The sequence below is a fragment of the Lepidochelys kempii genome, chromosome 15 (genome assembly GCF_965140285.1).
Source record: "Lepidochelys kempii isolate rLepKem1 chromosome 15, rLepKem1.hap1, whole genome shotgun sequence".
Taxonomy (NCBI): domain Eukaryota; kingdom Metazoa; phylum Chordata; order Testudines; family Cheloniidae; genus Lepidochelys; species Lepidochelys kempii.
The window spans coordinates 28,864,955-28,936,897 of record NC_136394.1 but is presented as its reverse complement, the minus strand read 5'-3'; the positions used below and the strand labels follow the sequence as shown (position 1 = coordinate 28,936,897).

The window sequence follows — 71,943 nt, the reverse complement described above, 5'->3', positions numbered from 1 at the left end:
GGTAAATACCTTACAGGGTAATTAGATTCAAAACATAGAGAATCTATGCCAATCTTTAAAAAAGGGAAGAAGGAGGATCCTGGGAACTACAGGCCAGTCAGCCTCACCTCAGTCCCCGGAAAAATCATGGAGCAGGTCCTCAAGGAATCAATCCTGAAGCACTTACATGAGAGGAAAGTGATCAGGAACAGTCAGCATGGATTCACCAAGGGAAGGTCATGCCTGACTAATCTAATCGCCTTCTATGATGAGATTACTGGTTCTGTGGATGAAGGGAAAGCAGTGGATGTATTGTTTCTTGACTTTAGCAAAGCTTTTGACACGGTCTCCCACAGTATTCTTGTCAGCAAGTTAAAGAAGTATGGGCTGGATGAATGCACTATAAGGTGGGTAGAAAGTTGGCTAGATTGTCGGGCTCAACGGGTAGTGATCAATGGCTCCATGTCTAGTTGGCAGCCGGTGTCAAGTGGAGTACCCCAAGGGTCGGTCCTGGGGCCGGTTTTGTTCAATATCTTCATAAATGATCTGGAGGATGGCGTGGATTGCACTTTCAGCAAATTTGCGGATGATACTAAACTGGGAGGAGTGGTAGATACGCTGGGGGGCAGGGATAGGATACAGAGGGACCTAGACAAATTGGAGGATTGGGCCAAAAGAAATCTGATGAGGTTCAATAAGGATAAGTGCAGGGTCCTGCACTTAGGACGGAAGAACCCAATGCACAGCTACAGACTAGGGACCGAATGGCTAGGCAGCAGTTCTGCGGAAAAGGACCTAGGGGTGACAGTGGACGAGAAGCTGGATATGAGTCAGCAGTGTGCCCTTGTTGCCAAGAAGGCCAATGGCATTTTGGGATGTATAAGTAGGGGCATAGCGAGCAGATCGAGGGACGTGATCGTTCCCCTCTATTCGACATTGGTGAGGCCTCATCTGGAGTACTGTGTCCAGTTTTGGGCCCCACACTTCAAGAAGGATGTGGATAAATTGGAGAGAGTCCAGCGAAGGGCAACAAAAATGATTAGGGGTCTGGAACACATGGCTTATGAGGAGAGGCTGAGGGAACTGGGATTGTTTAGTCTGCAGAAGAGAAGAATGAGGGGGGATTTGATAGCTGCTTTCAACTACCTGAGAGGTGGTTCCAGAGAGGATGGTTCTAGACTATTCTCAGTGGTAGAAGAGGACAGGACAAAGAGTAATGGTCTCAAGTTGCTGTGGGGGCGATTTAGGTTGGATATTAGGAAAAACTTTTTCACTAGGAGGGTGGTGAAACACTGGAATGCATTACCTAGGGAGGTGGTAGAATCTCCTTCCTTAGAAGTTTTTAAGGTCAGGCTTGACAAAGCCCTGGCTGGGATGATTTAATTGGGGATTGGTCCTGCTGTGAGCAGCGGGTTGGACTAGATGACCTCCTGAGGTCCCTTCCAACCCTGATATTCTATGATTCTATGAATCCCTCTGGGCAAAACCTTAAGTTAGAAAAAGACACAAAAACAGGAACATCCATTCCATTCAGCACAGCTTATTTTCTCAGCCATTTAAACAAACAGACTCTAACGCATATCTAGCTAGATTACTTACTAAGTTCTAAGACTCCATTCCTGTTCTGTCCCCAGCAAAAGCATCACACAGACAGACCCAGACCCTTTGTTTCTCCCCCCTCCAGCTTTGAAAGTATCTTGTCTCCTCATTGGTCATTGTGGTCAGGTGCCAGCGAGGTTATCCTAGCTTCTTAACCCTTTACAGGTGAAAGGGTTTTTCCTCTGGCCAGGAGGGATTTTAAAGGTGTTTACCCTTCCCTTTATATTTATGACATCTCCCACGCCCCCCTTGACCTGGAGGAGATGAGAAATTCATTCTGTCTCCAGGCCTATTTTAAGCATTTGCTGAGGCTGCTAACTAGGGGACCACCTATTCACTGGGAAACAGACCCAGAACTATCAAGCCCCTGCATGTATGCCACCAAAGAGCTGTCAGATGGCAAGGATTTACTGTCACTGCTGAGGATTTCACCCACCGACCTAGAGATTGAAAGGTTCTATACCCCTTATCAATCTCATAAGCCACCTCTTTGGGCCTACTTGGCTCACTGACATTTGACTCCTGACCTGATAATACAAGGAGAAACCAGAGCATTAGAAGGGCCCTAGAATCTTCCTCTCAATCAGTAAATCCGACATGTCTCCTCAGATCCCATCCCGTTTTGCTGGCTCTCCACTTTGCAGTGTGGTTTGCAAGCCTCCAAATGCAGCTGATTCAGCACAGACTGCATTGCTAATGAACTTCATTAAAGACTGCAAAAGTAGAAGTTGTCCAAATGCTGAATAAAGCTTTTCTCCCCCCTCCATGTCCTTAAAACTGGCATGTCTGAATCCCAGTGAAGGTGAGTCATTTATGCTATCCCTCCTCCCCAGTTCTCCAAGCAAGGTAAAGGACGTGAATCTCAAAATCACGCTCGTCACTTATATGCTGCCACAGCACAGCATTTAAATATTTCTTTTTAATTAGATTCCTGCTTTTCCAGCAACACGGTGAAGTTTTTTCCAGGTCTCCAGCACCGTTAATTAACTGAGATTCAGAGTTCGCAGCACCCACGGAAGCCAAAATAAGTGCCAGGCACCTGGGAGTCTGTTTTGGGCACAGTTTGTCAAATGTCAGAGCTTTATTTGCACAAGAGAGGGAATGAATTCAGTATTTATTAGGCAATAAGATCCAGAGTTGGACTAGATAAAATGGGGTGGGTGGAACGAGAGTTGTCCTGAAATTTACACCCCATAATTCAACCAGAGCCTTTTATGAAATTTGAAAAACTTTTGTTCTGTTTACGGCAGTGAAATGTCTCTGAAGCAATGACAGAAGGCATCTGCCAAAGCCTATTTCCTAGCAGAAGTTAGACTTTAATTGGTGGCTTAGCACAGGGCACTGTTTCATAGCAATGGCAATAAAACATGCCATTTGCCTATTAGAATTGGCCATTTGTGCAGGTTTCACCATATTTGGGTGTGTCTTCATTGCAGAGTTGACCAGGCTGGGTGGCACCCAGGTGAGCCTCGCCTGGGTGTGAGCAGTCCTCCTCAATTCGCTGGGTCCTCCCTGGGGCTGAGCTTACCTAGGTGTGTTGTTAGGACTTCTGGCGACATATACCATGGTTCCCTGTGCTGCGGTGAGCTGAGCCGCTCTAGGATTCTGTCCCAGTGAATTGTGGAAGAACTTGTCTGTCCTGCTGGGCACGCAGGGGGATTTGTGGGAAGGCCTTGGAGGAGGATCAGAACTCCAGTAATTTAGTTGGTGTCCTCATGGCAAAGTGGATGAACAACCAGCCCAAGTGAAAGCAGCACTAGGGTTTTAGCCTATAGCCTCAGATGAACCAGCTCAGATGGAAAGCACCACCACAGTTAGATGAGAAGACTGTGTGTGTGGACAGGAAGGGAGTGAGGGGCTACACCTGGCTAAGAACCTGAGTTAACTGCCATGAAGACCTATCCTTTGAGTGCATCTATTCTTTGGCTGAAAAATATCTCCAGAAAGGGAATTCACAGCTGAACTCTGTTTTTGTCAAATTCCCTGCCCAGGTAGGTGACACTTCAGAAAAGTATCCAAACAGCACTTTGCAACCTTCCCATGATTTTGCATATTCTAACAGCAGTGTTTATGACATGCTGGCTCTCAGATTGTGATGGTCACAGTCGGGAAAAATGCATTTGTCTGGTTCCAGTTGAGTGGGACATATTTAGGGTGTCTGCAGTGAAAAAGCCTAGCAAAATGAGATTTCCATGTGCTTCTGCAGCAGCCTGGAGATATCTGTCTGTGTGTGTGAGAGAGAGAGACAGAGTGAATCTGAGCCATCATATAGCCAATGTTATCAGTGAAGAAAGTAAGGAACCTTTGATTTGTAGCTACTTCTGTGCCAGTATATAGAAAACAAACCCAGGCTTCTCACACAAAGCACACAAAGTGCGCTGAATTCATAGACTGTGAGAAACAGAGTCCTTGCAAAGGATGGTAAGGTCAGAACATCCCAGGGTTGGTAGTGAGAGGGTTGGTATTGTGATTTAGCAGGCAGTGAGGTGTTTGGGGGTCAATAGAGATCTCTGGAGGGGAAGCAGCCCTAGCGTGTTGGGAACAAATGTAAAACAGCCTTTGTAAAGGCTCAAATTAGCCTTATTTTTAATTGGTAATAGAGAAACAATGCGCTGGTGCAAGGGTGGGCAGAGAGTGACCTTTATAATAGGATCACCTGGAAGCGATTGAAAGAGGAACTAGATAAGAGGGACCTTGTGTGGAAGGGGAATATTTTGTAACAGACACCAGGCCCTTTATAAGAAGGGTGGCAAAGCAAACTAGGAGCCAAGGAGAGCTGGGCAGTTAGCTGTAGGTGGGAGGTGACAGCTGTGGGGAATGATTGCTTAGGGCCTGTGAGGTCATGTGCTGACAGCTGAAATTAGAAAAGCACCAGGGCTGTGCAGTGCATTCAGCTCGCTCACTCTCTGCTACTCCTGCTGGTCTCAGCTTTTGTTGCAAAGCTCTTAGAAGAGAACTTAGTGCAGCTACCCCCTCCACATGTGCTGAGCTGTGTGTGTGCTCTGAAAGCCAGGGTGTCTAGCTGTATTGTTTGGTTCTCATTTATTTTGCTGCACATGTTGCAGGTGGGGAGGGAATGTAAAGTCCACAGTGAATAAAGAACAGGGAAATGGGAATCACTCTGCCACTGACACGATGTGTGACCTTGGGAAAGTCCCCCCCCCATTCCCACAACGGTGACTGGGAGATAGTAACTAAGCCTCAGAAAATTTTGACTTTGTGTTGAAAAACTAAGCACCCCAAAATTGAAAAATTTTGATCCAAACTTTAGCGATTTCTGTTTGGAAATGCCACCGTGGTGCCTCCTGAGAGCAGTAATTTGAGGCTTCGCAGCTCCATGCTACTGTGTGGGCCAGGTTCCCCAGCTGAAGTACATCTCCCATGATGCACCATGGCATGCCTGTAAAGCCCTCTGATATCCTCTAATGGGTGGGATTAGAGAAGAGTAGAGTGCTACCATTGCCTTAACACTGGCTCTCAGGCCCGCCACTCACCCTGCTCCCTAGCTGGGATTTGAAGCTTGGTCTCCTCCTGCCAGGTCACAGCAGCGGAAGAGAGGCGATGCTCTTTCCCCACGGATGCTTTTAGCGCCATGAATAGCACCGCTCTTGAGCAGGTTTCCCTTCCCCACCCAGTGCTCGTGTGCAGAGATTCACAATTGCTGTGCCACACTGGCTCCGTGACGCAATTTCTCTTTCGGACACCACTTCATTGGCCAAATTGTCTTCAACTACCTAGGCTCTACAGCCCAGTCCTACACATTGGAGGAGGCATTGCACCATGAAGACCCAAGCACATCACATTAATACGGCGATAGCCACCCACAGGATAGATGGCATCTAGGACCGATGCTTGGTTTTGGCAATGACGGCAGAACCCCAGACATCCTTGCATGGAGCCCTTGTCAGTTTCCTTGTTTGGTTTCTATTTATAGGCCATGGATTGCACCAAGTTCTAAGGGTTTTTCCTGTAGTTCTGTCAAAGCAGTAAAAGATGTGAAGCAAACTGTCTCTCTGTCATCCCACATGTGGGATTTTGAGGTTTTTTTTGCAATCGTTTTCTGTTTCCATTTGGATCTCAAGGCACTAATGGAATATGTCCCTTTCTTGCCATAGGGCTATGAAGCTAAGAAAATGCATGGCTTTTTCAGTGGAGTGCACTGGGGACAGATAAAGGTTTGACAGACTGGTGGGCATGACAGACGGTCCTGGGGTAGGAGTCCTGCAGAGTCTACCGGGGGCCAGTGGCAGGTGACCTGCCGTGGGATAAGAACTGGAACACAAAGGAACTTGGGCAAGGACAGACTCTTGTTGCTCAGGCAGAACCTGGGTTTGGGCTGCAGTGTTCCTGGGAATTCTGGGAGGTCCAACCCTTACAGGCAGGGGCCCCGGAAATGCCACTTGCGGGAGGTGTCCGAGCATTGCCCAGAACATAACCTGGATCCACCTTCTCCCAGAGAGAGGAAGTATAAAGAGCTAGCAAAGAGGTTTGTCTTCTTTAACTGGGGGATGCAGAGCAGACCTGAGGGTTGCAATAGGAGGTGCTATGGAGAAAGGCTAGATATGCTGGGGAAACTCTCCTCACCCTGTGCCTTGGATTGCAAGCTCTTTGGGGCAGGGACCGTCTTTTTGTTCTGTGTCTATATAGCGCCTCACACACTGGGGTCCTGGGTCTGGTGGGTGCTACAGTAATACAAATCAGTCATAATGATGATGATGAACGAGGAGGTAAAAGGCAGCCGTGTGAACTGACTGTCTCCAACGTGTTGCCTATTTGGCCCAAGCCGTTAGTTAATATTCAGGGTCTTGTGAGCTTGTTTTCATTATCTGTGACTAAAGTGGGGCGACTCGTGAGCCGCTCACAAGCAATTTGCAAAGCAAGATGGAGGTGTAGTGAATCACTCACTCTGGTTTAATCGTTCTGTTCTGACCTCAAACCAACGTCACCGAAACGAGAGGCGAGAGAACGCCTATTAATCAGCAGCATGCCATGACACTATTAGTAAGGTATGCAACTGCTCGCTTGCGTGCCACAGGTGGTCCAAAATGCCGTCTTCCGTGAGGTGTCATGTTGTGTGGAGGTTGCCGTTTTGTTTTAGAAAATGGCTTCTTCCATAGGGGCTGGATGGAATCAGCCCACAGACTGCCATTTGGACAATGCCTAGCCAGTGGGGTGTGCAATGCACACCTAGATGGCATGCCACTGCTATGAACTCATCTTGTCGGTCTCCTGGCAGCATGGACAGGGTTGTTCTGCCCCACTGCTTATGTCCAGGTCACTTTGAAATGTCCCAAGTGTTGGGGTTTTAGCTATTTCCCTTGGGGGGAGATAATTTCGTGATCTAATAGCTCACACAGGGATCAGAGTAACAGCCGTGTTAGTCTGTATTCGCAAAAAGAAAAGGAGTACTTGTGGCACCTTAGAGACTAACCAATTTATTTGAGCATGAGCTTTCATGAGCTACAGCTCACTTCATCAGATGCACAGTTTGGATGAGCTATCACCAGCAGGAGAGTGAGTTTGTGTGTGTATGGGGGTGGGGGGATGTGAGAAAACCTGGATTTGTGCTGGAAATGGCCCACCTTAATTATACACATTGTAGGGAGAATGGTCACTTTGGATGAGCTATTACCAGCAGGATAGTGAGTTTGTGTGTGTGGTTTTTGGGAGGGGGGTGAGGGGGTGAGAGAACCTGGATTTGTGCAGGAAATGGCCCAACTTTATTATCATGTACATTGTGTAAAGAGTTGTCACTTTGGATGGGCTATCACCAGCAGGAGAGTGAATTTGTGTGGGGGGGTGGAGGGTGAGAAAACCTGGATTTGTGCTGGAAATGGCCCAACCTGCTGATCACTTTAGATAAGCTATTACCAGCTGGACAATGGGGTGGGAGGAGGTATTTTTTCATATTCTCTGTGTATATATAAAGTCTGCTGCAGTTTCCACGGCATGCATCCGATGAAGTGAGCTGTAGCTCACGAAAGCTCATGCTCAAATAAATTGGTTAGTCTCTAAGGTGCCACAAGTACTCCTTTTCTTTTCACACAGGGATGTTGTTTTTCCTGCTCTTCACCCTGCCTTTCCCCTTGTTTAAGTTAATTCCAAGAGGAAAAACAAGGCAGGTTTCTGAACAGTGGTCTATTGTCCTTCCCCCCGTCCTGATGGAGAGGAGCTCCATGCAGTCTGTACACACCAGGCATATAGAACGTACACAGCCACATGGCTTGCTGCACGTTTGCCATAGGCCGTCTTTGCCAAAGGGGTTATTTGAATGAGATGCTCAGCCGAGCTGGCTGCCGCCAAGTTTGGCGGTGTGACTAAATGGCTGCGAGCTGTATAATTCGCCACCTCTCCTGCATCAGCACGGAGCCCACTGCAGGGTATAGTAAATGCTTAGTTATCAGATTGTAGCAATGTTTTCAATACTAATCTAGCATTAACATTAATTGCCGTTAAGTGGCCATTAGTTCAGCATTCCACATGTTCCAAGAGCCATTCCAGCGAGCCAGGGAGTTCACCAGCATGGAGAATGGGAAACGCAAACAACCTGTTTCTTTCTCATGCCAATAGAGAGCTGGGGGGGAAAATTCTCTTGCAGACAATGTCTGTTGCCTGCTGTTTCCTGGCCGGGACTTGGCCAAAGAACCAGGGATGGGATACAGCTGTACTGGTGGCTTTGAGCTCATGATGGTTTGAGATGGGCGGGGGGTGTTGGGACTGGGACCTCGGATGATGATGGCGATTTCAGCAAAGGACCCAGCCAAGATCAGGGCCCCACTGTGCGAGGTGCTGTCCACAAATGTAGTGAGAGCTGGGGCCTGCCCCCAGACAGCTTACGCTCTAGGTAGATGGACAAGAGGTAGGAGAAAGTGATCTGTAACGCACACGCAGAGCGCCCTGGATAATGGTTTGCAAAGGCCACATTAGTGCCACCGTTTTATCTGCTTGTTGAGTAACTAAAAACGTTGCCGGTAAGGCACTTAGAGCGGCTGTTTCTTGAGCGTCGGGTTGTAGGTGTAGTTTCAGGTATATAAAAAGCATTGATTTATGCTAAAATCCTTACATGTGTACGTGGCCTTGTGTCTGAAGCCGATCAATGTGCCACTCAGACTAACAGTCACCAGCACTCTGATCCCTTGAGGTGTCCTTGGGGGGAGGGTGGGGATCACTGAATGAAGCCTTTGTTAAAATTCTGCTCCAAAATCGAAAGGAACGTTGCGGCAATTTTCTTGTCTTTTTGGATGCGGCTAAACCAGCCCTGCCAGGGATGATGCATCTTGGAACTCCTCAGTATCCTTTTGCCTTTGGAATGGATCAGATGGCACCAGATATCAGCTGTTTTCAAAAAATGATCCAGGATCCATCCATCCCTCCGGCTTGCAAAGTGACCACCCACCCTGCACCTGGCTTGACTCACACAGCCTGGATGGGGTGCTCTGCTAGCAACCCTCCCGGTACGGGCTTTTCGAAACAAAGCGTAAACATCTCCAGGAAATACCTCTGCACAACAGTTTGCCAGGTGGATTTGACTCCACGGTCACAAGAATCTTTTTGTTTGTTTGTTTGTCTTTGCTCCACTCATCTCTCTGCGAGCAGCTAGATCTTGGGCTGGATCATGGGTGAGGGTGGAAACTTTTTGGTGGGATCCCCTTGTTATAATATTGGCAGCATATCACTGAGCTGAACACATCCCCAGTGCTGGCTTCTTGGTGAGGTTTCTGGTATTTCTTGCCACATTGGCTGTGCAAAGACAAGGAGACTTTTATCTTCATAGTATTACTGCCCTTTCCAGCCAGAACCTGGGAGTGCAGAGGTCCACGGAAAATAGAGAATACTACTAAAAAGTGAATTGAAAATGTCCAGATCTGCAGAAAGCTTTGGGCCCTGGGCTTGATTCTAATTTTGGGTGGAGGCTCAGGTTGGTTGTGGGTGTATTCTGTTTTGCCCCTTCTTTTCTCTGCGTGTAGGCGAGGAAAGGGCGTTAGTGAATTGTGTTGAAAGTTCCCCCAGCAACGGGAAAGCTCCTGCATTTCTTCTACAATAAGAGCATGACATCTGCTTAGCGATGACTCAGGCTGTTTTTCATCCCAGAAAAAGTACCCACACGCCCAACCACATGAGAATGTGCTCCTGCCAGGAGATGGAGGAGGAAAGAGAGGAAAGTAATGGGACAGGGCAAACAGCCTGCCTTAGATGGGACAAGGCTAATCAGGAATTAGGGTCTGGTGCGTTTGTTCCTTTAATTCCCACATAATGGACCAAGGACATGAGGAGACTCAAAGGAACATTGTCAGCATCATTAAAGGTGATTCCAGTTACCGGAGGCGGTGTGATAATTGCATGAGATAAATTACAGCTGGATAAACCTACAGGTTCACATTACATGCATCTAGAGAAAATAGAGAGCGCTCATTCATGGGTAAACCAGAAAAGTAGCCCACTGTGAAAGTGGGGAGGCTTTTCCAATCATGTCTTAAGAAAAAGGCATCCCCTTGCTGAAGGGATAAGCAGCCCTGAAGACTGGAACCATCTGCGGCTTATTCCTGGGACAGCCGTAACGTTGCTGCCTCTTTTGCCTCCCCCGTTGGTGGCCCTGCTGGTCAGGCCGCCAGCGTGGGAGGCGTAAGTCAAGGTACCTGCTGCAATGTGACTCAGTGCTGTCCTGCAGGGATCCCGCCCAGGGTCAGGCAGTGCGGCCCTCCAAGCTCCTTCATTCCTTGGCCTGGGCGGAGGAGTCTAACCCCAGGGCCAATGGCGGTGGGGGGGGGTTCACTTGTCCATGAGGTGCAGCTCACTCTGGCCCCCATCCAGCCCACCATGCATGAATAGTCATGCTGGCATCCGTGGGGGGCTGCTCACATGTTGCGAGTTCAATGTGCGCTTAGGTGCTGGGCTGGATCAGGGCCAGAGGGCTCAGTGCCTCGCTGGATTGAGCCCTGGGAGCTGCAGCGAGATGGCCTCTCACTTCACAGAGCCATCAGAAGGCTGCCATACGGTGGAGACTGGCCTCCGCTGGGTTCGAATCAGGACCATCTGCTCTCCTGCTTTGTGTGCAACTGAAATAGGGACACTCGTCCTTTAGCGGGTCGATCCTGCAAGGTGCTGGGTTTCGGCCTTGGTACAGCGTCTCTTGTAAGCATTTCAGACACAACAAATCCTGCATCTTGTCAGGGGGTTAGAGTAGCTGGGCCTTATGGTCCCTTCTAGCCCTATGGTTCTGTGATTCTATGAGACTAGCTCCGTTGATGTCAATAACAGCACATCAGACCCAAAGGCAGTTTTACTGAGATCACCCAGCAATCTCAAACACCTCACTTTCACTGGCAATTTGGTCCATGAACTACTGTGTAGAAACTCGGAGGCTCCCGACTATATGTTTTCCCCCAGTGAGTGGAATGGATGTCAAGAAGTTCCTTTGAAAGCCCACGTTAGACAAGTCTTTCCACATCACCTCTAACGCAACGTGACTGGAGCACCAGACCTTTAAATGTCAGACAGAGACAGTGAGACACAGCTTAGAAACAATGCAGGTTTCTTTGGAGAAATCAGACTCACAACGATCCTTCCCCGTTGGGAAATACTTGCTCTCGGCTGTGCCAATCTCTGTATGTCAAATTAAGGAAATGCCCCCAGCGTCAAAGGGAGGCTGATAGGTAATCCTGCTGCTGAATTTCGAGGTCTTCTGTCCCAGGTTACAAGGCAGCTTTGAGTAATACACTGAGAACTTGGTACTAAGATAAAACAAACAAAACCCAAGCCAACAGCCTAGCTTCTCTGATGAATGCATCCAGTTTCGCCGGTGCTCAATCACCCACAGTAGAGAAGGAATCTTGTGTAGAATCTGGGATTGATCAGCTGACTCTGCAGAAATAACTAGAGCTTGTCTGGGATTCTTCAATGAATGTTTTTTGGGTTTTTTTCTTTTTGGAAAACGCTGATTTGTTGAAACTGAAATTTTTCTCTGGAAAGAGTTTCAATGGATTCCTGAGTTTGAAGAAATGTTGGGAAAAAATTTGAAATTGTTGAAGTGAAATGTTCTGACAGTGTCTAGTTCAGAGTGACCTATCGGTTTATAAATGTAAGCTAACTTTGTGGGGGAGGGAATTGAAATGGTTGGAATGATCAGAATAAAACGTTTCGATGAACCCAAACCTATTTATTTATTTATTTTTGGTTCATGAACATTTTCAAGATTTTGATTTTTCATCCCATTTTGGGATCGGACATTTTTTTACAATCTCAAAAGTTTTTGAAGGATGGGAAAAGTCTCCCTCCCAGCTCTAGAAATAACAGTCATCAGCAAGGATTTCTCTGCAGGAACAAATCTGTATCAGCAGAAATTGAACAACAGCCACAGTCAGCAAAACAAGCACATGGCAAAACTTCCCAACAGCCTGGTTGCTTTATCCAGACCTCAGAACTTGGGTGTGGAATCTTTGCCTTCCTGTAGGCACTTTTCCCCTTCTGTTTCTCTCCAGCATCTTCTTTTACTGATGGAGAGCTAAAGTACGTTTTGTATTAAGATACTATTCAGGCACATCTGGACCCTTTGATTTTACAGTGTTGCTTTTGCATGATATTTGCCTGCAAATCTTAATGCACATCACAAAACAGAGGCCGGAGTGTAGCAGAGCGTTGGTCCTGCAGAAATATCCATTACTGAGTACTGGGGCCAGATTGGGGGTGGGACAAGGATAGTGGTACTCTTACAAGCTTCGCCCACAAAATAAGCTCCACCCATTGACACTGTGGATGGTGCAGCGATTCAAAATATGAACATGTGCTCTCCAAGCTGCATGGGGCTCCTTGCCTGGGGCTGAGTAATGGGGCGCAGACTCATCCAGCGGCGCCTCCTCCTGGCTGTCTGGGAATTAGCTCTTTTCACCAGCCCCGGAGTGCCCTCTGCCGGTGTCTCGCCATCCCTGGCCCCCGTGTCCCTCCTGGACCCTGGTGCCCTTTTACCTGCGGTGCTGCCCCTCCAGGCAATACCCCACAGATCTGGGTCTCCCCTCCCCGGGGAACCCCGCCACGCTCTATCCCCACCTTGCCTCAGCCTGTGGGCTACTGCCAGTCATCATCTAGCCCCTTTTCACTGGGGCTGACTGCAGTTTATACAAGCCAGTCGTCATAGGAAAGGGGGGTTTGGACCTGCTGCCTCCGCCTACCCTTGGCCTGCCCTGTTGCAACCCCAGTACCCTGTCTTAGGCCGTCTGCCAGGCCTGCAGCCTGGGGCTTTTCCAGTCTGGAGCCTCCCAGCTCCTCTGGCCTTCCCCAGCCCTGCTTCACCGCAGGTACCCTAGTACGCTCCCCAGCAGCCAGGCCCGTCTCCCTCCACAGCTTGGGTGCTCCTGGCCCACTGCCCTCTTATAAGGGCCAGCTGGGCCCTGATTAAGCCAGCCGTGGCCTGATTGGGGCATGGCCCCCAGCTGAGTCTGCTTCTCCCAATCAGCCCCGCTTTTCCTTCCCTGCCACAGCCCTCTCCCCGGGCTGGTTTAAGCCTTTTAAGGCAGGAGCGGGTGACCACCCCACTACAGGCTGCCCCTTGTTGGGGCTTGAATATGCCTATGGCAAGGGCAGCTCTAGGCTGGGTTCAGGGGTGCAATTGCACCAATAGAAGTCAGGCCCGGACCAGTGTGGGCTGGGAGCACTTGCACAGGGCCCCGGCTCAAGTCTGGCCTGGCTGCTCCTCTGTCGTGACAGCCCTGCCAAATGGGAGTGAGTAGCATTGCAACCCGGCACGTGGGGTCACAGCGCCACTCAGGTTTGTGCCCATCATTGATGGGGCAGGGAGTGACCCGCCTGCCCCGCTAGGCCCAGAACTGCTGGCCTCCCCACGCCAGACCCAAGGCAAACCACCAGGCTGAGAGCCCGGAGGCAGGACCAGGTTGGAGGTACCACCACTGGGAGCTCAGCGAGTGGCTCCCAGCTGCACACAGGGCAGTGACCCCACAGCCTGGGCCCTCTCTGATGCCCCCCACAGGGAGGACAGTGACCCCATAGGCCTGGCCCTCTCTGACCTCCCTCATTCTCTCCTGAGTCCCCCCACCCCCATGGAGAGGGCAGCAACCCATAGTGCATGCATTGCACCAGGAGGCTGCATCCGCCCATGGACTCTGCTAGGCTTCTTGATTGAGGAAAAACCATCAGTGCTGATATCTCCCAAATGTCCCCACCTTGTGGCCCCAAAATGAGCCATTGCTCACAGCAAACCATGCAGGTCATCTTTCCTGTCTCCCCTGCTGGACATTTAAATGATAATCACTTGCCAGCTGTATTTACCCCTCACTGGGAGGAATGGGGCAGTCATAGAATCATAGAATCTCAGGGTTGGAAGGGACCTCAGGAGGTCATCTAGTCCAACCCCCTGCTCAAAGCAGGACCAATCCCCAATTAAATCATCCCAGTCCAGGCCCCTCAGAGTTATTGTTCCAAGCTAAGATTCTGGAGGCAAAGGTAGTCGCTTCAGAGGGGTGCAGGTACGGTGTATGGGCAAGGACTGCCTGTTTCTAAGCTCTGATGGGGTTCACGACTTCATCGCAGAGCAAATTTAAACCAAACTGCTAGACAGAAATGTTTCCAAATGATTGAATTCACTGAACCAAAGTTTCATTTTTCACTGATTAACTGAAGCTTAGGAAATAGTTCATGAGAATGGATAATAGAACGATTAATTTGCTAACCAAAAGTCAGTTGAACCTTCCATTCACTTATCCAGATCAAGATTATAGGGTTAAGATCAACCGTGTCTGTGCTGCATCCCATTAGGTATCAATAACTGTCAATGCTGAATAAATGCCTAACTCGGGAATTTGCAATCAAACAAGGAATATTGGGACTCAGGTCTAAGTGCTGACACCATAACTAATTACGATTTTTGAAATGCCTAGGGTCTGTATGCACAATGCTCAGCACCTACCATTCCAGCTGAAGACCTCTGGAAGTCCAGCCAAAACTGGCCATTCAAAAATGGAGGCTCCCAAATTTAGTGGATTACCCATCATTATTAATACATGTTTATGCTTCATCCTTCCCATTTTCTTAACCCATGCAAACTTTCATTCATCACCATCATCTTTTAACATCTTACTGCATGTTTACAACGCACACAACAACCAAAGCTTGTCCAACTGCACACAAACCTGTTTGGCTGAGCAAACATGTAGGGAAGATGTGTACATCAAGGACAATTGCCTTCCACCTGTGCTCTGCAGTGAATACATCTTTCTGTAGCTCACACAGTTTGGTCTTCTGAGCTGTTGTATTATTCAACTCCCTAGAAAGCACTTTGGATTACATTGTTTATGAGAGATGCAATACAGAATAAAGCTGCCTTCTATTAAAAGGTGGCTTTCACTTTAAGTCACATCCTGGAAATAGAGAAGCAGTTTTGGTTGGGGTTTTTTTTCTGTCTCTCTATTTTGTAACAGTTTTTAATCTCAGAGATGTCTGAACATCTTGTTCGAATGAAAAGCATATCAGCTGTTAGTACTGCTCAGACATGGTGGTAGCAGCCAGGACAGGAAACAGTGAAGACAAGTATAAAGTTGTGGGCCATTAATCTCAATCCTTTGAAATGTGAAATCACCTCAATCCTTAGACTGAATATGACAACGGAGCAATTGCTTCAGCTCTGGAAAAAGCCACTGCCAGAGTTTGGAAACAGAACGCATCGGAGAGGATCAAAACCAGGAGCTAGCAGATTAGGCCAGGGTTAGGGTGTATTATAAGGCTGCCCACTTTTAACCTGCAGGAAAGCAAGAGCATCCGTGGCTGGCAATTGGATACAGGTCAGATTGAGTTCGCAAAAATGCAGGCAGCTCAAAGCCTGGGCCCTTGGGCTATTTATTATGAGCCATATGTGAGCTGAAGAGTTCAGGCTGTGTTCTGACCAGAGGCTGTTCAAAAGTAACGTTGAATTGACCGGAGACCGGTAGAAAGCGTCCCAAGCCCTTGTGGACACATTCTCTCTTCCGGCTGCAGCTGTCATGCACAGCTACAGACTTCCAGGCGGGCCCTTTGCTTTGTTCAGCTGCAAAAGCGTTGAGCTGGGGGGCCTGATTCTCATTTATGCTACGGCCCTTCTGCACTGTTCTTGCAGGGTAAAGGGGTCTTTGAATGGGTATAAATGGTTTTTACATCCACTTTAAGGCCCCTTTACACACTCGAGTGGTGTAAAAGGGTCTTAGTGTAAATGAAAATAAGTGATAGAGAAATTCAAAAGGTTCACAGTGATGAGATGTGGAATAAGCAACCCAGAATGGTGAAGCAGATTGGGAGGCCGTTTGAAAGAACAATCATCAGGGGCGACTTCTCAGGAGAAGTAGGATGGGGTTTGCTGACTCTGCTCTGCACCGACTAACGTCTAACCTTTGCCCTGTTGCCATAAGCTGGCTGTGATCTCGGCGCTGCCGTGTGCCCATTGAGACACCCGCAGAGCTGTGCAAAAAGTATTATTAGCCAACCTCATCTGAATGAAAGCCAAGAACTCCCTCGGACAGTCCTTGCAACCCCTTTTGTGCTCCTTCTGGGCATGTTTATAGGAGGGCACTTTTGGCCACAGAAATGTTCCTGGAAAGAGGAAGTCTCATGAATGCTTGTCCAAATAGGTATTTTAAGAAAGGGATACGCACGAGTATTCATTCCACAAGTGTGCACATGGCGGGTTTGGGAGGCAAAACAAGCTGAGGAGAAGAAACCTTAGGGTTAGGTGGCCAGTCACACAGCATCAGTAGCAAACATTTGGAGCATTAGTCCTGGTGAATGCAAGAAATCTGTAAGCTGAAACGTTAATATGTATTCATATTGCAATAGCACCCAAAGGTTCCCTACAGGAACTGGGGCTATACTGGGCATGGGATTGTACAAACATATAAGGGAAAGCTGGCCCCTTCCCCAAAGATCTTACAATCTACAGAATCTCCTTTGCATAAAAAGTTTTGATAATTATTAGCAATGAATACGGCTGTAAAAATCTCAGCTAGGAGGAAAAGTGGCTAAACTCGTCGACTAAGTTATTCCTCTGTGAATAGCTCTCGCACTCCAGTCATGCTGGCAGCTAATAAGCAAAATAATTTGGTTAATTAGACAACAGAATCTCAGGAACATTTGGGTGAACTGAGTTTAGAGATTTCACGGCTTCACTCAGTGGCATCCAGTGGGTCTGTTCATCCAGACTCAGGGCGGGCTGGAGCGTTAAGCCCATTAGTGACTCCGAAAGAAGAGCAACATCTACTGAGCTTCCATCACCACCAACTAAGGAGTGGCCTACCCTGTTACCAAGTACCGTCATCGTTGCATCTCTTGATAAAACCCTGCGGCATTGAACCAGTATTGACTCAGCCTACAAACCCTCACCGGCACCATTGCCTATCACACCCTGGGTGTTTTGGGGAGGTCTCTTATACATGGCCAGGCCTGGCCCTCTGCAGATCACAGACCGACTCAACCTGGTGCTAGTTATTCCTGTGGAAATTATTCTTGACAATAAAAAAAGAAAAGTGTCCCCGTCTCCAGTCAAACATTCTAGATTCAGATTCTCATGTCAATGGCATTTAGTCTTCACTCTATTGCTAAACATAAGAGTTACTGAGCTCTGCAAGGGGCTCTAACTCTTCATGCAAATCTCATGCTCTAGATTTATCATAACTTCTAGGGCAGGACTATCCGCAAGTGCTGTTTGGCTTTCCATGATACGACTGTATCCATTTTTGCATGCCTAGGCCCTGATCCTGTGCTCGTTGAAGTCAATGGAAAGGCTCTTATTGACTCCTGTGGCCACTGGCTCAGGCCTTAAACCACACCTTTGGTGTTCAGAGGAATGCAAAAGCCTGGAACGCCAACATATTGACCTCTGCAAAGACACCATGGTGGGCAACAACCTCTGTGTGAAATAGACCTCAGTCAGCCTTCGTCAACCAAGACCACAGTCAGACTTTTCAAATTACATTGGACTTGGCTGAATGTGGTTTTTTGGTTTCTTCTGAGTAAGGAATTAGACTGGTTTACATTTCCTCCCACTTCTCTCAAATTTCAGAGTTTTATCGGTGGCTGGAGCATAAAAAAAACAGCATCTAAAAGTAGCCCTGTCATGTGCAGAAATATTGCCAGTTTTAGATCTTGGATTCCTTGTGGCATTTACTGTTCTGAAAGTGAATGGAACTTCCATATCTCAGGATTGTTCAGGTCTTTCCAGGGCCGAAACATTTTCGTCCCCTCTCGCAAAATGCAGAAAAGGTTTTATTAGCCTGAACAACCTGCTTGCCTTCCGCCCTTTATGTTGCATCCTTCTGGCTCCCCTCCAGTTTTGCTATCAGCCTGCCAGATATCTTTCCTTGCTGATCGGAACAGAACTTTAAAATTCAGTACATTTGGCACCAAGAGTCAATGTCTGATCCAAGAGAGAGTTCACAATGGCTGCCTATGACTTGAAGCACATGGAAGACTGCGAAGAGGTAAAAGAAGATCTCACAGAACTGGGTCACTGAGCAACAAAATGGCAGATGAAATGTAATGTTGATAAATGCAAAGTAATGCACATTGGACAACATAATCCCAACTAGACATATAAAATGAGGGGGTCTAAATTAGCTGTTACCACTCAAGAAAGAGATCTTGGAGAACTGTGGATAGTTCTCTGGAAACATCCACTCAACGTGCAGCGGCAGTCAAAAAGGTGAACAGAATGTTGGGCATCATTAGGAAAGGGATTGATAATAGAAAATATCATATTGCTTCTTTATAAATCCGTGGTACACTCACATCTTGAATACTGTGTGCAGCTGTGTTACCCCATCTCAGAAAAGATATTGGAATTGGAAAAGGTACAGAAAAGGGCAACAAAAGTGATTAGGGGTCTGGAATAGCTTCCATATGAGGAGAGACTAATAAGTCTGGGACTTTTCAGCTTGGAAAAGAGTCGACTAAGTGCATAGGTGCTGGAACTAGGGGTGCTGGGGGTGCTGCAGCCCCCCCTGGCTTGAAGTGGATTCTATTATAAACAGGGTTTATGGTATGGTTCAATGGCTCACAGCACCACTACTATACAAATTGTGCCAGCACCCCTGACTAAGGGGGATATGATAGAGGTCTATAAAATCATGACTGGTGTGGAGAAAGTAAATAAGGAAGTGTTATTTACTCCTTCTCATAACACAAGAACTAGGGGTCACCAAATGAAATTAATAGGCTGCAGGTTTAAAACAAACAAAAGGAAGTATTTCTTCACACAACACACAGTCAACCTGTGGAACTCCTTGCCAGAGGATGTTGTTGTGACATTGCACTCCATATGATTTTATGAAAATATGCTAATAAGTTTGAATATAATGTGACTAGAATATGCTTCCTGCAAAAAGTATCTTGTAAGGTATCATTGCAAAGCTTATAATCTACTGAGTGTGGTCATCCTATTTGTATAAATGTATCACTCTTTTATCTGAAACTAGAAATATGAAATATAACTCTGAGGTCCTATTATAATTATGCAAAGTGTGGGCCATTAATGGTGGTTTGGAATCTTGATGGCTCCAATCAACTAGGACAATTGACTGTAGATGGCTCTATTTACTTATAAGTCTTCTTGTATACGTGTGTTACAAGGTATAGCAAGGTTATAGCAAGTGGGTAATGAAGTCTTACAGTGACATCTGATCATGTCACCTGAACTGCAATCCATCCTTAACCTGGTGCTTTTCCATTTAGAAGGAGGGGTGGGAACCCAGAGAGGGACAAAGGATTCCCACCTTATGCAAAAGATATGTAAGGCGGTGGAACAGAACAAAGTCATGAGAAATCCCCTAGCTCCCACCTGAGCTGGAACAAGGACTGTACCTGGGAAAGGATTGGGCCCAGACTAGGAAGGTGTCCAGTCTGTGATAGAAGCTTACTGAAGCATCTCTGAGGGTGAAATTTTATCTGTATTCAGTTTTCTTACTGTACTAGGCTTAGACTTGCGTATTTTATTTTATTTTGCTTGGTAATTCACTTTGTTCTCTCTGTTATTACTTGGAACGACTTAAATCCTACTTTTTGTATTTAATAAAATCACTTTTACTTATTAATTAACCCAGAGTATGTATTAATGCCTGGGGGGACACACAGCTGTGCATATCTCTCTATCAGTGTCATAGAGGGCGAACAATTTATGAGTTTACCCTGTATAAGCTATATACAGGGTAAAATGGATTTGTTTGGGCCCCATTGGACCCAATGTGGCCATTCTTATGAAGGACATGAAGTTAGTTTGCATTTTTTTCCACTCTAATTCACTTCTTTTCAATTATAGAATCATAGAATTATAGGACTGGAAGGGACCGCAAAAGATCATCTAGTCCAGACCTCTGCACTTATGGCAGGACTAAATATTATCTAGACCATTCCTGGCAGGTATTTGTCTAACCTGCTCTTAAAAATCTCCAATGATGGAGATTCCACAACCTCCCTAGACAATTTATTCTAGTGATTAATCACCCTGACAGTTAGGAAGTTTTTCCTAATGTCCAATCTAAACTTCCCTAGCTGCAATTTAAGCCCATTGCTTCTTGTCCTAGCCTCAGAGGTTAAGAAGAACAATTTTTCTCCCTCCTCCTTGTAACAATCTTTTATGTACTTGAAAACTGTTCTCATGTCCTCCCTCAGTCTGCTCCAGACTAAACAAACCCAATTTTTTCAATCTTCCCTCATAGGTCATGTTTTCTAGACCTTTAATCATTTTCGTTGCTCTTCTCTGGACTTTCTCCAATTTGTCAACATCCTTCCTGAAATGTGGTTCCCAGAACTAGACACAATACTCAAGCTGAGGCCTAGTCAGCGTGGAGTAGAGTGGAAGAATTACTTCTCGTATCTTGCTTACAACACTTCTGTCTAATACATCCCAGAATGATGTTTGCTTTTTTTGCAACACCGTTACACAGTTGACTTATATTTAGTTTGTGGTCCACTAGGACCCCCAGATCCCTTTTTGCAGTGCTCCTTCCTAGGCAGTCATTTCCCATTTTGTGTTCTACTTCCCCAATTCCCTGAATCTACGTCATCTTGTTAGAAAGTTTGAGATTCAAGTACTTTCCCTCTGAGATATGCCTTGGCCATCTTCCACAATGAGTTAGGTGAATGTCTACTCAATCACTTCTTACTTCCAGAAACAAACCTCCAATGGGCATTGTGTGTAGCTGATGAATAACTTCACACCTTTCGAGAAAAATGGATTCTTGCCAGTGCTTTGACTGAGGGTGTGATGGGGGTAGGGGACTGATAAATAGATGACCTAATAGCAGTTTTCAATTTTGGTTCTTGCTACTTGAACTTGGAACTGCCTTTAAAGCTAAGAACAATCAGCTTGTTTCTGAGGAGCAGTTTAATTTATGAACTTTCCATTGGCTGGTGCACTGAGTTCTACTTCTATCTAGTCTTATGTGCTGCCAACCTTGGCCAAATGGAGGTGACTGCATCTTGGAAGTAGTCAAAATACAAAGACCATCTGCATTGCTACTTCAGGCTTAAGTTGGTTGTCAGATGGGATCAGGAAGAACTTTGTTTGCCTGGTATTATACTGTGTCATGAAGCGCATTATACATTTTGTGGACTGTACTTTCCATGGACATATCTGTCACTGGCGCCTTCGAGACAGGATATTCCATGAGATGGGCTTGTTGATCTGTTATAAAATGGCAATTCCTACAACCTCTGCTTTTTCATCTAAATTTGCAGGATCCAGAAGATTTAATCCTTGTACCAGGAGAAATTTTATCAGAAGTTTCTCCCTTAAAATTCAGTCCCCAAGCTTGTGACAATATAACTGCAAATGTAGGGAGCTAAGTAATTTACCAGTGGTGGGTTTGTTGAATTGTAATGCTGGAGGCCCATGGTTTTGAAAGGAGCTGGGAAATCAGTGATGCAAATATTTGATTTTCTTCATGCTCTGACTGAGAGTGAGCTTTGTTTATTAAACCTCATAAATGTGATTCTTAATTAAGTTTCCTCTGTCCCAGTACCTGACAATGCAACCAGGTCAGGGAGTCAGAGAGCCAGGTCTTTAGATACTCAGTTTTTATTCCATCCTTATTCCAGGGAACTCCCATTGAGCAGACACTAAGTTAGGACCTCAGGCTTTTGGTCTATTTAAACCAGAGATAGAAAACCCCTCTTTTGTCAGTTGTTTGCCTCTCCCCATTCTGGGAAGGAACCATCTCCTTCATTATATGGTCCCGGGCTTCATTCACCCTTGTTCAAAATGACCCAGATGATGGGGCTTTCAAATGACCCAAGTAACTGGAGGGGGAGTGTTCCACAGACTGACAGGCCTCACTATTAGGAGATTTTACCCCTTTACATCCAGCCTGGATTTCCTCCTGTTGCTCCTAGCTCAGTGCGTTTTCTGATTCCAGAGCACGTCTGTTACTTCTGGGCTGGTTTGTTTCATGTTTGTTCGCTGAGGTTTGCGATCGAGGGATGCTGCTTTTCTTTCAAGTTTAGGATGCTTCTTAATCTGGCTGTCCCCTCCAGGTTTGCTTGGGATCCTAGACAGTGGGAGGGGTAGGCAGAATGCTGTGTCGGAGACGGATACTTTAGATGCTCCTTTCTCAACCTCCTTCTGCTCCTTGTGACCTTTCTTGTTGTTCTGCTTCACCAACAGCTGCCTCTTTCCATGGCTCCTTAACACTGGCCTCTGTCACTCCTGCCACCCCCGCACAGCACCCTGCCACCAGGATTTCAGTCCTGTAAATTCACCTTTGATGCTTGAGCCCCAGTTCCATAATCATGCTCTAACCCCAAGAAGGTCTTGCTGAGGATGCATGGCCAGAAATACGCCATTGTTAAAACCCAGTAAGGTTTGGGCAAGTGCTTTGGGAAGAGAAAAGAAGAGTTACTCCATGGATCTTCAAGTTGGTTTATTTCCAGCAACAAGAATACATATTCCAACAGAAAACCTCTGTTCAGATACTGCTCAGGCTGCCCCACTAGCACTCAGCAGTCAGGAAACGGCAAAGTTAAGGTTGCACCAGTAACCTTAACTCTGTCCCCTTGTGCACATGTATTACTGTGACAGAGGGCCAGATTCTTCTATACACTAAGGCCCCTTTGCATCACACTAGCAGTAAAAGGGGGCCTTACTATGTTACTGCCAGAGTGGTGTAAAAGGGGCCTTCTTGTAAACGTGAATCTGACCCACAGTCTTAAATTACATGATCACATATTAGTTCTTATTTAATACCACAGAAATCATGCAGTCTGTGCTACAACCTTTGACACCCTTTCTGTTCTATTCAGGTTCTATCATGCTCATCACCGTCGTATCTGAACGCCTGCCAGTTATGCTTTAAGTGATGTGTAGCATTTTATGGAGCTGCGTGTACTCTCCATGGGCCAGACAAAGAGAGCCCTGCACCTTACACGATGCACTACAGGTTAAATACAAGCATAAGAGTCATGAAACAAATGAAATGAAAAAAATCAACCTCCTTCTCTCCCTTCCTCCTCCCCCACTAGAAAAGGGAAGAAAGTTACACAGTGAGAGAAAGGGTAGTCACTTTTCTATCCCCCCTCCCCCTATGCTGGGGGGAAATGAAAAAGTGGAAGTGTTCCCTTCATTGAAACTTTTTAATTTTCTTGTTGAGCCCCCTTCTCTGCCCAATTTTGTGTTCTGAATATTTTTTTTCAGAAAACTCTCCTCCTATTTCCTGTGTGACTCTGAGGAGTAGCCCCTGCTCTCTTCACTGCAGGGCTGAGCAGGACAGGGTGGGACTGAGCCTTACGTTCTCTTACAGGTTTGGTTGATAAAGGCAATAGCATTGATGTAATATCCTTGGGCTTCTGTAAGGCACATGACTTGGTGCCGCATGACATTCTGATGAAAAAAACTAAAATGATGTTAATTAACATGGCACACTTTAAATGGATTAAAAACAGGGATCGGTTCTTGGCCCCACGCTATTTAACATTTTTATCACTGACCTGGAAAAGAACATGAAATCACCACAGATAAAGTTTGCAGGTGGCACAAATGTTGGGGAAGTTGTAAATAATGAAGAGGACAGGTCATTCATACAGAGCGATCTGGATCGCTCAGTAAGCTGGACAAGAGCAAACACAATGTGTTTTGATACAGCTAAATGTAAATGTATACATCTGGGAATAAAGAATATAGGCCATACTTACAGGATGGGGGACTCTATCCTGGGAAGCAGTGATTCTGAAACAAGATTTGGGGTTCCTGGTGACAATCAACTGAACATGAGCTCCCAGTGCTATGTTGTGGCTAAAAAAGCTAATGTGATCCTCTGTAATTGGCACTGGTGCAACTGGTATTGGAATAATGTGCCCAGTTCTGGTGCCCACAATTCAAGAAGGATGTTGATAAACTGGAGAGGTTCAGAGAAGAGCCACGAGAATGATTAAAGGATTAGAAATTCTGCCTTATAGTGATAGAATCAAGGAGCTCAATCTATTTAGTTTAACAAAGAGAAGGCTAAGGGGTGACTTGATCACAGTCTGTACGTACCTACATGGAGAACAAATATTTGGTAATGAGCTCTTCAGTCTAGAAGAGAGAAACTTATTCCAATAGCTGGAAGGGGCAGCTGGACAAATTCAGCCTGGAAATAAGGCATACATTTTTAACAGTGAGGGCAATTAGCCATTGGAACATTTTGCCAAGAGTCGTGGTGGATTCTCCATCACTTGCAATTGTTAAGTCACGATGGAACATTTTTCCAAAAACATTTGCTCTAGGAATTTTTTGGTGAAACTCTCTGGCCTGCGTTATCTGGGAGGTCAGGCTAGAATATGTGTTACCTGGATGGCAGGGCAGTGGCAGCCCGGACCTCGACCCTGGGCTCCTGTCGCATGGGCTGGCTGCCTGCCCGCCTGCCCTGGACCCCCGCCATGCAGGTGCCCTGGACCTCATGGGGCCGGACCTTGTGGGGCTGTGCAGCTGCCCTGGACCCCTCAGGGCCAGCCAGCAGCCTTGGACCCTGGACCCAGAGCCCGGAGCTCGTGGACCCCAGACTCCCGCCACACAAGGCAGGCTGGCAGGCCCGACCCTGACCCTGCCATGCTAGGCAGTGGGGCAGCCCTGACCCCTCCATGCCGGACAGCCGGGAACTTGGTGGACCCCAGTACGCAGGCCAGCCTTTAGCACACAGCTGAGCTGGGCCGCAGCTGTGTGCTAATTGGGCCACGGGTTGAGAACCACTGAGCTAGAGAATCACACTAGCCCCTTTTGGCCTTGGAATCTATGAATCTACTACCTTGCAGACCGAGTGAGTGCTGCAGCAATCCAGCCCCTAGGGGCAGGATGCAGGTGAGGCAGTCCAAGGTGCATGACTAATGCAATTTATCACATGGCTGCCCTGTGCAAATCATTGAGTTAGCTCTCCTTCCACTGCTACCAGTGCCCTTCCTCCCCAGCCCCTCCACCAGTTGTTTGCTCCCTTCTTCTCTGTTTAGATTGTGAAACCTGATCTATATGTAAGCAGAGTCAGGATGAGCTCTACCCTGACATCTTGTGGCGAGTCATGGTGGGTTGTGGAAAAGAACTTCAGGGGCTGATCTCATTTGCATAGACACACCCACCCTGCCTAGGTGGTCACTTTGGCTGCGGTAGGAGCCCCAGTTTCTCTGTTATTGGGGCAGGAATAAACTGTTGTTATCCTGATTATGTGAATCAAGGACAGTGGAACTGTACTTGGCCTTTTGTTATGATGGAGGGACTCACCATCACCTAAGCAGCACTCGCGAGGCAAGGGTCATGGGTTCCAAAACCCAGTGAATGGAGAGAGGTTGGGGATTGGTATTAATACTTGGTGGTATGGGCCCCCTGGTGAGGGCATTACATGCTAATTGCACTTTCTCCTCTCTCCACTGTGGAATATCAGAGCTAATTTTGATTCCATTGGGAGTCTGGTTACAGGCTGCTGAGCTGAATTCGCTTTGGGCCAATGGTGCACCAGCACTGAGGCTCCCCTACTACAAGCTGAAATCACAGAAGAGCAGAACTCACTAACAGCTGAAATCACTGGATGTTGTGTTAAGTAGTGGGGGAGCCTGAAGATATGCTGCGGAGTAGTTTGCGGGGCGGCTGGCAGAGCGGATCCCCATGGAGAGGTGGGGCAATCAGCTTTGGACCATGTAAAGTGCCCCTTAGCCCTCCCTCCCCCCATCTCCACCCAGGTTGGGAGGTAAAACTCTGCAGATAAACTTTCAAACTCTGGGGCTGCCCTGACCAGGGACAGAGACTTTTGGGTCGTTGGACTTTTGGGACTATGGGTGATTTTGGGTTGCTGGCCTCAAGAACCAAAGGGAAAGGACATGCCCCCATTTGCTTGGGGTGGGTTTTTTGCTCATGGGTTGTGTTATGAATCCTGTTGGTGGTGTTTCCCCAACATAATGCCACATTGTTTCTCTCCTGTTGTTAAAAGGCTTTCTGCTACACTCAGACTCTGTGCTTGCGAGAGGGGAAGTATTGCCTCTTGGAGGCACCCAGCGGGGGTGGTATAGATTTGTCCCAGGTCACTGGGTGGGGGCTCGAGCCGGTTTTGCATTGTGTTATTGGAATGGAACCCCTAGATACTGAACTCGGCCCTGGTTGCTGCCAACTCTGACGGGCAGAAGGGTTACATATAGATGAACGAGGAGTAATGGTCTCAAGTTGCAGTGGGGGAGGTTTCGATTGGATATTAGGAAAAACTTTTTCACTAAGAGGGTGGTGAAACACTGGAATGAGTTACCTAGGGAGGTGGTAGAATCTCCTTCCTTAGAGGTTTTTAAGGTCAGGCTTGACAAAGCCCTGGCTGGGATGATTTAACTGGGAATTGGTCCTGCTTTGAGCAGGGGGTTGGACTAGATGACCTTCTGGGGTCCCTTCCAACCCTGATATTCTATGATTCTATGATGTGTTAATTATATTGAATCCCCAGTCATCACTTTGAGGGTAACAAGTTCTTGTCCCAAGATCAGGCCCAGTATATTTAAATGATTCTATAGTTGGGAACCCCGATGTGCACATTTGCAACACTCTCACTGTAGGAACTCCTCTATATTTACACATAGTTAATTAATACATTTAGCACAGTCACAACTGCCCCAACTCAGGATGGTAGATCGAGATACTACAGAATGGATCCATATACTCACAGCATGCCTTGCAGAACAAGCTGAAATGGGAGCCATCATCTCCCTCATCACCAGTGGCATAATTTTGACACCTCCCAAGGACTGCATCTCCTTCTCCTACCACCCCAAGGCTGGGATGCAACTCTTATAAGATGTTACGCTGACACCGCGATGTTTGATGCATATTCAGTAGGAGATGTTCCCCTTTTCCTCATTTGTATTTCCTCACCTTACTAAGGTTGGAGTGTCTTTCTTCTATAGATTAGTATATTAATGATCTCAACTTATCACATATGTCAATTCAATACTATGGCCCCGTTGTGGTTAGGTGTCAGAGGATGTGGCACATGTACTTGTTATATATGTCAACTTGTTGCCATGACACTCTTGGGGTTGGAGCATGTTCCTGTGGTCAGAAATTTCCCTTAAACACTCTATTTTCTGCTCCCCAATACTTGGGGTTTCTGTTGGGCTGTTTATCTGCGGAAAGTTTGTGTTAGAAGTTCGTAGGCCTCAAGCCTTACGGTAACTGCTGAAGCCAATGTCTTACAGGATACGGGCCTGTCGGTTCTTTGCGTTACTGCTGAATATAATAAAAGCAGAATATAACTGTAACGCATGGCCTGAAAGCCTTAAACATCCTGTAGGATGAATGACTCACATTCAACCCTTAAAGTCATGACGGGAAATAATGTTTGTGGTTTTTGCGCATTTACATGTATATGGGTAATGGTCGACACTGAAATCAACAGTCCCTGTCTATGCTGTATTCTGATAATTCAGAGATCAAAAAAAATCCTAGCATTTAAATGAATTGTAAACACAGGATATCTCAGTGTTCATCTCTCTTTGAAATGTATAGCAAATCATCTGTGAATGGTGGAGGAACAAGCCAAATGCCTTATGTTAATTCATATAGCTAAGTACTGATGGACCTCCTTCAAAGTCCTCCTAATTACCTTTTGTTCCCTGAGGAACTCCAACTTGTCAAAGAGGACATGAAATTCTATAAAGGATCCTTGGGTCCTGATTCTGTTCATCTCAGATCTGCTTAAACTTCATCAGGGGAAGTCTGAGTTGCAAGATGAGATCCCAGTTATGCTGGTACACCTTGAATATGATATTGGACATTGGACTATAACCTATGAACTATTTCTGAAAGAACTCTTTGAACATAAGAACATAAGAATGGCCATACTGGGTCAGACCAAAGGTCCATCCAGCCCAATATCCTGTCTGCCGACAGTGGCCAATGCCAGGTGCCCCAGAGGGAGTGAACCTAACAAGTAGTGATCAAGTCATCTCTCTCCTGCCATCCATCTCCACCCTCTGACAAACAGAGACTAGGGACACCATTCCTCACCCATCCTGACTAATAGCCATTAATGGACTTAACCTCGAGTAATTTATCCAGTTCTCTTTTAAACCCTGTTATAGTCCTAACCTTCACAACCTCCTAAACTGGGAGGAGAGATAGATATGCTGGAGGGTAGCGATAGGATACAGAGGGACCTAGACAAATTAGAGGACTGGGCCATAAGAAATCTGATGAGGTTCAACAAGGACAAGTGCAGAGTCCTGCACTTAGGACAGAAGAATCCCATGCACCGCTACAGACTAGGGGTCAAATGGCTCGGCAGCAGTTCTGCAGAAAAGGACCTAGGGATTACAGTGGACGAGAAGCTGGATATGAGTCAACAGTGTGCCCTTGTTGCCAAGAAGGCCAATGGCATTTTGGGATGTATAAGTAGGGGCATTGCCAGCAGATCAAGGGATGTAATCGTTCCCCTCTATTCAACATTGGTGAGGCCTCATCTGGATTACTGTGTCCAGTTTTGGGCCCCACACTGCAAGAAGGATGTGGAAAAATTGGAAAGCGTCCAGTGGAGGGCAACAAAAATGATTAGGAGACTGGAACACATGACTTATGAGGAGAGGCTGTGGGAACTGGGATTGTTTAGTCTGCGGAAGAGAAGAATGAGGGGGGATTTGATAGCTGCTTTCAACTACCTGAAAGGAGGTTCCAAAGAGGATGGATCTAGACTGTTCTCAGTGGTAGCAGATGACAGAATGAGGAGTAATGGTCTCAAGTTGCAGTGGGGGAAGTTTAGGTTGGATATTAGGAAAAACTTTTTCACTAGGAGGGTGGTGAAACACTGGAATGCGTTACCTAGGGAGGTGGTGGAATAAAGTTTTTAAGGTCAGGCTTGACAAAGCCCTGTCTGGGATGATTTAGTTGGGGATTGGTCCTCCTTTGAGTAGGGGGTTGGACTAGATGACCTCCTGAGGTCCCTTCCAACCATGATATTCTATGATTCCTCAGGCAAGGAGTTCCACAGGTTGACTGTGCACTGAGTGAAGAAGAACTTCCTTTTTATTTGTTTTAAACCTGCTACCCATTAATTTCATTTGGTTGCCCCTAGTTCTTATATTATGGGAACAAGTAAATAACTTTTTCTTATTCACTTTCTCCACACTACTCATGATTTTATAGACCTCTATCATATTCCCCCTTAGTTTCCTCTTTTCCAAGCTGAAAAGTCCTAGTCTCTTTAATCTCTCCTCATATGGGACCCGTTCAAAACCCCTAATCATTTTAGTTGCCCTTCTCTGAAACTTTTCTAATGCCAGTATATCTTTATTGAGATGTGGAGACCACATCTGTACGCAGTATTCAAGATGTGGATGTACCATGTATTTATATAAGGCCAATAAGATATTCTCTGTCTTATTCTCCATCCCTTTTTTAATGATTCCTAACATCCTGTTTGCAACTACAAAGCTCACCATCTCTGCTATGAATCTGAATCTCAAGAATTGAACTCATGTCTAAATGTATATTGGTCTTTTAACCGTACTGTCTCTCTTTTGTTTTTTAATAAAGTTTAGTTTAGTTGATAAGAATTTGCTGTATGCGTGTATTTGGGTAAGATCTGGAATATTCAATAACTTGGGAAGTAATGTGTCTGAGCCTTTGGGATTGATAGGACCTTTTCTTTTATATGATGAAATAAATTTTTCAGAAATCATCATATTTGACTTGGGTACCTGGATGGAGGCATGAGGCTGGGTCACTTTAAGGGACCTGTATTGTTTTGGACTTCTGAGTAACCAGTGCAGTAATAGAGAAGCTGTTTTATGCTGCCTTGGTACATTTAAGTATTGAATTATCCATCAGCTTTGGGGTTTGTCTGCCCCATTCTTTGCAGTTCACCCTAGTTGAGTGATCTCGGCTGACTCTCCACTGGGACCCCAGTCACAGTAATGCAGAACAGCAAATGTAATAAAGGCAAGATAGCCCACTGGGTTAGAATGGCAAGCGCTCTGTGTTTGTGCAATGCCTTGCAGAATGGATGCTTACTGGGTATGTCCACACTGCATCTGGGAGGATGCAGATGTGCAGATGTTTCGTCTTGGGCTGGAGCTCGGCCTCTCAGCCCTGGGGCAGGGAGGAGACGGGGATGGGCGAGAGCCCGAGCCCCAGCCCCAGTCGCAACGTCAAAGCAAGATCCGCACAGCTATTTTTAGCGCAAGCCCCATTCACGCAAGTCTGTGGCGAGAAGCTGGGAGACTTGCTCCCAGCTGCTATACAGACATGCCCGTGGGTGCCTGGGGGCACTACCATAGTACAAACGCTAAATAATGACAACCAGAAAAGTCATGTGAGAAAGTCGATCTGAAGGAGGGGTAGCAGAGGAAACTTTTTGAAGTCAGATTTCAAGAGGGGAAGTGACTCAGTGCCTTGGAAAGAGACGGGACGGTGAGGAGACTACCAAAGAGGGATGGCAGCCTCACACACTGGGATCAGAGATTAATGGCCTAATTCTAGCCAGATTAGAGACGCTGTACACATTCCTCTCCAACCTCGCTCTAACCACATCAGGGGAGGAAGGGGCTCCGCTGTGGAGGCCTTTGGACCCTATAAGCCACCATCAAACAGAACTCAGAGTATGTCACATTTTTGGCAACAATACATGAGGCCCAGCTGATTTCTGTCTCGGATTGGGTCACCGGCAGGACTCCTGCCAATTTTGCTAGATCACTGTGTTACTTCCAGATGTTGCTTTAAGAGGGAACCCGGCCAAAAACCCCATCCTAAGATTTTGGTGTGGCTTTTTTTCTCTTGCCTTAAGATCAGATCGGAAAGGCACTGTGTGTATGCATGTGTGTATCCATGTATGTGTGTGTCTCTCTGCTGAAGGGCCATGGAATGATTTTCCCCCTGGAGAAGGTACAACATCAGAAGGTGCAAGATAAACCTTAACCGACTCTTCGCACGGTGCTGCATGGCTTCTCTCCTTCGACGGGCCGAACCTCCCCGGAGCTTCGTTGCAGCCTGAGGGGAGAGCTGATTCCATGTGGCACTCGGTGATGCAGTCGGTGAACCCTGCGTAGTTTGATCCTGTCTTTAGTACCCAGCCCAGGCAGTTCAAGGAGAGAGAAGCAGACCCAAGGAGGACAGCGCCAATCAGAAGGTACCGGTCCCCACTGAAAGATTTTGACGTTGGACCAAAGGGACAAGGATGGGGTGGACTCAGCTGAGCTGCCCTTCCCACCCTCCTCCCCCCTCTGACTTCCTCTGCAAACCCCATGTCCTCCATTAGATGTGTCAGGGTATTTTACATAACTAATCCTTAAAGAGCTCTTTTACGCCCTTAAACAATTTCACAATAAATTGGTGCCGGCAGCCCAGGGCTCCTGACGCCTAACCCCGCAATCAGCACTGAAACGTGCTGACGGGGACATGGCTATTTTAGGTCGGAAGCTCCACAGGGACCTAATCAAATTGGGGGCAGGTGGGGGGGGGAGGGAGAATGATTGGGCAGCTGCAATTTGATTTGGAGAGCTGCATGATGAGGAGGAATGATCTAACTGCCTCCCCTGTGCTGGAAGGGTCTGAATGAGTAGGTGCCACGAGGGTGAAAGGAGCAAAGAGGCACCTTTCGGGAGTCTGATGCAATGGCCTGGCCAGTGTGCAGAAGCTAGAGTACAAAACAGGGTGCTCGGATGTGTTACCAGTGGACGGAGGTATTATCAAGCCGTTTATAACATGACGGTGTGTCTGCTGGGGGAGTGTCGGGTTCCCAAGCAAGAGCGGTAAAGGAGATGCTAAGAAACAGTTCAGAGATGCTTAGCAGGGGGTCTTGTGAAAGACACATTGTTATCTTGATTTTGATGTTTTACCCTAAAAGAGGAGAGTAAGAAGTGTCTTGACTGAGGTGTTCACAATATTGAACCCCAGCCAGGTGATTCGGTCTAAGCTCCCCTGTAATGTGTGAGCAAGGAACCGGGCCGTGAAACGGAAAGGGAGTACATTTATGGTCCGTGCACGACTGCTGGCATGGCCAACCTGTGGGACTCACCGCTACAGCTGGCCATGGAGACTACTGGTGTCAGAACGTTTTTGTAAAGGACTGAATAGGTTTGTGTTTGTTAATAGTATTTGCTGCTACCTGAGTTTGAGCTATGGTGGAAATGTAATTGTGGCTAACGAGTCTGGGCATCTAGACGCTGAGCACCTTCAAAGCCATTCAATAGATCGCCATGCCATAAACCAAGTCCCCCAGGCCATAGCATTGCACCGTGGGGCAGGCGTCCTCTGCAGTTGTTTGGCCGTGCTGTGTTCATCCAGCATAAACCTTTGCCGGTGGCGGGGTGTGCACTCAGATCCCATGGGGCTGGGTGCAGAATAAGAACCTGTATAAAATACATATGAGAGCAGATGCGCCATTGGTCTGGTCTGATGTCATTCCTCTGTTCAGTGAAACAGACAGCGATATTCTAGAGACAAGGTGGGTGAGGTCATATCTTTTACTGGGCCAACTTCTGTCTGTGAGAGAAAGAAGCTTTCCAGCTTCCCCAGAGTTCTTCTTCAGGGCTGGGAACCTAACACAGATACAACAATGCTGCGTACAGCGATAATTCTGACAGATCTATTTACAGCCTTTTCACAAATGGATTAAAGACGATCCCTAGGAATCCAAGATTCATCAAAGCAGCAGAGTGAGCATTTCCACAAATCCACCTCCTGTGAACTCCTCACACTCCTGTCTGTCTCGAGAGGAGCACTCCTTCATCCTCTAATTATTCAGCATGGAATTCAGCTTCCTCACTAGCCTGAATTACCCCCACGAATTAGCAGAGCAACACCCAGAATTGCCAATGAAGTCGATCATTTGCTCCGCCAGCTAATTTGAGGGACCCCACAGACCCCACAGACACTTCCTCCCAGCCTAGGGCCCTTTTCTCCTAGACACACACTTCCTCCAAGAAGATGGACTCTTGTCTTCTTCATACTCTTGCATCCCTTATCGATGAGCCAGCCGAGACCCATACAGCTGCTCTGGGCTGTATTGACATCTGCTCTTCTCTTCTGTCTCTAACTTACTGCTGCTGAATTCAGAGCTGGACCCTAATGAACCTGTCTCCGTGTACTCTCATCTACCTGCCTGATGTCTAAGAGGAAGGCAATGTCTTGGGGTAGGGTCACTAGAACATTAGAAAACCAGAAATGGGGGAATGGGAGTGGTTGGGTGAAGAAAGAGAAGCAGGTCAGCTTTCAATGGCCAGGTGGTTGCAAGTGAAGGCCAGCCATTTAAGTCTCTGCAAAAGTCTTGAGCAAAATGGTAGCTGGAGGCAACAGGAAGATGTTGACATCATCCTACAGGAAGTCAGTGTATGTTTCTAACTTCCCACAGCAGGTGAAGGTCATTCCACACCTGCTGGTGCTCACTGATTGGGGCATGGAAGTCTCTGTGCTGAGTTCTTGTGTGCCTGCCTATAGATGGAAAAGTCCAATGAGATCCACGGTCTGCCTAGGGCTTGTTCAGGATTCATTCCCTACTCTCCAGTGTTCTGTCCCATCTAGTTTGAAATGCCCCCAAGGGTTCAGTTGATTGGATCTCACGCCTAAGCTATTCCCTTGTAAATTTACATGTCACAAGACAACAGTGTGGGTAGATGAGTTTGCTGAGCGCCCACTTTGGCATTTCTGTAACCTTCGAGCACAGTCTTGCCAAAATTCTGTTCTCCTTTTTCCAGAAGAAACTCCAAAATTACCGGTCATGTCAGCAACTTTCCTCATGATTTAACTTGGCGTGGTTTTGTAAGAGGCAATTGTGAAAGAATAAACAGGACTGACGCTAGTGAATTGGATTCCTCTTTTCAAGCGTTGGCTCCCTTTGGTTATCAAGGATACGGCTCTGGTATAAGAAGTCAGATCTTGCTGTGTTCAGCAAGCGCAGGTCCTGTATTGGCAGGAATCTGCCCGGCCCTTGCTAATTGCTGCTTGACTTCTATACTAGTGTCTCATATAGGGTGAAATTCACCCTCTGCAAAGATGACCAGAAGGCTCTGTGCACTGTTCAGGTGGGACTTAGATGAGGCAAAGACATAGTGCAGGCCTTCTGAATGGGAGCAAATTTCATGCATAGCTCTTAAATAAATAGCAGTGGGCATGAATTACGCAGCATGATGCCGCTGATTCTCTCTGGGCTTTTCCCAGTGTCTTTTTCAGTCTCATTGGTTGGTGGCGACGGTTGGTTTGATTGGCAGGCATATTGGTGTCTGGCTTTCTCTCCATTTGTTTTCAGAATTATTCGCTCCTGCAAGCCACTCCCTTCTGCGTCTGGGTCTCCAAGCCAGGCTCCTCTCTCTCCTCATTTGCAATAGTTGGCTGATCACAGTGCAATTCCGTTTACAAGGTGTTACACGAAACAAAACTGGGTGGGGTCTATTCCCCATCTCCACTTCCGGCAGCAGCCTGGGGTTCCTCGGAAGCCTCCTGGACTTTGCCTTGGGGAGCTGATGAGGCCCAAGGCGCTCACAAGCTGAGATGTCACAGCCGTGAACCTCCAGTGTAAATAGATCGCACACAAACACTCTGAACCCAGGGGCGTGTGGCCATCACACTGCCTACACCACACAGACCCACTCCCACTGCTCTCCGCACAGCCTCCAACTCTGCTGCCTCGAACTTGCTGACTCCCTTGTAGGTGCCATGGCTCCAGGAATTAAAACAAGGTCCTTGAATGGAGTACTTGTAACTCAGCTCCACTGCATTTGCCCACCCCTGCCCCTCCCCATGAGCCACTGAACATAAGAATAAGAATGGCCACACTGGGTCAGACCAAAGGTCCATCTAGCTCAATATCCTGTCTTCCAACAGTCGCCAATACCAGGTGCCCCAGAGGGAATGAACAGAACAGGGAATCCTCAAGTGATCCATCCCCTGTTGCCCATTCCTAGCTTCTGGCAAGCAGAGGCTAGGGACGCCATCACTGCCCATCCTGGCTAATAGCCATTGATGGGCCTATCCTCCATAAATGTGTCTAGTTCTTTTTTGAACCCTGTTATGGTCTTGGCCTTCACAACATCCGCTGGCAAGGAGTTCCACAGGTTGACTGTGTGTTGTGTGAAGAAATACTTCCTTTTGTTTGTTTTAAACCTGCTGAACAGAGGAATGACATCAGAATGCTGCTCAGTGGGAAATCTTCTATCCCCCGAGGGGTACTATCCCTTCCACCGCTAGGTGCTGAATCCATAGGCAGAAGTCTTTGGGGCACAAATTGTACTATAGAAAGGGCGAGAGGTATGCAGGTCCTGATGCGTGACAGTTGAGGTGTGTTTCTATTACCTCCTGGAGCTGTGCACAGGTTGCACATGTTCCTGTGCAGACTCTCTTGCTTTGGTTACTTGCTTCTTACTCTCGAAGTTACCCCACCTTTGTCCTGTGTTTGTATTACACTGCCACTCGAGTGGAAGGACCGTTCTCCAGGCTCTGATCAGAAACATGACCAGTGGCCCTCCTGATTCCTTAGCACTGAGCTTTGGACACAGCGGACACCCTGATTTACATCCATGAGGAAGCCAAGGCTGGCTAGGGAGTTTCTTTCTCTTCACTGCTAGGAAATCTCAAATGTCCCGGAATTGCTGGCAAGACTTCCGTCACTAATGCAGATCTAGGCACTGGCTGCAGTCAGAGAAAGTTCCGCGCATGCTATTCCCTTCCACTGCTGTATTTCGCTCTGCGTTTCTCAGAAGCAGAGACGGGTCCTGGCAGATTTGCCCAGACAGACTCCCTCATTCCAAAAAGCCCAAGGGAAGAAAGAGTGGTTTTGTCAGCCAGCAGCTTTCTGAGCCACTGTTAGCACATCTCAGTCAATCTGCCATCTTGGAATGCTTTCCCCAGGAAGGGCACTTCAAGGAGCCGCTCTGTGGAAAGCTAGTGCAATGTCTGGGAGCCATCCCCTGACCAGATCTTTGGAATAACGAGAGAGAACAGCCACCCAGAGAATCCTCTTCAGGTTTTCCCGGAGCCCTATGGGGCAGGCACAGGGCATTGGTTGTTCGGGAGATAACCCATGCAGTGGAGACATGATTGATAAAATTCATGGTTTCTATAGCTGACTGCCAACCCACCTCAATGTCTGAAGGGACGCCTAATGGGGTGTAACACTTAGTACCCCTGCTTTTATTTGAAATGGAAAATAAAATTAGAAGGGATAAAAGCTCAGTATAACGTCAGATTAACCTGGAGAACTACCTCCCTCCTGATAGTGCTCTGACAAATGTCCTGGTGAAAAATGAAGCAAAGAATTAGGCTCTTTGGAATAAAAATAGCCCTTCAGTTAGGTGCTCAGATACTACGGGGATGAATGCAGTATAAAACCGTAGGTGTCTGGTGAAGTTATACTAGGTATACTGGGTAACAAACCCAAGAGCTATTAACCCTCAGACTTTGGGGCAAAGGCTGTTCAAGCCCTGGATCAGGACGTGGATCATGCATCAAGGGAGAATGGTTCAGAATCAGCCAAGGAGGTGAAGCTGAGGACTAAGAAAAACTGGCTCCAACGACCTGAGCTGTGGATGTTTTTATCAACCTCGTTTCGATGAGGTGCAAGTCTTGAGAGCTGCCAAGAAAGTAATTATCTTTCCCATTTTCAGCACTGCTTTGGTTTGCATTTGCAGCCCTCACCTGTAAATTGTGCCAAGGCAGCATTATTCCTCTGGTTGTTTTAATCACACTTTAAGATCTTCCCCATGTATCTGCTGGAACAGACCAGCCCTGTGATGGAAATAGGGCTGGATGATTTAAGGGAAACCCTAATGGGCTTTGAGGATGTTACAATGCCTGGCCTACAGCAGAATGTCTGGGAGGAAGAGCTTTGTGCTGAATGCTAATTAAACAGACACCACTATTGTTGGGAAGGTTTAGGACAAACTCTATTCACTGCATTGCCCGAGAAAGGTTAAATTTGCTTGAATAGGGTCAGATGTGTTCTCCTTGATTTGTCCGTGAAGGAGGAAGGACTGAGGCATGAGACATGAGCGAATGGCTCCTGTGATATATTCCGCATACACTACATTCAGTAGAAAACAGCATTTTTTAAAAAAATCAGGGAGTCAGATTAACAAACCCAATCTAGTTATGACTATTTAAAATGATCAGATTCTTTTCCCTCCCCAGTTATAGAGTGTCAGAGCAGAGGACTGGGAACCAGCACTCCTGGGTTCCTTTCACAAGATCACACCTGACACATTGTGTGGCCTTGGGCAAGTCACTTAACTGCTCTGTGCCTCAGTTTACCCATCTTTAAAAGAGTTATTATAGTACTGACCTGCCATCCCCGTGGCACTTTGAGGCTTAACGTTTGGACAGCACTGCAAGTTCCTCTTCATCTCTCTTCTCTTTTCCACTTTTTCTCTCCCTCTCCATTTGTCTTTGTTTCTTTCTATCTTTGTCTTTTTAAAAACATCCATACAGCAGTTGGGGGTAGTTTCTTGATACAGTGAAAAAAACACTTTCCTGTATGTTCTTACCACGTTCCTGAGAATCCTGATCGGATGGTACTATATGGGTGGGGACCCTCCCTTTCTGATGTTACCCACAAAATGCACCTTAAGGACACAAAAGAACTCGGATTAAGCTCGGCCCAGCTGCATGCACTCATTGTAGTGTCCACCACTGGGCCAAGATCTCAAAGAGCAGCTTGTCAGAGTCTGGTGCCCTCTGACCCAAACCCAGGACCTACGCTTGGCTTGGTTTGAAGACCCAAACTCTGAACCCCAGGCTCAGCCCTATGTGGCTCTGAGCCCCACTTCCTCTTTGGCTCAGCCCCACCATAACTGAAATATGCCTACCGTAACTTCACTGTAGCCATGGAGTGCAGGAGCATTGTGGGTAGTCAGATGCAAATGAGCCCACTGAACAAAAACACATTGAACTGCCATGTTTAATGCTTGCTCACACATATAGTGTGGTTCTTTGTCACCGGCTAGTGGCTTGACTATTTAACGATGTTTATGAGTCTTCTGCTGCCTCTCAGCTAATGAACCTGGTCCTTAAACTCAGCCACTTTAATAACACTCCCTAGCTCTTATATAGCGCTTTTCACCTGTAGTTCTCAAAGAGCTTTACAAAAGAGGTCAGCATCATTATCTCCATTTTACAGATCGGGAAACTGAGGCACGGAGCGGTGAAGTAACTTGCCCACTCTTGCCCAGAAGGCCAATGGCCAAGCCAGGAATAGAAACCAGGTCTCCTGAGTCCAAGTCCAGGGCTCTAGTCCCGAGGGAGTCTTTTACACCTGGAGATCCTAGCAGCAATCCCAGAGATGACTCAGCGGGGGTGTCATTTCAGGGGGTGGAGAACAGCTGCTTCCTTTGCCTTGGTGGGAGGTCTTTTTATTCCATGCATTACTTCAGACCCGCCAATGAGTGGATGCAGCTGGGCAGAGCTCAATCCCACTTCTCTTTTATGGCCCTAAAATACATTTTGTGGGTAACATCAGAAGGGGAGATTATTCCCCACTCCAATAATCCTCCTCCTCCCCCCCCACCACAAAAAGCAGTGAAATAAAAACCAGCTGGTCAGAGAAGGCCGAATGACTGGGGTGAGAAGGTCACCAGATGCAGACGGAGTCGGCCTGCCCCGGCTTGCAATGCCCTCTGCATTTGTCGCCGCTGAACCTTCTGCTCTGGTTTGGACGTGTAGCTCCACTGAAAACAACCAGAGTGTGGGGGCTGATGCAGAAACGCACGCCCACGTTTTGCAGGGGCGCCTCGGCTTGCCAAACGGAAGCCTTATTTGAAAAATGTAGACCTTGCTCTCAAAGGGATTCTTTGCCTTCACAGCCAAGCCAAGCAGTCCTGGGGGATTAACTTCCCCATGCTTTTCACACTAGGGCCCGCTTCTGTCTGTCTCCCATGCCCGCGGTGACGCCCTGGTTGTTCCCCGAGGAATGCCAATGGCTCCAAGCACTGAGCAGGCTCCTGCCCAGCCTCTGCAGTTGTGTGGAGGATGCAGTTTTCTCCTTCGAAGAAGGAAGTAACCCGTGTGTGTGTCTGCTGTGGTTGGGAGTGGCGGACAGAGTGCTCTCCTGTCGCTCTGTGAGTGTGACTGGACGGAAGGGGAGCTTTCCACACTGGTGTACCAGGCTGTGGAGAGACCCAGAGCTGTGTGTTACCGGGCCAAATGTCTCCCTCAGCAACAGCGAGCTTTGCTGGCGCTTAGACTGTGTCTCAGCTTCCCGCTGCACCCGGCTGTCATCTCCTTGAGTCTTCCCTGGCCCGAACCTCACCTAGCAGGTCACAATTAGTGACCTCAGGCTCCTGAGGTCCTCAGAGATGTTTCTCTGCAATGAAAAGCCTCTACCCTTGTGCATTCCCAGTAGATATTAAGTTTGCTGCTCTGCTGAGTTAGTACATTGCAACTTATTAATTCAACTGGGGTAAATAGACCCTTTCCTTCAAGCACAGCACTGAACTGACTTGCAGGAAAAGTGGAACACTTCCATGGGTGGATGGTGCTGTATGTCCAGTTTTGACAGAGGTGGGCTCCATCTGGGTTCTCACTGATTCACCTCCTTAAAAACACCTGCTTTCTTTGCCCAGTGGCTGCTGGGATGCAGTGATGGCCTTCAGAAAAGCATGCAGTAGGACTGTGTATCACAGGAGATGTTCCATTTGGTAGGATAAACAGCATTGGGATGGGGTCTGAGTTTGCTGTTACCACCCAAGAAAGAGATTGTGGAGTCACTGTAGACTGTTCTCTGAAAACAACTGCTCATTATTCAGCAACAGTCAACATTCCTAACAGAATGTTAGGAACTATTGGGAAAGAGACCGAAAATATCATATTGCCACTATCTAAATCCATGGTGCACCCATACCTTGAGTACTGTGCCCGGTTCTGGTCACCCCATCTCAAAAAGATCAGAGTGGAACTGGAAAAGATTCTGAGAAAGGCAACAAAGATGATCAAGGGTCTGGAGCGGCTTCCATATGAGGAGAGATTAAAAAGGTTAGGGGTGTTTGGCTTAGAGAAGCGTTGACTGAGGGCCGATATGTTCAAATTCTATAAAATGATGAATGGGGTGGAGAAAGTGATTAGCGAAGTGTTATTTACCCTCTCCCACAATACAAAGCCCAGGGCTCACTCAATGAAATTAATAGGCAGCAGGTTTAATACAAACAAGAGGAAGTACTTTTTCATACAACGCACAACTAACCTGTGGAACTCATTGCCGTGTGATGGCCAAAAGTATAACTGGGTTCAAAAAAGAACTGGATAAGTTCAAGGGTGGATCATTCCATAATTGCCGTGTTCTGTGACTCCCCTCCCAACTCTGGAACCGGCCACTGTCAGAATCCAGATTCTGGACAAGATGGACCATTGTCTGACCCAGTACGGCAGGTGTGATGGGATGTTCCCACCCAGTCATGTTCAGAGGTGTCACAGTTCTCACCATGGCACCTATTTTCACTCTTGTGGACAGTTTTTTAAAAATTGAAATAGAGACACCACATCCTATTGCGAAATATCACTTCCTCCTGGTTTTTTCTTTTTCTTTTAGAAAGGAGAAGTGTTGACTTAGCTAAAAATCTATCAACTGTGTGTGCAGAAATTACAGAACCATGAGTCAGTTTCATACGTAACCCTAATTGTTCAGAAGTGCCGGACAGCTGTAATCCTGACTCAATTTGTATGTGGATTTAGAACTCTGAGATTACCCAATTGATCACACTCAGACCAGGTAAATATATCCCTATTTATAATCTAAATTCCTTCCTGATTATTCACAGGATTGCTTCTATCATTGGCTCTCTTGGATAGTGGGTGGGATCTAAGAGGGTACAAAGTGCAACAGTCAAATCCTGGGGAAATGCATTCTTTGCAGAGACTGTGCAGGAAAAGGTTTATGGCATTTGCTGTTACAAAGGGATGACAGGGAAACTCAACAGCATTGGCAGGTGCTGGTACTGCGGTGACGGTTCTGGAATGATTGAGGGGTGTTATCCCCATGGTCGTTGTGAGAATGATTTTGCTGGTTAGTCAAGTTTCCCCAACTCAGATTCTTCAGAGAGTCTTTTCATCCTCTCTTTGTTATTCCAGCATCAGGGTCTCATTGTTAATGAATGATTAATTATAGAGGTAAAGTCTAATCCTGATGTGTGGGGATTTACATGCATCTAGTTCTGCAGCAGAAGGCTCTGTGCATGGAGCTTGCACATGGTGCATTGTACAGTCATCTCCTTGCATGTATCTTTCTGCTTGTGTGGGAGAAAGCTAGTTTGCTCACCCTGAAGTTTCTTACAGACTTTCGAAAGTAGGGCATAGAAGAGTCATTCTTTAGAAAGAGAGAAGGTGGAGAAACCTCGCCAGAGAAGCTAGATTGGAATAGTTATTCTTTTTGGTAGCACTGTCGCATCTTCATCGGGGGTGGCTTGGCAGCCTTGGTTAAAGCAGAACCAGATAGGTGCGTGCCTTGGATCAAAAGCCCATCCTCAAAAGTCTCCAGAGCCTTGAGAATGTCCCACAATGTTTATTTTCATTTTCACAAGTGGTCCTGCGAGTTCTTTTGGAAGTTGTGGGACTCTTGTGTGAAAGCCTAACCCCGTGAGCTCTTCAGCCCAAGTTCAGGGCCAAAGTAGCTCAGAAATGCCTCGTTTCAGCTGCCGGATGCTCAGCTGAGCTGAATCTCTACAGCTGGTGAGAGTCACTCATCACGGCGCTGGATCCTTGTCCAGGGGTGATCTGCTTAGTAATTAACACTAATGGAGAAGAGGGATGTGATGATCCCAGACTGAGGCTTGTAACACACACAGTTCTTTGCACTGGATTGGATCTGGATCATGGCATTTTGCCAAAGCCCTGGCTATGGGGCAGCCTGCAGCCATCTTGACCCAAAAGGGACCCCAGGAAGCCAAATTTCTGCCATAGTTCCGAGGATTGCTTAGACTGCTCCACCTCTCGCTGGCCAGCTCTGAAGGCGAGTCTGGAGGTGGGGATGATATGTCCCTCTCTCCTCTCCCAAATCCTGTGGGGGGAATAGCATTTTAGAGGGGCATGAAAGGAGCAGCCTCTGCATTGCCTTGACAGCCAGGAGGCAAATGTCCCCGTCCTTGTTTTTGGATGATTGGAGAGACTTCTTATGCGCTCCCCATGCGCCCTAGAGCCAGGGACAGGCAGGCCTGCGGTGACAGTACGTAGCTCTTTGCCTTTCCAAAGCACTCTGTATAGACTTTGGGTGACTCCCAGTTTGCCTGAGTCATAAACCAAAGCAGGACCTCCAGATCTGGCCCCCAATCCTTGAGGATCCTTTCGGAGTGAATTGTAGTGGGGGGAGAATGCCGTAGCTCAGAGACCAGGGATGGCCAGGCAGCAGAAAGCACCGGAGTTCTAGGCCCGGCGAGTGGCCCACCCAGCAGAGCCGAGAGGCAGGGCATTGTTTTACCAGCTGCAGAAGGGTGGGGACTAGCGAGAGAACAGCAGAGCTTTTCTTTGCAGTGGTTTGGCAGTGGGAAGCCCCCCAGAGCAGCTGAGGAGGCTGCAGGCAGCTGGGAGATGCTCCCAGCTCAACAGAATTTCTCATGACTTGATTGTTCCTGGAGGGCCCAGCTCTCACGGGAATTTTTCACCTTGACAAATGGAGTCCCGGGGAGCTATACTGGGTGTCTGCTATAAAGGGAGACATCTCCCTCCCCCCCACCAAACAGTGACAGCCACAGGAATCCGCCCCCAAGCAGCCAAAAATACCACAGAGGATAAAAAGGCCATTTTCTTTTTTCATTTCTTTCTCCTCTGTCTCGGACATCCCTGCATGGTTTGCAACAGACCCTGCTTCTGATGCTCTGCTTGTCTCAGTAGCCAGGGTGCAGTGACGATATTGACTTGTGCTTGGCTCAGCCCCAGGGCAGGACTGAATTCCCCCCGGCTGCCCCTTCCAAATCTCCTGCAAGGCTGAAAGCCTGCGCGTAATTTCTTCGAGAAGCAGACTGGACTGAGTTCGTCACCTGAGCAATGATGTAGATGTGGTCAGGAAAATGGAAGCAGTCTGCATGCTGCTGCCGTTCCTTGCCAGCCTCACTGGAAGAGCTCGGAGGTCTGCACAGGGGCTGAGGCATGGGGGTGGGGGCATGCAGGTAGACAGGGAAAGAAAGGGGTATGTGGGCCGTGAAAATGGAATTGTGCCCACCCTTGCACGCAGCAATCTAAGGGGAGGATGACTCACTTTGGCGTCTACATTGAACTAGGCCATATCCCCGGCTGGCTCTGGCTTGTTACTGCTTCCAGGTGGCATCAGGGTCCGTGCGAGCACATCCAGGTTTGCAGGGTTGCCTCCTGATCGTTCAGCATTGTATACTCTCTTTGCACTGTGTCAAGGATGATGCAAGGGACGGGGTGGCGGAGAATCAGGCACTTGCTCATGAACCATCGGGGGGCATTTCCTGACTTCACTGTCTCCAGATGTTCCTGTAAATGTCCCGGGTCAATGAGCCGGTTCGCTAGAGTTTCATAGAATTTGGATTTCATAGAATCTCAGGGTTGGAAGGGACATCAGGAGGTCATCTAGTCCAACGCCCTGCTCAAAGCAGGGCCAATCCCAAATTTTTGCCCCAGATCCCTAAATGGCCCCCTCAAGGATTGAACTCACAACCCTGGGTTTAGGAAGCTAGTTCTCAGGGAAGCAAACAAGCAGCCACGGCGCTCCAGCACAGTGCCACCAAAGTCAGTCGGCATTTCCAAAGAATCCCTTCAGTGCGCCCGGAGCGCATCAGCGTGGTAGAACGGCACAACAGCTGGGCAGGGGTCTCGGTGAGCCGCGATTCCCAGCGAGACAGAGCCACGACGGTGACCCAGGCTCTATGAGCATTTACACAGTTAGCTCCTGAGCTAGAGGGCTGTCTGTGGGTGCTACAGAGTTAGAAACCAGTGAGACCCAGAGAGCTCGGAAGGGCTCAAAGGGTTTTGAAATGGGAAATGAACAAGTTTTGGCTGAAATTTAAGAGGTTTGGTCTGGATAAGCTCTTAAAAATTGGCTGGCTTACCCAGACCTTTTTGGTTTAGGATTTTCAGATGAGGATCAAAGATTGTTGTTTTTCTGCAAGCTCTCCAGTGCCTCCTCACTTGGCCCGCGCAGCATGGCCTGATGGCCCTGGCAGTAGATGTTCGTTTCTGCTGTTTCCTAATGAAGCCAGAGGTGCTGCAGAACGAACAGCAGCAGGAAGGCCCAGGTTCACAAGGCCCTTAAGCATGTCCCTGGCTTCGGCCCTGATCCTGCACCCTAGCAGTCAATGGGCGTTTTCTCGCTGACTTTAGTAGGAGCAGGACCGAGCTCTCTGAACCTGTCAGTTGCCTCATCTCATTGACTTCGGTGGTGCAACTTAACGTTAGGCACGTGCTGAAGTACCTTGCGGAATCAGGGCCTGTGGTAAAGTAGCCACCCTAACCTGCCCCCTCCTGACTGGCTGTAGCATTGCAGTGCCTTTTGCCTCAGTTTCCTCCACCTTCTTTTAACCTATTCCAGATGTAGCAGAGCTCTGGCCCTCCAACCAGGTCACTTTACAGCGTCCTGCCCCTTCCGGGGTCACAGAGCCCTTTATCCAAGTCCAGCACCAATGTATCCAACCCTTCCGCCGGGCTGGGCTCAGCGGGCTGCCACCTCTGTACGGGTGTCAATCTGCGGCTCTTGCTGCTCCCTGGTCCAATCAGTCCCTGCTCCAGGGGCTGGCACGCTCCTCCCTTTCCTCAAGGTTTCCGGCAGGCTCCAGATGGTTCAGGTTCCTACAGACAGGGCACTTCCCACCTGGTCTCCTCTCCCCAACTGAGCTCACACAGCTCTTGCTGGAGACAGGCCCTGCTATCCCTCAGCTGGGCTTCATTTCTAATTCATCCTGGTCCACTCTCCAGCTTCCCCCCCTGGCTGGTTAATTGGTCTACCAGGCCCAAATCCCCCTTTCACAACCTCTGAGGTAATCACTGCATCGTGGGGCCCCAAAGAGTTAATCAGACTTTCTCTGCACCCACAGCTGCTGGAGTTCAGTTTCAGGTTTTTGGAGAAAGGCCCAATTGGTTTAGTCTCACTGAAAACTTTGCCTGCATCTGGTATTTACTACATCCTTATTTACTTTATGGAGAAAGTAAATAAGGAAGTGTTCTCTATTCCTTCCCATAACACAAGAACTAGGGGGCACCAAATGAAATTAAGAGGCAGCAGGTTTAAAACAAGCAAAAGGAAGTATTTCTTCAGACAACATACTTTCCGCAGGATGTTGTGAAGGCCAAGACACTAACAGGGTTCAAAAAAGAACTAGATAAATTCATGGAGGATAGGACTATCAATGGCTATTAGCCAGGATGGGCAGGGATGGTGTCCCTAGCCTCTGTTTGCCAGGAGCTGGGAATGAGCGACAGGGGTTGGATCACTGGACAATTCCCTATTCTGTTCACTCCCTCTGGGGCACCTGGCACTGGTCACTGTCGGAAGACGGTATACTGGGCTAGATGGACCTTTGGTCTGACCCAGTGTGGCCGTTCTTATGATATATATGCTGATATTTACAGTTATACAGCACTGTAAGTGTGCAGAGCAGTGGACAATAAAATGAGCCCAAAGCTAAAACCCTGCTGCAGAGCAACTAGTGTCTAGCCAGACGAGCAGGTTAAAGAGCCCCAGACAACCACCTGGGATAAAGACAGAACAGACACCTGAGCTGGCAAGTTATGTCATTGGCATTTCAAGAAATCCATGGATTGCTGGGGGGCAGGAGGGATTGCTTTCTTCTCACTGTAAAACGCTGTCCATTAGGGCATTTGTCCTTGCTCCAAAGCATCAGGCAGTGGCCCCTAGATGTGAAATGATACCAGACTTCTTGGGCCAACAGTTGGATTTAATACGGCGACTCTGGTTTTTATGACATTCAGAAATAAAAACTTTGGCAGCAAACCATTACTTGGGGCAGATCTGCAGGAGTTTATTTCTCTCGGAATGGGACTCCGTTAGCTCAGTCACCAGCAGATAGCTGATCCCCAGCTGAGAGGATTCCTCGGACTCCGTATTTTCTAAGCATTGAAGCCTGCTCACTTTCTATGCCTGCCTCATAAGCCCTCTCCATCAGTGGGTTGACCCTGCCAGACTCTGAGCACTGTCTGCAGGATTTGGGATTGATGTTAGGTGCATTCGTGAAGGTAGCTGAGTGGCCAGAATAGCACTAGCTCTGCCCTCCATGTAAATCGCTACAACCTAATTGCAGCAAAGACCGCTGGCATTTGGAAGCAGAGTGGTCGCACCTACTTTCTGCAGCACGTGGTGGGGAGGACTAAAATGACCCTATGCTGGGGGGAGAGGCAGATATGCTGGAGGGTCAGGATAGGGTCCAGAGTGACCTTGACAAATGGGAGGATTGGGCCAAAAGAAATCTGATGAGGTTCAACAAGGACAAGTGCAGAGTCCTGCACTTAGGTCGGAAGAATCCCACCCACCGCTACAGGCTGGGGACTGACTGGCTAAACGGCAGTTCTGCAGAAAAGGACCTAGGGGTTACAGTGGTCGAGAAGCTGGGTATGAGTCAGCAGTGAGCCCTTGTTGCCAAGAAGGCTAACGGCATATTGGGCTGCATTAGTAGGAGCATTGCCAGCAGATCGACGGAAGTGATTCTTCCCTTCTGTTCGGCATTGGTGAGGCCACATCTGGAGTATTGTGTCCAGTTTTGGGTCCCCCACTACAGAAGAGATGTGGACAAATTGGAGAGAGTCACTAGGAGGCCGGTGAAGCACTGGAAAGGGTTACGTAGGGAGGTGGTGAAATCTCCATCCTTAGAACTTTTTAAGGCCCAGCTTGACAAAGCCCTGGCTGGGATGATTTAGTTGGGGTTGGTCCTGCTTTGAGCAGGGGGTTGGACTTTGAACTCCTGAGGTCTCTTCCAACCCTGATCTCTGATTCTTCTGTGAAAAGCAGCAACAATTTGCAGGAGAAAAAAGAGCATTTTATTGGCCTTTTTATTGGCTGCAGAATGCCAGGAGAGCCTAAAATTAATAGCAACCAGTATAAAAAAGAAGAAAAATGATAAAAAAAGATACTTTTATTATCTCAGAAACAGCCCTAGTCTCTCAGCCTTTCAGCACAGGGCAGACAGAAGCATAATAATAAATTGCTTCCTTTCCCCCCCAGACTCCCAAGAATTTCCCCTTCTTTTAAAATTAAATCTGTCAAATGAATATGGTGGAAATGGAAGCAAGAAAACAGAATTATGCCTCCATTAAATGGTTATTTTTAATGAGCCAAATGCTCAGCACCTTAATTTGCACTGAAGTCTATAGACCAAATCCAGGGTTCTTTACTCGGTTTGCCCGAGTCACAGACTTAGTACAAGCTGAATAAAGAGCTCAGGATTTGGCCCACCAGAAACGTGCCCTTTGAACATGAAGTGTGAGCTATAAGCACATCTGCCATCATGTCAGTGAGGCTACACTAGGGAGATGATAGTGGGCATTTGAAAGGACTGTCTTTCATAAGGCAAGTGGGAATCCTAGGCCCCAAGGCTTGGAAAGAGTTGTAAAATATGGAGTAAATAAGGGAACACCCAGAGGACAGCTGTCTATGCACATCAGAATGAGAGAAGCTATAGAACTAAAGGCAGTATGGTTCAGAGGTTACGGTGCTGGGCTAGTTCACTGTGTGGTGTTAGACAAATTGCTTAAACACTGTGCTTCTGTTTCTCTCTCTGTGGGATGGAGACTGTGATGGTTTGGACTTCCCTTCTGGGATGCCACCGGATGTACTGGGATTTCACTGAGCCTCTCTTGGTCAACCAGCCAAGGTTCGCTGTCCCTGCTTTGCTGAATTTGGCTCTCCAGCCTCTTGCAGCACACACACAGGTAGGGCCACACCCTGCTGCAGACGCAGACTGAAGTCAGCTCTGTGTGAGAGGACTCCCCCAGCACTCATATGCACACCCTTTTTGGGAGATAAACCCAGACTAATACTGTCTTACACTGTATAGAAAAATCTGCACAGCGCAAGCTCATAAAAATCCGCCCTCTTCCTCAATGTGAAGAGGGATGTGCACAAATTCTTGCCCCCCCAGTTAGAAATGACATACACTGGGTTTTAATGTAAACAAGAAATAAGTTCATTAACTACAAAGGGTGAATTGTAAGTGGTTCAAGGGATAGCAAACAGACAAAGCAGATTACCTTAGTAAATAAACAAAAACCGCAGATTGATCTTAACATACTAGATAGGCAGGATACAAATTAACAAATTCTCACCCTGAGTGACACAAAGGTGGTGGATTCTTAAGGCACAAGTAGCCTTGGCTTTCCCAGGTTTTCTTACACAAGCTAAAGCTGGGACCATCACTTCCCACAGTTCAGTCTTTGTTCCTCAGGTGATTTCAGGTGCGTTGTTGTAGGGAGAGTGAGGACCCCTCATGTTGTCATTGTTCCTCTTTTATATCTTCCCCCCACTTGCTGGAAAGCTTTTTTGCTGTGACCTGTGTCAAACAGTTCCCATTGTGTAGAGCTATCTCTGAGAGGTTTCTATTGCACACAGTTTCTGGGGTGGTCCTTGTGCTTGTGTGCATTTCTTCAATAAGCCACTAACATTGTTTGGCCTCATCCAACGTAGCCCATTTGAAATACAGAGACATGGTCAATATTCCCAGCTTCAGATACAGAAATGATACAGGCATACAAATTCGACAAACACATTCAGTAAATTATAACCTTTCCAATGATATCTGACAAGACCCATCTTGCATAAAGTATAACTTAGTTATACCACAGTCCTATCGTAATCACGTTTCCATAAAGCATCTGGGGTGTCATGTCACAGAAACAAGGATACTTCCCAAGCATTGGAAAGCCCCTGGAGATTCTTGGAGGGGAAGCACTGGGCAGACATTCTTATGACACCATTTTAGACTGATGTGTGTGTGTGTGAAATGTGGTACCACGCGAACTGTGGGGGCCCAGTTCCACTAGGCCTAGCAACCAGCTCTTCACATTGTGTCCATCTCTGGGACTGCACCAGAATCATTACCTTCTAAAGGACTGGACGCTTCAGCCCACTTCCAGAAGGTCCTGGGCTGTAACGTTAGGGTCCAGATTGGGCCCCTCCAAAGTCCAAGGGATGCTCAGAGCCACAGGTTGGGTTCTGGCCCAGCTCTGCCCACTATTTGTGTTCCCATTTGTCTGTGCAGTGCTGGGCTCTGTCTGAAACAAGAAGCCTAGGTCACCATAGTAACCATGAGCATGCCATTTTCAGCCTGAATGGACCCCTCCCCTCCGCGCTCCTCACTCCGAGAGAGAGCCCGGCATGTAAGAGTCACCACTGTAGCAGGAACCTCTCTCAGAGCAAAATGGCTGCCCCAGTGTTTAGAAACAGAGACGGCGCAGTGCATGGAAAGCATCGCCGTCTCATGGATGCATGTACGGCCTTTGTTACGCGATCACACCAATGTTCCCCAACACCGGCTCTCCATTGTCTACGGCGTGTTGTCAGTTGGTTTGATTGCTAGCCGCCGTTTCCCAATGCTCTGCGTCAATAATACCTTGTCTAAAACCTCTTTTGGGGCATATTCCTTTTGCCCGCCTTGTGCCCTGCTCCCCCCTGCTGGTTTACCCTAGGGCAATCGTTTCAATATATGCTGTTCCCAGAATCTACCTGTCCGTCTAGGTGCATCTTCGTCAGTATTGCCTGTACGGCAATGAGAGGAGATCCCTGACCTGCTCTCTGGACAAAGAATTGCAATGCAGGAAGGGCTGGGAGAGGCTGTCTAACTCTCGTGTATTGCCTACTCCTTCCTTAGAATGAGTCCATAGGCTTCCAGCGGTAGGGGCCTGAATGGTTACAACTCACAGAGGCGTCACACGCAAGGGACCCTGGGATATTCCAGGATGAATCAGTTCCAGAACGCAGATCCCAGGTGCTGGAACTGTCCCGTCTGGGTCTACCCCTTTGGTAATGACTGATGCAGCGTGGGGATGGACAAGCCATCGCTGAGATTTGGCACCGGCAGCCAAATCTCCCATCCGTGTTGTGTGTGTATTACGGGCACCTGCGTGGGTGAGCTGCCAGAGCTCACATTGGTGCCTGCATCGTTATTCACCTCCCTGACTTGCTGAAGTCTCCTGGGAGTTTCAACACGTGTTTCTCTCATTGAGCGCTGGACTCTGTCTCCAGGGAGGGAGCGTTACACGTAGCATCCGCAGCGTACCCCATGGCATCACAGCACAGGGCAGAGTTTATTGCACCTGCAATCCGAACCGTGTTTGAGGTTAAACAGGGCTATTTCCTCGCAGCTTGCAAGCTCCCCCGAGAGAGGAATACTTGCTCCATCTGTGAGCCTGGCAGTGGGCAGCACTGCTCACTGACTGGTGTTCATCCAGGGACGTTCAAAACAACCACCAACCCTGACGTCTTTCCAGCTGGCAGACAGGAGGGTTGGGAGGATCGAGAAGTGCTCAGCGGCTGCTGGCTGTGGCTGCACTTGGAGACGGGTGGGGCTGGCTGGTTCTCCCTTCGCTAGCAAGTGTTCCCGGGCAGGGAGCATATGGAGATTTAAAGCCTCCCAAATCAGAGCGGGCGCAGCATCAGGACCTGTTCTGCCTAGATAAATTGAACGAGTCCTATTTTGTGCCTCCCTCGTAAATCAGGTCCTCCGTGGGCGAGATGGGCTTTCCAAGGCTGCCTTGTTCATTTATTGTTGATGTTTGCAGAGGCCCGGTTGCTAGTTCCGGAGCGAGTTCGTTGCCACCAGAGCAATCTAATTACGGGTTGGAGTCAGCCGGCGAGGGGGCCAAGAAAGGGTGGCTCTCCAGCTATTGGGTGGGCCGGCCGAGCAGCCAGGCCGGGTGAGGAGAGCCAGAGCTGCCTTAATCAGAGTCCCCTCTGGGTCCCTGGGGCCTAGGACTAGACGGGGAGCAGCTCTCTGGCAGAGGTGCAGGGAAGGAGACCGAGTGCTGGGTGGGCTGTGAAGAGAACCACAGCACTGAGCTCCTGCAGCTGGAATGCGAGAGAGACACTGAAGCGGGGGTGTGGGGGGGTCCTTCTCCTCCCATGCAGCGGCCGCAGCACAGAGGCAGGGGAGCACCTGGCCAGCCCACGAGCAGGTACGGCTTCAGCACACCTAACCAGCACGCGCCTTTGAGTTGGGTGAAGTCAGAGGAGTGGGTCGGCGCTGGGGGAGTGCGGTGGTTCAAACACAGCCTGGCAGGCAGGAGCCCAGGGCGCTCTCCTGGATCCTGACACTGACTCGCTGTGCGAGTTTGGGCCGATCTCAGCACCTCAGTTTCCCCATCTGGAGAAGGGGATGGTGAGACTCACCCCCCCGCTTTGAGGTGCTCAGACCAAAAGGGCTTGGCACAAAGTGCAGTTGTTACTTGTTTGGCTGGCCCAAAGCACTCATTATTTTCGGTCTTTCCCTCTGCGTTTCTCCTGCCTGCAGGGTCATTTGCGATGGGGGCGGAGACAAGCGGCCATTATTTCAACAGCGTGAAACTAAGAGACTCAGAGGGCCCTAAAGTCTTCACTAACCATGGTGCATTGGAGCCTGATTCTTTCCCATCGCTCTCAGTTCTCTCATCAGCCAATTCCCCCTTCTCCAGTGCCCTCCCTTCCATAGGACCATGCTCTCTGCTCCTTGGCCATGAGATTTCCTGCCACTTACCTATCTCTCAGAGGCGGGTATGTCCCCTGACACCTGTGTGCAACCCCTTGTGGGTCACAGCCCCCAGACTGAGAGCTCACGGCCTAACTAATATGATTAGCCCCTAGTCCAGCAATTGGGTCTGTGGGAGTGGTCCCTTGTGGGTCCAATGGGAGGACTGGAGCCTTCGATTTGCTGGTGGTGAGGTGGTGACATGAAGCAGAACTGGGCAGGCATTCAAACTCCACTGGCTCAGCGAGCCTTGAAGGACCAGAGTTTAGATAACATACGACCCTCACAGAGTGACAGTCAGGTCTTGTTTTCATACTCAGTATTGATAATTACTGCAATATGCGACTGGATAAGGGACTGAAACATACAACACTGATGTCAATGCATCTGAATGCCCCCAATAAAGCAGCGGCCTTCCCTAAGTTCTTTGCATCTCCCAGACCGGCAAATGTGACTGAAGCAGGTAGGAAACGCTCCCCATCTCTCATTCCTTTGCTTTTAATCTCCTACGTGTTCTTCAGGGGGCTGCACAGTGGCCTCAGAGGACCATGGCATTGCACGGGGCACTGGAGTGGCATACTCACCAATCAGTGCTGAGCTCTGAGCCTGGCAGAGGAAATCGGGAGTTGCAGGGTTTAATTAGTGCCTGGTTCAGGTACTTCTTGGAAGGGAAATAGCCACTGCCTGCCTGCTGGTCGCTGATGCTGGAGCATCGGGACGGAGCAGTTTGGAAGGCAGGGGGCGGGTGCAGGCAGGGCCCATGTGACAGCCCAGCTGTTGAGGAAGGACCGGTGGACTTTGTTAGTGAAACATTGGCCATTTTCCTACTTGGCCCCACTGAGCTCCCCTACCACAATGGGCAGGATTTCAAGGGAACATCCTTATTTTCCTCTCTCACTGCCCCTATTTACAGCTGTCAAGCTAGAAATGGGTCTGCCTCAGAGCCCCCACCCAAACTTTGGACCTGGAACTCAATATGAACGTTGGAACTCAAGCCACTGGCTGCTTGAACACCAGGACTAAGCACTGTGAGCTTTATCATATCTCCCTAAAGAGGGCACTTATATTGCCCCGGTCACTGCAGTAGCTTAGCTCTGCACAGCACCCCTGTGCATTGGGGAAGCCTTACCATCCCCTGGTTCTAGGCAGGGATCTGAGGCACAGAGAACATAAGAATGGCCATACTGGGTCAGACCAAAGGTCCATCCAGCTCAGTATCCTGTCTATTGACAGTGGCCAATGCCAGGTGCTCCAGAGGGAGTGAATCTAACAGGTAATGATCAAGTGATCTCTCTCCTGCCATCCATCTCCACCCTCTGACAAACAGAGGCTAGGAACACCATTCCTTACCCATTCTGGCTAATAGCCATTAATGGACTCAACCTCCATGAATTTATCCAGTTCTCTTTTAAACCCTGTTATAATCCTAGCCTTCACAACCTCCTCAGGCAAGGAGTTCCACAGGTTGACTGTGCACTGTGTGAAGAAGAACTTCCTTTTATTTGTTTTAAACCTGCTGCCCATTAATTTCATTTGGTGGCCCCTAGTTCTTATATTATGGGAACAAGTAAATAACTTTTCCTTATTCACTTTCTCCACACCACTCATGATTTTATAGACCTCTATCATATCCCCCCTTAGTCTCCTCTTTTCCAAGTTATGTGAGAGAGATCACATAACTCATTAGAACAGTCGATGGGAGAGCCAGGAATTGAGCTCACCTCTCCTAAGTCCCAGCCCAGAGCTCTAAGCACAAGGACATCCTTCCCGTCTCTGGCCTGTCTATTTGATCTATTTTGGGCCCCATGCTGCTCAGTGTCTATTTAGCTATCAGTATGCTATTCATGTCCAGAGTGCTGAAGGACCCATCTCTATTTCACATGTTGGCCCAGCCGTCAGAAAGCTGCTCACACACTTCACTTCCAACACAACACAGGGGCGCAGTTAGCTGGAGACTCTGGAGAGTGGTCGCTTTGGATGAGCTATTACCAGCAGGAGAGTGAGTTTGTGTATGTGGTTTTTGGAGGGGGGTGGGGGGGGGTGAGAAAACCTGGATTTGTGCTGGAAATGGCCCACCTTGATTATCATACACATTTTAAAGAGAGTGGTCACTTTGGATGGGCTATTATCAGCAGGAGAGTGAGTTTGGGGCCGGGGGGGGGGCGGAGGGTGAGAAAACCTGGATTTGTGCTGGAAATGATGATCACTTTAGATAAGCTATTACCAGCAGGAGAGTGGGGTGGGAGAAGGTATTGTTTCATGGTCTCTGTGTAATGTCTTTTGCAGTTTCCACAGTATGCATCCGATGAAGTGAGCTGTAGCTCACGAAAGCTCATGCTCAAATAAATTGGTTAGTCTCTAAGGTGCCACAAGTACTCCTTTTCTTTTTGCGAATACAGACTAACACGGCTGTTACTCTGAAACCTGTCTATGCTATATCCCTATAATTCAGAGGTCAAAAGAACATCCTGTCATTTAAATGAATTGTAAACACAGAATATCTCAGTATTCGTCTCTCTTTTACATGTATAGCAAATCATCTGTGAATGGTGGAGGAACAAGCAAATTGCCTTATGTTAATTCTATAGCTAAGTACCAGTGATGGACCTCCTTCAAAGTCATCCTAATTACCTTTTGAATTCCAACTTGGCAAAAGATATGAAATTGTATAAAAGATCCTTGGGTCCTGATTCTGTCATCTCAGATCAGCTTAGGCTTCATCAGGAGGAGTTTGAGTCACAAGACTGAGGTCCCAGTTATGCTGGGATGCCCTGAATATGAGATTTGGACATTGGACTATAACCTATGAACTATTTCTGAAAGAACTCTTAGCAACTGCAAAGCTCACCATCTCTGCTCTGAATCTGCTCCCACGTGAATTGAACTCATATCTGTAGGTATATTGATCTTTTAACAATACTCTCTCTTTTGCTTTCTAATAAAGTTTAGTTTAGTTAATAAGAATTGGCTGTATTTGAGTAAGATCTGGAATATTCATTAACCTGGGAGGTGATGTGTCCGATCCTTTGGGATTGGTAGGACCTTTTCTTTTATAGGATGAAATAAGATTTTCAGAAACCATCATATTTGACTTAGGTACCTGGATGGAGGCCTGAGGCTGGATCACTTTAAGGGAACTGCGTTGTTTGGACTTCTGAGTAACCAGTGAGGTAATAAAGAAGCTGTTTTAGCCTGGCTTGGTAAATCTAAGTATTGGAATGTCCACCAGTTTTGGGGGATTGTCTGCCCCATTCTTTGCAGTTCACCCTAATGGAGTAACCACAGCTGGCTCCCCATTAGGACCCCAGTCACAGTACGGCGGTAATTTTAGGACACAGAATGTGCGTGGCGTTCTGGCCCTACACTAATAGAGGCGTCTCCATCCATGCCGCACAGATTCTGCTCGGAGAGCCGGGTTTTATATCCTTGCTTCACTGCTAGGATTACAAACATTCCTTCCATAGAGCCATGATGCTGAGCACATAAATCAGCCATATGCAGGCACTGTGCAGCCTTATCTCTGCTCTGGAAAGGAATGATTTTAGAAAACAAACGGAGTGGCGGGTTGAGTGTATCGGGGAAGATAAACAGGCTTTCTCTGAGAGCTGCTTGGTGGCTGGTTCCTGGTGGAGTGAAGGGATGGTGGGAGAAGATGTCACAGAATATAATGTGACCCACTGCTCTTAGGCCGGGTTTCCTAGACCTGGGTGTGAGTTCCATCACTGAGCTCGGGGCTGAGGGACCAGCTCCTGTAGAAAGGAACCTGTCCCCCGGACAAACCTTTCTGAGGGTTGTAACAAATCGGGATGCCCCTATCCCAGGTTATTTGTCCTCGGAGATGGTCCCAAAATAACACCCCCGCCCCAGGTTTAAACACCCTAGAGCTTTGGGGGAGAATAAATTCCTACCTGGGTTTGCACTGACGCCGAGCCTTTCCCTCTGTCATGGGTCAAACTGCAGATTTCATCACCCTCTAACTTTCAAGCTCTCCCCTCTTATTTCACATCTTCCCCGGCACTTGTGGGCTCTCTATTTAATATATTCCCTCCCCCCGCCCCTACCCATCTTATCTCTCTGCCCAGCTTCCTGTTTGCAGGCAGGCTTTGCTCAATTCTCCTTTCCAGGCTTAGCTATTAGGAGAGAGATCAACTGGAAGGAAAGGCAGTTGCAGAGTGGAAAGACAGTCCCCAGGGAAGTGGTGGAGGCAACCCTCTCCCCGCAAGGGATAGCGAGAAGGCATTGGCGGGAAGGATGCAGGTGACCTGCCAATTGTATGGGCTGAGGTTAGGTTACCCGAGTGGTCAGTCTTTGATTCATGGCTTCTTCCCTTATGGGAGTTCAGCGTAAAAGGGCCCTGACTTTGCAAGATGCAAGACTCAACTCTTGAGGCTTTTTCCAGCTAGAGCACTGACATGTGGGGCATGGAGCTGAGCCCAGAAGATGGGCTGAGGAGTAGCCCAAGAGGGGCAGAAGAATCATTTGTTTGTTTGGCCTTTTAGTTAGACTTGTGTTACCCTGGCAGGGGACCTGGCTGGAGGACGAGGCCCCAGAAGTTGCAGAGTGATGCAGAACCAGAATGGCAGACAATAGGGGGCGCTAGAGTAGAAGAACCTCTGCAATGCCTTAAGGGTTTAAGGGGGCGCTCCTGGGTAAGCCCCTCCCAATACCATTAGGCTTAACTTTGAGCATGTGTTTGCATCCCATTAAAATTGAGCATGTATGTAAGTGCTTTTCTGAATCAAGGCCATCGATTCTACAGCCTCAAGAAGTTTGAGTCATTCGGCTGATGGTCATTTAACCCTTGCGAACGTCCATTCCAATATTCTGCAGCAAGGGTTCTTAACACAGTAATAATGTCAGTGCAACATATTGTTCTTTTACTGCAGTATTTCCCTTAATAAGGGAGCATCTGATCTTTCGGTGCTTCTATATCCCTGAACAATTATCCCTGTCAGAGGTTTGCCTGTTGCTAATATAAACATAACTCCTGTTGTTAATCAACTGCATTGCCAGGGATACGAATAAAAGGAATCATTACAGAGGATGAGATTATTGCTGGAAACTCTGGGTCTGTTGTTTTAACGTATAAATGATATAATTGAAGCATCAATGACAGAAAAGTCTGAGCCAGTGGGTGTGAGAGAAGGAACAACTTCCAGGCCCAAGGCTGACGACAAAACTATTTTCAGGCCCATGTCTGCTCCAGCCATGTCTCCGGCTGTCTTTTATTAATGCTGGCAGAAGCACAGGAGGTTGGCAGGACTCCACTAACCAAATGTTCCCCAAACATCTGTCTGCGATTTCCATTACTCACAGAACTGGACTGGTCCCTTAGCCAATTTCATGTCTGCCAGCAAAACTTGTGAACATGCAAAATCTGGCTCGAATGTCAGTACTCTGTGGGCAGATTTTCCAGTCTGTGGGTGGAAGGCTGGGTCTGTGGTTGCAGATGTCGGATAGAGAGGATTACGGAGAGGAGCCGTGAGATTAGCTCTGTGATACTGCTAGTTATGAGAAAAGGAAAAAACTGAAGTAGAAGAAATGTCTAACAGGCTCACGAGTGAAGCTCAGGTCGCAAAATACTGCGGGGCTGACCCCAGAGTGCTTTACTCGGTGTTTCCCCAGTATTCAGTCAAGGGCTCCTGCTGAAATCCACAGGAGTTTGTCTAGGTAAGGAACTCCGTCTTGGCTATCAGGATTTAGCCTGGGGTTAGGGACAGATCCAGACTGTCATTGTCCTCAGCGCCTGTGGATCAGGCCTTTAACTAGCCATGTGCCTTGCTTGAGATCCATCGTTCAATAAAGCACCAGAATTGTGGGGCTGAGGGGACATGCTGGACCGGCAGCTCTGGAGGTGGAGGTCCTCTCTCTGCAGGACATGCACCGCAGGGCAGCACAAGTTTCTCTCACACCCGCGGGCTGGTGCTTGGCCGGGAAATCAGATTTCGGCTGGGCAAAAATGGGGGTCACCTGTTGGCAGAAAAAATAGACTTTCTCTGTTTCGAAAGCTCAGACTATGGAGACAGCATCGTCGTAAAGGCTCTGGGGAGTGCCCCAAAGCAGCATTTTGCTGTCGGTGAAGAATTTGCCCACACAGCTCAGCCCGGAGTTGCTCTTGCCTTTCCGCAAGCTTGTCGTGGCTTTCTCTAAGATGCATGTCAGGAGACGCTGATTGCCCTGAAGGACGAGTGTGCAGGGCATAGTGGTTTCTCTCCTTCCCCATGGCCAGATTCTGCCCTTACCTTTGCCAGGGTAAATAGGGAGGTGCTCCATTGACTGCAAGGTAGTTGCTCCAGCTATGCACAGAGTAACTGCACTCTGACCCTCTCCCCTGCTTATAACCAGGGCATCTCTCTCTGCCTGTTCCTGTGGACGCACATTCACCCAGGGATCAGACAGGGTGTGCTGCAGTAGAAGTCTCCCTGGTGAGCTCTCTGCTGCCCTCCACATACCATAGTCATTTGGTACGCACCATCGTACCCTCAGATCCCACAGTCAGACTCCCAGGACTGGCCTTTCTTTGCTGCCTGCGTGACGGCCCTTCCAGCTGCATTTACATAGAACAAACTGGAACACCCAAGACCCGTGTGACTAGCAGGGTGTGTATACCAGGATATACCTTGCGTAGTACTTTAAAGGTGGGATCCTGAAATTAACTGTAATAACTCCACTTTCTGCTGCAGCACACCCCCTTGGACCACCTAGCCACGGCCAGCACCACCGCCACAAAGGCCCACGCGCCAGCCAGGGCAGCGCAAACCCCAAAAGTCTGATTTAAAAAAAATACCATCACGCAACCCAATAGAGGTGTGTGTGTGGAGATCCCAACAGCTCGTCTGTGACCTCTTAGTGGTGAGTGTCTCATGGACAGGGCTGCACAAAGGGTCTGGCTTGAACCAGCACAAATCAGCACAAACCTACAGTGACCAGCCCAGGTGCATGAAGGTTTGTGAGGAGGTGACACGTGTGTGCGTTTTATTTGTCACCTGTACACCAGGTGTCTGCACCCTGCCGTTCTGTAGCCTGGAATGGCTTGTCATTGCCCACTCAGTGGGTGCCTGGCTTGAACAGAGTGTCTGGTGATGGTCTGAATGCACTGGTAACCCTTGGGAACACAATGGACAAATCCATGGTCTGATTTAGACAGACAAATGGACACACACACAAGTGAAACAAATGAATGAAGCTATGCACAGAGTTTCTGCCCCTGTGTGTGTGTGTGTGTGTATAGACAGAGACACAGACACAAGTTAGATCTCTATGCAGGCAGCCGGCTAAGACATTTGAAAACACCTACTTATATATTCCAACCTTCACTTAGAATTTTTAGCATCACCTGTTACTTTAGCAGAAGCTCATTGAATGCATCGGCCTAAACCTGTTCGCTTCTTTGTATGTGTCTCTCTGGGGCTATCTGATAGTGAAGTGGCTTTTCAGCTGTCGAAGGCTCAATGTTCTCCAGCCTATAGTAATTATTAAATGGCTTTGAACCGCTCCCTGCTGCAAGCTATCATCCTCTGATGCCGAGGACAGAGACATACTGTGCAGTGCCAAATGATGGGGAATGCTTCCGTGATTGCCACTGTAAACGCAGCTATTTAGATAATACGAAAAAAATATTTTCCGGCTAATTTCTTGGATTCTGCCTCTGCTCAGCTCAAGTTTCTACAATCTGCACCAGTTTATATCTAACTCTTTCTCGGGGTGAGCTGTCGAAGGATTTGTCACTAGGCATATGGTTTAAAATGGAGTATACAAACTAGGTATGTGGCTATTTTATTGCAATAACATTTGCGGTTGGAATACACAGTGTACACAGACCCAAGGTGGCCATCTGTACAGGGGTGAACTTCACCCTAGAAGATTAATTTAGAATGCCACACTCCTTGTTGCAAGCAAATTACCAATCAGCACAATGGTCCCAGTACAAAGCCTTCCTTTTTCTCCATCTCCGTGTGTCAGTCATGTCACATGTGCACACAGCCATGCCCAAACCAGTGCACCAGCTGAGCCGAATGGGTGCACCCGCCGAACAGGCTTGTCTATGTCAGTCATTCCCACCCGATTATGCCAGCTACCCCAGTCCAAGGCACTGCCCATCCCAGAGGGCGTCAACCAGTCATCCTGGGCTGAGCATTGTGGGAGCATCCTGACCTGGGGTTCCCAGTTACCCCTGCATGAGCACACCAGCTGTCCCAGTCTGAGTGTGCTAATCTCCCTGGTCTGAATACACAGACAGACCCAGGCTGATTCTGGATCATACACTGCTTCTGCTTTAGACCAGAACAGCAAAGAGCCAGATAATGGTGGCTGCTGGTTTATACTCACATGCTGTTACTCCTTAGATAATCACTTATTCCAAGAGGGCTTGCATTACATAGTCACTAGAGATGGTCGACAATTGTGCAGCAACGATTTTTTTGATCGAAAATGACATTTTTGGGTCTAAATGCACCTTTCTTTGGGAAATGTCCATTTCTGACAACTGCAAATTTTCAGTTGTCAAAAAACAACAACATTTTTGGCTTGCAGTTATACAACAAAATGCTGAAACATTTTTGCAGAAAATTTTTGACAAAAATGAAAATATTTCCATATTCTTTGAAATTTTTCACAGGAAAAACTCCAATTTCCTGACCAGCTGTAACCACTATCCACTCTAAGAGGATAATCAACTCATGCTTTATGCCATCAGCTGGTAACTGCATGGGTCAGGGAGTGGTTGCCCCTTTGGCCTGAGTGGTTAGTCAATATGTGGGGCCTTGCAGGGTTGTTTCCATTTGGATGAGGAATCAGTGATACAAGGCAGGTATTTTCTTTGTGTAGCATTGTTTGTTTTCAAAGAACACACATGAAGTCCTGTTTCTCCGAACATAGTAGAAACAAACAAGAGCAGGCAGTTTCTTTGCTCAGAAATCTCCCAGTCTGACACTCCAGTGAACTCTGTGCCCAAGAAGCTCTATCTCTTTGCTTCCTCTCTGGGTCATGCTCACTACTCCGTCTTCTGTTTCCAACACCCACAGGCAGCAATCAAATATCCTATCCCCTGAGTTTGCATCCAGGAAATCCCTCAGTCCACATGGCTTAGCTCTGACCTGCCAGGCAGCCTAGTCCTTGGGTGGTAGCATTTATTGTTTGCAGTTGTCTTTACAACATAATGGGGTTTGATTGCTCCTTCTACTGAGCCTGAAGGAAGATCCTTGGCCACCCATTGGCCTTAATGAGGTCTGTGACTTCTTTTGAATCCCAGAATCCACTGGTAGCAGCCATTAGCATCTTTCAGCATAGCAGTATCTTTCTCTCCACATATGAAACATTGCAGAACTGACCAGGAGGATATAGGTTTCCTCTTCCTCTGAGAGCATCAGTTAGTTTCCACCAGGCTGGGTCCTGGGGCTGAAGGACTGATTCCATAGGGCTCATCTTACAGATTTTTCAGAAGCCAGTGAGATGCCTTTCCTGGGATATATTCACGCTCACCTCCACCTGCAGTAGCATGGAAGGGATTATCTCCCATTGCTATCTTCATGAGACCAGTCTGACAATGGTCATCACCTGTGCTGAGGGCTGTTATAAGGGGATGGGGATTAATTGTTCTCCACATCCACTGGAATTAGGGCAAGAAGTGATGGGCTTAATCTGCAGCAAGGGAGACTTTCTAATTGTCAGGGTAGTTAAACTCTGGAATAGCTTCTAAGAGAGGTTGTGGAATCTCCGTCATTGGAGGCTTTTAAGAACAGGGTGAAAAACACCCATCGGGTTTACTTGGTCTTTCCTCAGTGCAGGGGCCTGGACTTGATGACCTCTCCAGGTCCTTTTTAGGCTGAGATTTCTCTCATTCAATGTACATTGTACCAATGCACCCCAGGTGAAAGTCATCCCAGTGCATAAGACTAGCCACAAGGCCTATGCATGGCTTAGGCCCCACGGACCTGGTGTTGGCTCACTGAGTGTTACTCAGAGTACATGGAATCTCTCCTATTCCCAGGGAAGCTTTGATTGTCTGACTAGCAAGAGTTTGGGGTTTTTTTAGTCATTTGCTTTGTACATTCTCCTTTTATTGTCCAAATGTTAATGTCCAATAAAAAGAAAGTAAAAAAGAACCAAATAAACAGAGAATCCCAACAAATAACCCATTAAATATAGCTTTGAAATGTCAAGCGAAATGTCACCTTGGGAACTAGTTGTTCGGAGCAACAATAAAACAGAATTTTTAAATAAAAAAAGACGTGTGTGAGCTCCATGGGAACAAAGTTCTGGTAACATCATAAAACTTCTCCACATGCATTCTCCTAGCTGGGGACTTATACCTCACTATTCAGTGCGGTGTATGAGCGCTAATCAGAAGTAAGCTCACCCCAGCCAGCAATCTGTCATTTATATTTAAAGATTTCTCCAGCCAATGTGCAACTGCCAAGGAGCTGTTGTAGGAACCTCCGGATCATCAGGGGTGTGTATCACACAAGATGAATTCCCCATCGTCACAGAGAGCATTGGGTGAGTTTGATCTGATGCGCCAACCTCAGAAAGGTTCAGAGTTCAGATTCAGCAAAGAAAAGGCCGTAGACATTCTGATGTTTATCAGAACCATCCACCTTTCTGAGGCCTGTGAAATTAGGCTGGAAATCTCACATGAACAGGGACTTTCTGCTACTGGTCAGGCCAGAGTTACATCAAGAGTAGCAGTGGTATTTTAAGCGATTGGATGGATCACAATAGTACAAAAGAAAAACAAGTGTATGAGAGAGAGAGAGAGAGAGAGAGACGGGTAGGAGGAGTTGGTGCGGAGAGTTCAACTGACCACTTCAGAACCATCCTTCTGTTTGGGTTTGGGTTGGCTCTAGAAATGGAGCAGACTCCATAGGCATCAAACTTTTCCCCTAATGTTGTGGTCTGGGACTTAGGCAGTTGGACCTAGTGGTCAGAGCAGAAGCTGGGAACCAGGAACTGGAGCTGGAGGTCAGAGCCGGAGGCAGAGTCAGGAGTCGAGCCCAGGGTCAGAGCCAGAGACAGTAGCCAGGGGTGGGGTGTAAAAGCAGGGATCTGGAACAGGGCAGGAACCAGGAAGAGGACTGGAAGGCAGGGTCTAATATAACAGCCGGTCAGGGATTCACCTCATTGCCCAGACAACTGCCTGTGCCTCCTTCTGGCTTAAATAGGGAGTCTGAGCCAATCAGAGAGGCCAGAGGTCTCCTCCAATCAGGAGCTTCGTAGATGGTGCCTGTGTTGAGGAAGGGTCCATCAGCCCACACTCCCTGCTGGGTGGTGGCTGCAGTCTGGGTGCCTGCAGACCCAGATTCGAAACTCAGGATCCCTCAAACCTAGCCAGATCTTCCACCCTTATATTGCGTTCTACTCCCTGCTAAAAAAAAGTACTCCAGACCTGTTCAGTAAGAGTCAGAGATGCTACCGTTTCCCTTAGCGATAAGGCAGTGCCGGGGCTGGGTGTCATGGGGTGCGCAAAGGCGGGTTGGATCGTTTGGGGGCCTGTTTGTATGAGGAAGGATGAACCAGGGAAGGCAGCTCCCTGCTCTTTTACGGAAGCCTTCTCCCATAAAACCCTGCAGGGCAAATGAAGCCGGTTCCTGCCATCGAGACCATCTCTGGTTTTGCCTTTCGAAAGGTAACAATGTGAAAATCACTGGTCTATAAAGGGAACTGTTAGAACGGCTCGTTAAACAGGAACATTAACAGTCAGCTGTATAACAACCACTTCTGCTGCTATTGTTACTTCCGCTGGATCATCAGCTTTAATTCCTCCTCACGACAATAAAGGGTTCACCAGGGGCAGGCCTCCTTTCAATTCAGGCCAACGTACAAGCCGGGTCCTAAAAATCTCATTTATTACAGTCACTTGGTTGTCTCCCTTTATTTATTACAGTCACTTGGTTTGTTAGTTTATTACAGTCCGTTGGTTTGTCCTGAAGTGAGACGGATACAAGGCAGTGGCTGAGGTGTCATGCAGCAGCGTAAGACCCAATCCAGTGTCGTCACCTGGACTCTGGTTCAGGAAAGCACTTCAAGATGTGCCTGACTCTTGAGGTCAATGGGACTTGAGCGCTGTGCTTAAAGTTAAGCAGGTGCTTCAGGGCTTGTCTACTTAGCGCGGCAATGCACCCTACAGGGTGGGATTTGTAAAGTGCATTCAGGTGTTGTGCATTATGTGGTCCAGGTGCTGCACATTATGCTGGTGTGCACTAAAGGTTCAGCGCACACCAGCTTGAAGTGCACTCGGGAGCCTTTAGGAGGGTGGACATGGCTCAATTAATGTGCAACACCTGAGTACGCTTTACAAATCCCACCCCCGGAGGGTGCCTCACCACATCCTGTAGATAAGTCCTGAGTGCTTTCCTGACCTGGGACCATGAGTAGCTGATGGACAAATTGCCAAACGTTCCTTGGTTCCATCAGCAAATCTCCCATAAATTGAGATTCTCAGGGATGGGCCGAATTCATCACCCTGGATCCTAAACACTCCCTGACTTGTATTGGGAGTGATGGGGTGTCTCAGAATCTAGCCCTGAGCAGAGCTGAACTGCACAGCATGAGCCCAGCTCTCAGCATTGCCGGGATGTTTTCTGAGCGATCAAACTTGGGGAATCTGCAAAGCGAGGCTTAAAAATCTTGTTCTCTCGCCTCATTTTTTTGCTTCTTCCTGCTTCTAGCTGGGCTAGACTAAGAGCAGGGCAGCCTTTCCAGTTGGGTTTTGGAACTCGGGGTCCTTGTAGGGCACAGGGCATGCAGAGCTGAATGACAATTAAAAATAATTAAAATAAAACAAAAGCCAACCAGGCTTTCCCCTATGGCCCTTTGCGACCAGCATACGCATGAGATGCATCTTCCACATGAGATAGTGGCTGCAGAGCCAAGGGCAGCATGTAACGACCCTTAGCGAGAACATTGGCGAACACCCTCATTTAGTTCAAGCTTGAGGTGAAGGGCTGGTTCAGTTCTTGCACAAAAGGGGCAGATGATATGTCACTGTATTTTGTGCTTTTATTACTGTTTGTTCTATGTCAATCCAAAGCCAGCTACTCTACCTAGGAGAAGAAGATAAAAATCAACAGCTAATACAAAACTGAGGCAAATGGCAAATATTGATTCAAACAGGAACAATTCTTATTGAATTCTGTAAATGAACAGTTGTCTAGTATTATCCTGAGGTATCTAGCTCAGTTTGTCAGACCCAGGAAATTTAGGCAGTTTGGGAAATGTTGAGATGTACAAAAAGACTTATCTGAACCTCCAGACTTATCACTAATTGACAGAGAGATGGGTCCAAGCCTCAAAATTTGCATTTGAATGTAGATTCAGATGTGGAAACTGGCACAGTTCAGAGGTCTTTAGACGGAGTGCTTTGGTTCATTACTCAGTCCTTACACAGGTAAACTTCTGGTGACAGGCGATAGGAATTTTTAACTCAGTAAATGGATGATGTAATCCTATCACACAAGGAGGCTAACGTACTTTCCAGTCCATTAGTAACTAAGGAGGATGTTAAACAATATCATCTAGAGATATATATTTTTAAATTAGCCAGCCTGGATAACTTGCACACAAGACTCCTAAAAGAGCTGGCTGAGGATATCTCTGCCCACTGATGTTATTTTTTAATAAATCTTGGATTACCAGAGAAATTCACCCTCACAAGCTGCCGTGTGAGTGATACAATATTCAATAGGCTATGTGCATATCCCCTTAATTACACTATCAATGTCTCATTCCTTGCCAGTGTGCAGCAGAGAAGCCAAGTGGTGCTGGTGGTTAGGCAGCAGCAGACAGGACTGATGAGTAAGGTCTTCTATTTACAGTAATGGCATGTAGGAAGTTTCTATCTGAGTAAGACGACTGTGATGTGAGCAGCGTCCATGTGACGACGAAGAATCCAGCCAGCAGAAAAAGATCCACAGGTTTACCAGCCGGGCATGGTGGGGGAAATTGTAGCTGTGGTTGTTCCAGGGGCTCAGAAGCAAGATTAAACTTACACTCATTTATCAAGTTTGGAAAATCCTTGATAGAGAGGCTGGAAGCAACAAGAGCTGGAGGGGATGGTAGCAAATGGAACTTTAGGTCAGATATGCTAATTAATTAACTAACTAAAAAACACTGCTGTGGCCCCTGTAGCAAGAGTTGCCAGAGGAAATTACTACATGCAAAAATCAGATAAGTTTAACTTCCCCAAACAACCCTTTTAAAATCACAGGTGGCTGTTTGTCTAAAAGGTCTGCATTAGCAATTATTTTGGGGAAGTTCTCCGGCCTGTGTGAGGCAGGGGGTCAGACAAGATGATCACAACAGCCACTTCTGGGCTTGGCATTTCGTAATCATCCCTGTGATTTTTGTCTTAACCCAACACAAACATGGATTTCCTCCCTTCCAACGCATCTTTCTGAAGGGTGCATGGCCCTAGTTCGATCCCTGTTTTGATATTCTATCTGTGCACCTGCACGTGCCTCTGAATAGGGAGTGCTTTCAAAGGGAAGAACTGTCCGTGTTGGTCTGGCTAATAAACCCGGTGGGTCTCTTTCCCGTATTGCAGGTGTTTCCAGCTATTCGGTGAGTGGATGAGGCCCCTGCTACAGGGACACTGAGAGTGGAGCTGAAAAAAATACGGGAGTAAATAGGTGAGATTTAATAAACTGCGTACAGGGCGACATTCTAGCCTTAGTCATCCCTGCGCAATCCCACAGGAGTCAGTTGAGAGGCATATTTGCCTGAGAGTAAAATTTGGCCACAAAATGTGCAATTGAATGAATGCTGAGGAGGAGAAAGAGCAGAGCAATGATATTTTGCACTTATCGGAGGATCTCAAAGCACTTAACAGAGCACCAATTAATTAAGCCTCAGACACTCCCTTGGGTGGTGGGTGGGTCGTATCAGACCCATTTTGCAACGCGAGGGGCTGATTCCAAACCTTGATGCAATCAAACAGGTTTAGACCAAATGCAAAATTCTTCACTCGGCCCTACGCGTGTAAACCCACAGTAAGGAAGCGGTGCAGCCACCATAGCTCTCAGTGAGGACGCTACCCACGGGAGAGCTTCTGTCTGCACGGGTATTTCATCTCCCTGAGAGGCAGGAGCGGTGTCGACGGGAGAAGCTAGTGTTTGGACCAATACAGGCACTTAAATGCCACGACTTGCAGCCTTTCCTTCATGTCTTTGAGCCAGGATTTGCTATATTTGACTGACCAGTCCTGGAAGGGCTGGCAGGCAGCCAAAGGCAGGTTTTCCCATAGAAATTGCATGTCAAATGTGTATACAGTAGCATCATGTTGGCCCCGTACATGATTTTAACCCCACTTTGTGACATAACAGTGCACATTCTACTCTTAGATACGTGCACAGAGTTGCCAGCTTCTGTCCTCACATGCAGGTATGCAGCTCCTCTGGAGAGCTGTAGACACATGATTTAAGGCAGCATGGAGCAATCCATTTATGCGACAAACTAAAGTCTGTGGGACAAATCCTGAATTCTTCACTCCTGTTGATTTGGCCTCGAACAGAAACAAGCAGAGAGATAGTCTATAAAAGAACCGCCTGGTGAAATTGTTGTGATTTGTTTACAGGTAATGGAGATCTACAATTCCTCTTATGACTACTTGGTGGATTATGATATTTATGATGATGATTTGGCCACGGTTAGTGTTAAGCAAGAGCCATCGCATGATGCAAGAGACATTGCTAGAATCCTCTCTGTTGTAATCTACAGCCTCACCTGCCTCCTGGGAATTCTGGGGAATGGCCTAGTCATCACGATCATCACTTTCAAGATGAAAAAGTCCATCAATGCCATTTGGTTTCTCAACCTGGCTGTTGCCGACTTTCTTTTCAACATCTTCCTGCCGCTGAATATCACGTACACCGCCATGAACTACCATTGGGTCTTTGGGGCAGCCATGTGCAAGTTAAACTCCTTCCTCCTCAACCTGAACTTGTACAGCAGCGTGCTGCTGCTGACGACGATCAGCCTTGACCGTTGTGTGTCCGTGGTCTTCCCAGTCTGGGCCCAGAACCATCGAACCACCACTCTGGCTTGTTTGATTTGCGTCGTCGACTGGGTGGTTGGTTTGGTCATGAGTTTGCCATCTCTCATTTTCCGGGACACTGCAACTCACCAAGGCAAGGTGATTTGTTTTAATAACTACTCCTTGTCCAGAAATACGTCTGACCATCTTCAGGGTATGATGAGACACCAGACTGTAAACATCATCAGGTTTCTGACAGGGTTTGTCATTCCCATCACCATCATCACAGTCTGCTACATGACCATCGTCTTCAAGCTGAAAAGAAACCGGCTCGCCAAATCCAAAAAGCCCTTCAAGATCATTGTCGCCATTATTGTGACCTTCTTCTTGTGCTGGGCCCCCTACCAAGTCCTGAACCTCCTGGAAACACAGCATGACCACATCTCCCATATGGTATTCATGATTGGGATTCCCATCACCACGGCTCTGGCTGTGGCCAGCAGCTGCATGAATCCCATCCTTTATGTCTTCATGGGCCAGGACTTTAAAAAGTTTAAGGTGACCATCCTCTCCAGACTAGTAAACGCACTAAGTGAAGACACCACCCACTCGACTCTCGCTCAGAGGAGCTTCTCAAAGATGTCCTCAATGACTGAAAAGGAGACCGTCTTTCTCTGAGCAATACCTGTGGTACCTGAGGGGCTCACCCAGGATAAGCTCCCATCAGCTTTTATTTGGATGCCAAAGATAATTGCACTGAGATCTTTGAACATTCTCTAGTGCTTTCAAAATATGGTTGAAGAAGTGTTCCAAGCAGCGCCTGGGTTTTCCCGATCCAATCTGTGCATCTGCCCACATTAGTCATGTCTGATGACGGGTGCCAGGAATCTTCACTATAGGTTCTCTGACCCAGATTGTTAAAAAGTGACAGACCATATGCACTCGCAATACCAGTGCTGGTAGCGCTCCATGTACCTTTTGCTTGCACCTTTACACTTTTCTCCTCATGCCTCCTGAACTGCTCAAGAGAAGGACAATACTACCTTAAAGCACCTGGAATCAAAACTGCAGATATGGGTTATTATGTCCTAGAGTTTAGAACGCTCTGTGGCCAAAATGCATTTCCATCCATCCATCTTTGACTACTGGACTAGTTAATTCATTTAGTCTTTTGCCCAAATCAGATCCTCAAAGATTATACATGCTCACACCTAATAACTGTGTGTTCAAACCCTGCATTAGTGGTGACTGCACATGCAGACTGGTATTTTCATGCACAAATCTCCATTTGCACACACAATTGCTTAGTCTATGGGCAAATTAGCACCCAAATGTAGAAAATTTTACCTTAAATGACTAGAAGACTGGGTAATGTAGAAGTTTCCAGAGACCAAGGAAATTGAAGAGACCTATCCCAAAGAGAGATAAAAGTGCAGAGAAGAGAAAAACAGATTCCTTCCCACTGAAGTTGGGGAGAAGGTGGAGGAGGCCATGACTTGTAACTCTTAGTTTTGAGGACATCCTTCCAATGCCCACCGCTAAGGATACGATTATGTCACGGAAGTCATGGATTCTGTCACTTTCACAGACTGCCATGACATTTTCCGCGTCAGCCCCAAGGTAGCAGGGGGCTGGAGCTGTCAGCCAGCGGGGGCCCTGGAGCTCCGAGCAGCACCAGGCTGTGAGGGCCCCAGAACTCTCAGCCACTGCAGGTGGCAGGAGGCCCCAGAGGGTGCTGGGAGTACCTGGGGGGCCACCCACAGGTGGTGGGGGCACCCGGAGGGCAGCGAGCAGCAGGGGCCCCTGTCCATGACTTTTACTAAAAATAACCGTGACAAAATCTTCACCTTGCCCATAACACACCGTGGGATCAAAATGTGGTGCTTGTCTAGCTGGGATATATATTGCCTATTATATAAGAAAATGATTATGAATATGTTATGTACAGAATATGCATATAGCCACTTAACCAACATCTTAAAGGCATATAATATATTGGTACGAGTATAATAAGTTTTTAAATTGTGTTCTGAACATTCTTTTTTCATCAAGTCCACCTGAAGTCGGAAAGGATACAGAAGAACAAATAAATATCAGACAGAATACTGATAAAAACTTACACTCACGTAACACCTGTACTGCAAAGGGATCAGAAAATGTTTCTGATATACGTACTACGTACCAGGATAACTTCTTCCACTACTACAATGCAGCCACCTCTGGGGTTGAACGTGGCACCGCATGCAAAAACACTACACAACCGTTTCAGACAAGAAGTGAAGAATAACTTGTCTGATTAAAACTGAGCGGGAGCACTTATGGAAAAGTCTTATAGAATCTATAAGGGGTAAAAGTACCAGGGCACTATAGAAATGTAAAAGGGTTATATAGAAATTACTCTAAAGATCTATAATACTTATTCTCTAGCGGAGATATAATTATGGAGGAGAACTAGATAAGGTCGCACTGAGTTTCCATTCTAGCCCCGACTTTGCCAGCCCTTGACCTCCGCATCTACAAAGAGGGGAAATCAGCCTCACAATGGGTGAGTTAGGTCTTCCACCACATCAGAATCGAGTTGGATTTGGCATTCCTGAGTTAGGACGTTTGCTACTAACTTCTCTAGGGGTATGTCTACACTACAAAATTAGGTCGAATTTATAGAAGTCGGTTTTTTAGAAATCGGTTTTATATATTCGAGTGTGTGTGTCCCCACAGAAAATGCTCTAAGTGCATTAAGTGCATTCACTCGGCGGAGTGCTTCCACAGTACCGAGGCAAGCGTCGACTTCCGGAGCGTTGCACTGTGGGTAGCTATCCCACAGTTCCCGCAGTCTCCGCTGCCCATTGGAATTCTGGGTTGAGATCCCAATGCCTGATGGGGCTAAAACATTGTCGCGGGTGGTTCTGGGTACATATCGTCAGGCTCCCGTTCCCTCCCTCCCTCCGTGAAAGCAAGGGCAGACAATCGTTTCGCGCCTTTTTTCCTAAGTTACCTGTGCAGACGCCATACCACGGCAAGCATGGAGCCCGCTCAGGTAACTGTCACCCTATGTCTCCTGGGTGCTGGCAGACGCGGTACTGCATTGCTACACAGCAGCAGCAACCCATTGCCTTCTGGCAGCAGACGGTGCAATAGGACGGGTAGCCGTCATCGTCATGTCCGAGGTGCTCTTGGCCATGTCGGCTGGGAGCGCCTGGGCAGACATGGGCGCAGGGACTAAATTTGGAGTGACTTGATCAAGTCATTCTCTTTAGTCCTGCAGTCAGTCCTATTGTACCATCTTCTGCCGAGCAGCCATGAGATGTGGATGGCATGCAGTCCTTCTGCACCGTCTGCTGCCAGCCAAAGATGTAAAAGATAGATGGAGTGTATCAAAACAAGAAATAGAGCAGATTTGTTTTGTACTCGTTTGCAACCCCCCCCCCGCCCCCCGTCTAGGGGACTCATTCCTCTAGGTCACACTGCAGTCTCTCACAGAGAAGGTGCAGCGAGGTAAATCTAGCCATGTATCAATCAGAGGCCAGACTAACCTCCTTGTTCCAATAAGAACAATAACTTAGGTGCACCATTTCTTATTGGAACCCTCCGTGAAGTCCTGGCTGAAATACTCCTTGATGTAAAGCCACCCCCTTTGTTGATTTTAGCTCCTTGTAAGCCAGCCCTGTAAGCCATGTCGTCAGTCGCCCCTCCCTGCGTCAGAGCAACGGCAAACAATCGTGCATCTGAGTTGAGAGTGCTGTCCAGAGCAGTCACAATGGAGCACTCTGGGATAGCTCCCGGAGGCCAATACCGTCGAATTGTGTCCACAGTACCCCAAATTCGACCTGGCAAGGCCGATTTAAGCACTAATCCACTTGTCGGGGTGGAGTAAGGAAATCGATTTTAAGAGCCCTTTAAGTCGAAATAAAGGGCTTCATCATGTGGGCAGGTGCAGGTTTACATCGATTTAACGCTGCTAAATTCGACCTAAAGTCCTAGTGTAGACCAGGGCTAGGACTCTCTGCCATAAGGGAACATTAGGGAGGTAGAATTCTCAAAGTGAGAATTCGGCCAGGACGTCATGGTGCGGCTGGCCAAAGAGCCATGGGATTTTTTTAACGGCCCCTCAGCCTCACGGCTCTCCTGGATGTTAGTTTTAATGGGCATGTTTGCCTCTGGTGCCTGCATTTCCTCTCAAAATGGCATAGACTGAGAGTGCTGCGAGTCAGACGGCCTGACAAGTTTCTTGGAAATACCCTCCAACGGGTAGATCGGGAGAGAGCTGCCTAGCGTTAGCTAAACAGAGAGGTGCAGAGTCTCTTGGTCTTTGCTTCAGAACAGACCCCAGCCGTGGTCCATGCTGT

At 47.6% G+C, this 71,943-nt stretch overlaps 1 protein-coding gene across 1 annotated transcript; it reads left to right on the top strand.

Moving 5' to 3' along the window:
- Nucleotides 1-40,647: 40,647 nt before the first annotated feature.
- CMKLR1 (chemerin chemokine-like receptor 1) lies at nucleotides 40,648-69,651 on the top strand. Its single transcript, XM_073312627.1, has 3 exons — nucleotides 40,648-40,721; nucleotides 66,170-66,254; nucleotides 67,199-69,651. The coding sequence occupies exon 3, from the start codon at nucleotides 67,202-67,204 to the stop codon at nucleotides 68,273-68,275; it is 1,074 nt and encodes a 357-aa protein (XP_073168728.1). The 5' UTR covers nucleotides 40,648-40,721; nucleotides 66,170-66,254; nucleotides 67,199-67,201; the 3' UTR covers nucleotides 68,276-69,651.
- The last annotated feature ends 2,292 nt before the right edge of the window (nucleotides 69,652-71,943 follow it).

Excerpts from the sequence above, each read along its gene's own strand:
- CMKLR1 (XM_073312627.1), top strand. The coding sequence starts at position 67,202 with ATGGAGATCTACAATTCCTCTTATGACTACTTGGTGGATTATGATATT.